Source organism: Ambystoma mexicanum, chromosome 2p, assembly GCF_040938575.1.
Source record: "Ambystoma mexicanum isolate Mex_15411 chromosome 2p, UKY_AmexF1_1, whole genome shotgun sequence".
In the NCBI taxonomy this organism is placed as follows: domain Eukaryota; kingdom Metazoa; phylum Chordata; class Amphibia; order Caudata; family Ambystomatidae; genus Ambystoma; species Ambystoma mexicanum.
Genome location: NC_090923.1, coordinates 611,941,476 through 612,013,564, shown reverse-complemented (window position 1 = coordinate 612,013,564; position 72,089 = coordinate 611,941,476).

Below are 72,089 nucleotides of genomic sequence, written 5' to 3'. Positions count from 1 at the left end.
CTGTGCCTTGTCTTGTCACACCACATGTCTCCGGCCAGCATCCTCCCTCACGCTGGCCGCCCACCTTCAATCCACATAACCGTTGAACCCATATGCAGCAGACATACATATGTTATTTTGCGGGTTGGCATCAAGCCTCCCGGCCTTGCCTCCTCCCCCAAAAATACTTACCACACCACTTTGTTCAAGCATTGGCAATAAAAGGCCGTTGGATTTTATTGATACAAAACATGGTTATAGGTAAATAATCAATATAGTTGATCATAATAAATCATCCTTTTGGGCACCGGGTAAAGAGATGACCCCCTCTGGCCCGTGCCGCCTTGCCACCACAGGCCAGCCTACTGCTGACTAACTGCCTAGGCATCCAGGGTCTCCAGGGTGAACTGCACCCATATATTCTCCTGGGAGGGTGAGGTATTTATAAACTCACCCCCCTGCCTTCCATGTACTAGATCCTGCAGCCTGCCTCTTACATGCAGTTAGATGGCCTCTCCTTGGTGAGGCCCTGCGGCAAACGAGTCTTGTCTGCACGACCACCGCCCCAATCCACCCCCCCGCCCTATCAAAGGCAGTTCGCACCGGGGTACTTGCGCTGGCAAGTGGAGCTGTCAGGGAGCGATAAAGGCCAAGAGGTGCCAAAGACCATGTACACTTCTAAGTGGTCTATAGAGCATGGGTTGTTGTTCCCATGTCTACCTCCAGACCCCGTGTCTCCTGCCAAGCATCCCCCCGCACGCTGGACGCCCCCCTGCAATCCACATAAGTGTGTCTCCATTCACGAGTCTTCCTGTGTCTTGTCTGCACGACCACCGCCCCAATCCACCCCACGCCCTATCAAAGGCAGTTCGCACCGGGGTACTTGTGCTGGCAAGTGGAGCTGTCAGGGAGCGATAAAGGCCAAGAGGTGCCAAAGACCATGTACACTTCAAAGTGGTCTATAGAGCATGGGTTGTTGTTCCCATGTCTAGCTCCAGACCCCGTGTCCCTGCCAAGCATCCCCCCTCACGCTGGACGCCCCCCTGCAAACCTCATAAAGCCACGACATATACACGTCATTCATTCACAAACACACCCCTGTTTCGAATTCTTTATAACCCACTTCATATTTCTAATGAGAACTTCTTTGCGCTTTGCTAGTCAACCCGTGAAGGTGCTGGTTATCTGCTCTTCGTCTCTGTGAACTTCCGTGACCACTTCGAGGAAACTCGTCAGTTTGCAACCTGTGAACTGCTCCCTGTTCTACGACAAGAAACTACTCTGATCCCTGCATCTAACTGTTTGTTCGTCAAGGTAAGGCCATGTACCATAATCATTTTGCGTCCAATTTCTTTTCGTTCAAGACAGTACATGCAAGGAACTAGTCACATGTTCTGAGTTTAGTCAAATTATTTTTCTATTTTTTTAAAGTTATTCAAATACTTATCCGCATGTGAATAACGTGTATAGTTCCAAGAACCAAAATGAACCTTGCATTGAACCTTTTATGTGGCATTTAATTTTTTAACACATTGGTATTCATAGAGAATTGTTGATCTTTACTTTTCAGAACTTTCCACAATGCCTGCCTGTTCCATTGGCGGTTGCCCTTCGAAGACCCATAATAAATCTGAAGGTACTATAATGCATGTTTTCCCTAAGACAATAGATCAGATAAGAGAATGGGTCCGATATTGCGGATATCCACCGTCTGAGCTTGAAAGTAGAGTCCTAGAAGTCTTTGCGGACAAGAGGGGTGATCGATACCGCATCTGCAGCAGGCACTTTAGCTCAGACATGTACTGCACATCATTGCTAATAAAGAAGAACACACCGCGAGCGAAGCGAAAATTGCTCTCAACCGCTATTCCCACTCTATTCGTCCACATCCCTCCACTGGTGAGTCAAGTTTACGTATTTATCTCTCGGCCTTGCGGTAGTGTGTAGCATTAGCTAACAATAATTTCCCCATTTATGTATCCACTCAATATGAAGGCGGAAGATTCTCCATCCGTGTCGTTATTGCAGTCATCAGCCACTTCAAGCGCCTATCGGCTAATCTTACTTAGCTATTCTGCCACTGACTTGTTTTAGGCATGTAAATCAATAGTTTTAATTTATCGTGTGATTATTTTACCTAATGGTACACCCTTGTACTCGTCCTCTAGTCTTTGTTTTCAGTTATAATTATTGTTATCCAAAATAATGCAAGTACTGTCTTTCAGGGAGATGCTGAGGAGTCCAACGCATTGACGACAACCGTTGATGTCACTCAGATGCTCGAGGTACGTTTCCGGACAGTTCCATCGATGGAGATCATCAAATCTTGCATTCTTGTAGCGTGATTGTTACACACAATGTTTCTTTCGTTTTTAGCCATTGATATGTCCTTCTCTCGTCGCCCTCCTATGTGTCTTCTTTTTTCAATATTGTGTTCATTACTAATGAAAGTCCTATGTTTCAGGGAGTCGATGGAGCATTAGTCCAAGAAGAAGGGGGAGCATGCAGTTACGGGTCGGCGCAACAGCTTGCAGAAGTGTGCACCACAGTTACATCGTCCCTTGATGTTCTTATGCATTTCGAGGTATGGATACTGACAGTTCGATCAAGCGAAATCATATGACGTGATTACATCCGCTATACTTCCTTCTTTATTAACGCAAGTACTATGTTTCAGGGAGATGACGGAGCTTCTTCTACAAGAACATCAGCCCTAGTAGTTGATGCAGATCTCTGGGTGGTGACACTTCCAACGATCGAGCAAATCGAATCATATTTAGATATCCATTATTTATTTTAGACAACTGATCATTTGTGCAGGTCTATTTAGATGAGCCGTTGACGCCTGCACAAAGTTTATGTTCTTTTTAACAAAATAGAAAACCATACTAATGCAATTACTGTGTTTCAGGGAGTTACTGAAGCATCATCTTCAATAATATAATCCATGGAAGTTTATGAGGAGCCCGAGGTATGGATCTTGACAGTTCCATCTAACTAGATGAACAATGCGTGAATAATTGTCGTTTGAATGTTCTACACAAAGCGTTCATTCGTGTTTTGCTATTGAGATGTACGTGGGTATTGGTCCTCAAGTACATTTTGTGTTTTCAATATTATTATACATACTAATGAAAGTTCTATGCTTCAGGGAGTCGATGGAGCGTCAGTGCTTGATGGATGTGCTTATCATGAAAATATAGTCGTTGCAGCGCAAGAGGAAGTGGAGACATGCACACACGAGTCGGAGCAACAGCGTCCAGATGTTGAAGTTCAAGGCAAGAAAGTTTCAAAGAAAAGAAAGCAAAAGAAGGTTAGTGTCCTGGTCACTATATTATGTTGTTTTTCACTGTTAATAGTTCAATACTGTAAGTTGTGTTTAAACTGAACATCCCTTTTCCAATCTGTCCTCTAGTTGCGAGTGGGTGTTCGAACTAGATCTACACAGACAGTGAAGCGAACGAGAGATGTTGCTTGTCAAACCTTTTGGCAGGGACTTGAGACTGGGGATGCATCGTGCCAATGGGAAGAATATGAAGTGATTGACAACGGAGCTATACCACCACCAGCCATTGATAGTGAATGTCCTCCTGGTAGTTCGGATGCAGTCGGAGATCAATTCACAGAATCCACACCCGCAAAAACTAAGACCGCGAGAAAGTTGAAGAAATTGTTTTATTCACCCATCGCCGGAGAAGGAACAGATGTTGCAATGGAAGAGAATGAAGTGGATGACAATGAAACACCATCAATATCACTGAACATAGCGGAAGACGATATCAGAGATTCTACCTTTCATGTGAGTGACATGTCCTCAACGTTACAGGCCGAACCAGCTGGGATGCAGAGTGACAGTATAAGGAAAGAGGCCAAATTCATTGTATTCGATAGTTGTTTGATTGATATTATTCGGATGAAATGTGGGCATTCGGTTGGTGGGGAAGTATGTGGGGAGCCATTGGTTAATGTGACTCGTGCAATTCGAGGCACTAACCTTAAAATACATGCCACCTGTACAAAATATCATCCTTTCTCATGGTCTGCACAACCCATGCTGGGGCAACTGCCAGCAGGCAATCTACTTTGTGCAGCGGCTGCACTTTTTAGTGGTTCAAGTTTTAAAAAGTTAGAGTCTTTCTTTCAGTTTGTGGGAATCCATTTCATTGCGAAAACTCAGTTCTACAAATACCAAACCGATTATCTATTTCCAGCCATTAGCGAAGCTTGGAAAATGGAAAAAATGTCTATTGATAGTACATTCGCGGTCAAACGGTTCAGGCTAGCCGGTGATGGACAGTGCGACAGCCCAGGATTTTCAGCCAAGTACTGCACCTACCACTTTCAGGACATGGAAAGTAAGAAAATTGTGAGTTCCGTGGTCGTGCAGGTGTCACAAAGTACATCCTCAGTGGCCATGGAGAAAGTTGGCTTTGTAGCATCATTGCAAGAACTACAATCGCGGGGAATGGTGATCGACCTGATAGCCACGGACAGACACGTTTCAATTGCCAAGACAATGAGAGAAGAGTACAAAAATATAAATCACCAATTTGACGTTTGGCATCTCGCAAAAACAATCAATAAAAAAATGTCGGCTGCAGGTAAAAAAAAAAGATATGCAAGGTATTTCACAGTGGTCCAAGTCAATCAGCAACCATCTTTGGTGGAGCTCAAAAACATGTGGAGGGTCGTTGGAAATTCTACTGGAAAAATGGCGGTCAGTAATGCTACACTGTAGCAACGTTCACCGCTGGACCACAAACCAACATTTCCACAATTGTGAACATGGCCATTTGTCCACAGAGGAGGCACGGAAGAAGAAGTGGTTGATTCCTTCATCACCCACTCACAAAGCCATTGAAAAGATTGTATTTGATAAAACTATAACAAGAGATTTGAGGGGACTCACAGAATTCTGCCACACAGGAGATTTGGAGGTGTTCCACAATATGTGCCTAAAGTACAGGCCAAAACGATTGCATTTTGGCATGGAGGGCATGATAAATCGGACTCTTCTAGCGGTCTTGGCACATAACCATAATGTTGGCCGTCAACAAAGTAGGACGACCGGAACTTTAGGGACGCTTCGCTACAATAAGGCCTTCACTAACAGAAGTAAACAATGGGTGATCAAACCAGTGTTTCAGGATATGCAATATGAGTTTATTGAGAGACTTATTGTTGATGTCCTAGATAGGCACATACATGGAGTTGTGAACGAACCTGTGCAGGGGACAACTGCATTGCCACCCAACATTGCCTCTGTTCCATGTCCACCTAAAGCAGAGCTCATTGAGAAATACACATCACGGTTTAAATGATTGTAATTTGATTGTCTGTTCTATCGAGTATCCTCATGTTGCAGGCCCATTGAATATGTGTAGCTATGTATTGTGTAAATAAAAGTGATTGCTCAGTGTACATGCAATGTGTCTATCCAACCTTGTTCATTTGCGCATTAAATTAAACCAAACAGTAATATAAATCATTTTTCAAAAAATATAGAATGTCTCCGTATTTATGGTTCTCTGGGGCTGCAAATGCACGCAGACAAAATGCAAAGATGGAGTGTAAATTTCAAGTCCTGTGAGATGGCCTTACACTGAATGTAGCTAACTAGGAATGTGTGCTCGTTCAAAGTGAAGGTCAGCTGCTTTGATTTTTTGCTCGGGTGCCGGAATGGCCCACGACTCAGTATAAGGTTCTATTGTTATTTGACTTTGACAGGCCGGGACCATCCCGAAAGACTTCTTTTTGGGGGTGTGGGGCAATAACGTAAGAAACGATAATGAATATAATTTCAGAAACGAAAGCCATTTAATGTTTGTTCATTAGAAGAAATAACGTCGGCATAGAAGGAGTGGTATTTCGGGGCTGCCCTACGCACAGACACAATGGAAAATGCAAATATAATGTAAGTAACTCTTTAGATGAGTTTATACCGCAATTTAATTACTATACAGTAGCTTTAAAGACGGGTTAAGTTCTACTTGTTCGTTCTATGTGGCATATTGTTTTGTACCGCGCACTATCTTGAGGAGAACCATCTCCTTTTACGGAAGCACCTCAAAACCTTCCTCTTTGCTTCTGCTTTCTCTCTCCCTCTCCCCTGCTACAACTGTTCCACTGTCTGCGACCTCGGTCCTGGGCCCTTCCACTCTCCACCTGCACTGCCACCCTGTCAACCCCTGCACTGGGGGACTGTCTCAGTATCTTACAGCCCCCCCTTGATGTATAATACCCAGTTGCACTGTCCTAGCTATGAAATAATTTCCTGACCTAATATATAAAATGAATAATTTTAATAAAGATCTGATGGTGAGACTAATTTCATTTTTTATGTTTTTAAAACAGGTACATCCTTCATTATTGTATTTGTCACGAGTACCAGACACCGGCGGATGGCTTTTACAACCGCCAGTTGCTTCTCCGCGTGAACAACGTTACCACCCTGACCATTTTATGGGACGATCGCCAAGTACAAGTATGCCCTTACGCGGTACTAATGGCTAGATGCAACATACAGACCGTTGTGGTGGCCTAGTGCCTCGTTGTTGGAACAGCCATGCGATTATCAGTGCGACCGAAGAGCTTATTTTATCGTAAACCAACACCCTGTGTACTGCACACGAACATCGCTTGCCTCAAGACAAACTATTTTGGATCGAGACCAAAGAAAAATGCAAATCGCTGAATATTCTCTAAACATTTGATGTCCAATAAATGTACTTTGCCAAATGTACAATCTTGCCGTTTGCTTTTAAACCACAGTTTCATATTCCGAATTGTGGCGCTGTATTGTGAGATGATCTAAGACCCTGTGTACAGCAAAGGAACATCGCGTGCCTCAAAACGAACTTTTTGGAACGTGAGCAAATAAAAATGCAAATCGCTGAATATTCTCTAAACATTTGATGTCAAATAAATGTACTTTACCAAATTTACAATCTTGCGGTTTGATTTAAAAGTACAGTTTCATATTCCGAATTGTGGCGCGCTGTGTTGTGAGCTGATCTGTGTTGGTTTCCGGGTTCTGTGTGGAGTCGCGTAGAAGACGCCTAGGCGCGTTTGCCTACGCAGCACAGTCACGTCACAGATCGAGGCGGGGAATATGAATGTTTTGATAAAGTCTGTTTCAGGGGCGGGGGATATGATTTAGTGCCGCAAAAGCAGGTGAGCCAGGTCGATGGGGGGAAATGATAGGATTATCAGAAAATGGCGGCTGATTTTGAGTGCGTTAATGGACGAAAAGTCGGGTAAGGTCCATAGGAAAGTTTTCTACGATCTACCGATTTATGCTTAAAAACACATGGCCGAACCGTAGGGACAATAAAAAAAAGTCCCGGAACTATCCTTTAACCAAATCGCAAATCGTGGTAAAATTCGCGAGTGCGAGAATCGTGATTACGAAGAAAGTATAAGGAGTAGGAAGTCGATTCTAGGCTTGTCGGAAAGATAAGATTCTATGCTTTCAGAGGAAAGTTAAACCAAGTTCCTAGCACACACAGTTCCAGAGTTATGAACGATTTTGTGAAGGTTGTTTTTTGGATTTGAAATTTTAAAAGTTCAAAGCGACAGGTTACAGCTTGCAGCTAGAAAATGACAAGTGACAGCTTTGCAAATGACAGGTGACAGTTAGGAGGCAGTTCTGGTTAGATTAAAATAGATTGAATTATATTATTTTAACTAAGAGATTGGTTCTGCACAGTTCTGCTAGGTACTCACAATATATTTAGAAATAGGCCTCGCCATGGATCTGGTCAGGTTTTGGACTGGACTCCGGTCTGGTCTCGGCACTTCACAGTGATCTGGGTCAGCTCTCTGGTTCTGCTAACAGCGGTCTGGGTCAACTCCGCTCTGCTGGTCTAGCCTCTCTGGATTCTGGATACTGCTCTGCTTTCTAGGTACTGCTACAGGTTCTGGAGATTGATGGATTTGAAGTCTGGATCTCTGGATGTGAAGTCGTCGATCAGCATGCTCCGCAGCAAATGGAATTGAATGTCCTCTCTAGCTTCTAGTGGCTCTTTTTATGTCTTTTGAAAGTGGGTGTGTGTGCAGCATCACTAGCCAGCCCCTCTCTCAACTGCCCATTGGTCAAGCTTTCCTTTCTCTCTCGGACGGGGAAAAGAAGTGGAGTGTCAGAGCGATGTCATTTAATGGCTTGCAGAAAGGACACTCCCCTGTCAAATTACACACAATCTATATTTGACCTAAAGACATATTTCCCTGATAGACAGTTGTTTGGCATTGCATACACACATCATGCATTTACTGATGGTAGCCCCTGTTCCAATTCTGTCGTTTCTAGGAGCTTGGGTTAAAAAATGGCAACATATTTCACTTTTTGGTCGGGTTACCAATATTGGATTTTTCTCCAGATTTATACACATGTACACGGCCTGTCCATACATACTCGAGTAAATTACCATGTCTCTAGCTTAAACACAGAGTCTGTAGTATACATAAATAGCAGGGTTTTGCCCCAGAACATCACACAAATTGGAGTTTGGGCTTGAATCGAAGGTACATTTTTTAAATAAAGGCTCTCAAAGTTATACATTCCTGTCATTTGATTACAAAGAGTTATCAGTGTTTCTGTAAAATATATATTTTGCTTTCAATTCAGTTCTCAGAGTGTTGGAGTCCGCCTCCAAGACTTGGGTGGGTCAGTGATCACATGTGTCTTCTGGCAGGCAGGCCTTTGTTGACAGGAAACAGTCAAAATCAACATATTCTATTCAAGTGTGAGAGCCTATTGTGTGGTCTCCAGGAGGCTCCCAGCCAGTCTGCCTTCTATCAATCAAGAGGTCATGTGAGATTCTAACTCCTGGTGTGAATCTCTGGAGGTGAGAGGGTTTCCCAGGCTTCTGGCCTCTGGGAACAGCAGGTGGCTAATTTTTAATTAAAATGCAGCCTTTGAAGTCAGCTGAGTCAAATCCCTTTGTCGGCAACTGCACTTAGTTCTCCTGTCAGAGTTTAGACCGCTAGCACCGCCTTGAGGATTTTGTTGGTACTGCATCCATTTTTGGGATCTTTCTTGGATTAATGCATTCCAAACAGGAATGGTTCTTACATGGTAGTAAATCCTTGCTTAACATTGTTTTGATGGGGCTCCTTACAGTAAAATGGTTATGTGGAACCCCACAAAAGGGTTGAATCTTTAAAGTGGTCCGGTGAGCCACGATTTCAGCAACTTTTTGACATCAGTAACAGTGGATTTTGTTAACAAAGATCTTTCTTTACACTGGTGGGTGGCAAGTGAGATAACCATTTTGGTGTGCGCACAAACTGCGTGGTTCTCCTGGATTCTGGCGCACTTGTGGGCTTGTTGGCCATCTTGGATTTTCTAAGCCCACAGCACCAAATGTTGCAGCATGATAGCTCAAACGTGGGTCAGGACACCCAACAAATCCCCCCACGTGACTGCCCTTTGAATTTGAGTCGATGGGGAGTCGGGTGCACAAGGGTTTTGACCCACGCGCTGGTCTGTCCGCATAAACTTCTTCCAATTCTGCAAATGGCACAGTTCAGCATCTTTTCCTCCATCCGGTACTGATCGATCGGTTCTCCTCGCCAGTCCTGATGGTAATATTGGGCGGTACCCTGGGCCCCTTGCGTCTCTGCTCCCGGTCTCCGGATCGTCCTCCTTGGCCAGTCTCAAGGTTTTCTTTCTCCTAGGACGACAAAGGAAGAGCGGCAATACCTATTCATGGACATTTCTCCCCCACCATTGATATAGTGGGGTGGCATATATATTTTAGAACTCAACCGATATGAACATGCACATTTTTTTTTAAATTAAGAGACAGGAACACATAAACTTGAAAAACACAGAATTTGATAGGCCATATGTAGGATCTTTTAGGGTTGGAATCGAATTAATCTGAGACAGTACCCTCTAGGATTCCAGAGGATTCCTGCAGTTGTTGTAGAGTGTGCCTGGGATGGCAACACTTCAACTGGTTAATGTGGACCCACTTGTCTTCCCCCTCTGCCAAAGCGCCTTTGGGGATGCGGATCTTGTAGGCCACAGGGGAGATCTTGTCTATAATCTCATAGGGTCCCTTCCATGTAGGCAAAAATTTTCGCTGTTTGGCCTGGTTCCTTTGGAAATTGTATAGATAGACCCGGTCCCCCACCTGATATTCCTTCCTGGAAGTTTTCAGGTCATAGTGGGTCTTCATACTCTCAGCTGATCTTTCTAGATTCCGCTGAGAATAGGCAAAAGCATGTTGGAGGTGTTTCCTTAAATTCTCCACATACTCATGAGTTGTGGAGGCATTTATCAATGTCTGCTCTTGGGTCCTGTAGAGCAAATGCTGCGGAAGCACCATCTTGCGTCCAGTCATCAACTCAAATGGTGACATTTTGGTCGCAGATGAAGGGGTAGATCTGATGGCCATTAGGACCAGAGGTAATCGGATATCCCAACTTGGCCCAGAATCTGCCACAAACTTCTTTAATATGCTCACAATGGTTCGGTTATATCTCTACTGCCCCAGAAGAAGCTGGCCGGTAAGCAATATGCAACTTCCTTTTGACCCCCAGTATCTCCCACATCTTTGTCATCACTTCACTGGTGAAGTGGCTACCTCTGTCTGACTCAATCATTTGAGGTAGACCAAAACGGGAAAAGATGTGGTTAATCATCAAGGCAGCTGCCGTTTCTGCCTTGCAGTTTGGGGCTGGGAGACATTCCACCCACTTGGTAAACAAGCATGTCACAGTCAACATGTACTTATTACTCCTAGCAGAGCGAATCACGGGGCCTACAAAGTCGATTTGCAAATCTGACCATGGCAGTGTCATTCCCCTCTTTTGGAGAGGTGCCCGGTGTGTGAGAGATGATGGCTGAAATTGTGCACACACAAGACACCCCTTCAAGTATTGGTCAAGGTCCTGCCCCATGTGTGGCCAGTATGCAACCTCTCTTAAGATTTCCAGTGTTGTGTGAAACCCCCTATGACCGGCGGTGGCCGCATCATGGGCGTGACTTAACATCAGGCTTCGGAATGAGGTAGGAACCACCCACTGATCGTGGCCAGCTTTGGATTTCCTTACCAGCAAACCGTCTTGGATTCGGAACATTTTTGGACATTTCATCAACACTCTTAGGTGCTCTTTCCCAATGTAATCGGTATCCGTCAGGGGAAAGTTCTCAGGGTCCTCAAGGTGTTGGTAAAACTTACCAATAATTGGATCCCCCTTCTGAGCTGTAATCAAATCAGCATCAGGGGTCTCCTTGCTCCATTGGGCAGTTGAAAGATCATTGTGAGCATTTGTCTGGGACCTAGTGATAGCAGTGACCTGGATTTCCCCCAACAGGGACTCAATCTCAATTAGATCCCCATGGATGGCCCCGGTTTTGGCCAGCTGATCAGCTAAGTCATTTCCAGTTTTGTCTGGTCCCTCTACTTTGGAATGACCCTTGATCTTTTTCCAGTAGATGGTCATCCCATTCGATGTGACCAGATCATCAATGTTTTGGATCAACTTCCCATGTTTCAAGGGTTTGTTGTTAGCACATAACATGCCTCTGGTTTTCCAATTAACCAGGTGCTCCACGAACCCGTTCCGTACATAATCCGAATCTGTGATTATGACCAGTTTGTGGAGTTGATTCTGGACAACAGTGAGGGTGGCCTGATGCACAGCCATCAATTCTGCCACCTGACTACTTCGGGGACCAATTTTGTATCCAGCGGTGGGTTCTGGGGACTCATTCACCCATGCATTCCCTACGCCGGCCACCAGTTCTTTCTCCCCGTTGTTGTTAACATGGTACGAGCATCCATCCACATAGACAGTGGGCATTCCCTCACACTTGTCCTCTTCAAAGACTTTGTGTGGGGAATCAAGGTATGCCTCCGTCTTGTCCTTGATTTTTAGACTTTCGTCCTCGAAACAGTTTTCTCTGGCACAATCATGCAAGTCAGCCAGACCTTGCGCGAGGGGACTCTTCTTGTTTTGGCCATATCTGACCTCCACAGGAAAGCCTTGCATTGACAGAATCCAGGAAGTAATTCGGGAATTACTCACATTTCCGGCCCGGATTCTGTCACTTTGGAGATATTGCAGAGGCTGGTGTGGAGTCTCCACTATGATGTGTTCCCCCTGGATAAACGGGCGGTAATTCTTCAATGCCCACACCGTTGCCAGGTGTGCCTTCTCACAATCGTTGAATTTTTCCTCCACAGGAGATAAAGTTTTGCTCGCATAGGAGATTACTTTATTGATCTTGTCATGCTTTTGGTATAATACTGCCGTCAAGCACGTATTAGAGAACCCCGTCTCCAGGAAGAACTCCTTGTTTCTGACAGGGTAAGCTAGACAGGGCGCTTGTGAGAGGCTTCTTTTGAGTTGTCTTACTGCCTCGGCTTGTTCTGGACCCCATTCCCACTTGACCCCCCCCTTCAGGAGATGAATCAGGGGTCTGGTGATCTCTGCGTAGCCCTCAATGAACTTTCTGCTGTAATTAGTCAGTCCAAGGAGGCTCCTTAGTTCCCGCAGAGTTGTGGGGTCAGTTTCTGAAGTACTTCTACTTTCTTTTCCTGGGGACAGAGACCCTGAGGAGTAATCTCATGCCCCAAGAAATTAACACGGGTTCTACACCACTGTGCTTTCTGAAAGGAAAGTTTTGCTCCGGCGGCCCTCAACTGCGTCAGAACATAACGGATCTCCGCTATGTGTTCCTCCACAGATGAACTTTTGATGAGGACATCATCTACATAAGCCAGGTTACCCCTTGCACCCAGGTCGGGCATGGCCTTGTGTAGGAAAATGTTGAATTCATTGCCGGAGTTGAGGTATCCGAAGGGAGTCCGGGTCCATATATACTGCTGGCCCCCAAAGGTAAAAGCCAGCTTGTATTGGTCCTCCCTACTGACTAGCACGGTCCAGTATCCATTGGTCAGGTCTATTGCAGTGAATACCTGTGACCCCTGAATCTGGGCCAGCCCTTGGTCAATGTAGGGAAGAGGCCATCGGGAAGTATGGACCCGTTTGTTGAGCTCCCTAAGGTCAGCGCACAGTCTCCACTGGCCGTTTGGCTTTAATATTCCCAGCACCGGATTATTGAAGGTGCTGTGGACGGGACGGATTATACCCCGGACTTGAGGTTCTTAATTATTTCAGTAAGGGACTCCATTGATGCGAGAGGCAAGCGATATTGCTTCACAAACACTGGAGTCATGCCAGGGTCCGTGGGGATTGTTGTTGTGTGGATGTCGGTGCGACCACAGTCATATGAGCCTACCGCAAAGAGATCTTGGAAATCCAAGAAGACTTGTTTCAACTTTTGCTTCTGTTCCAGAGTCACACAGGCATCAGCTAGGTTGACTCTCTCTTCCACCATCTGCCTCAAGCCTGGAAAGACTTCTGGTTTGGCTATCTCAGCGGCCTCCTCCAGCTGGGTGGAGAAGTCCCTGGTCAGAGTGCTGATTTGGACTGGAGGCTTCAGGTGGGAAAGGCAGCCCTCATGGACCTGGAAAATCACCTCATCCCTCCTGAAGTCACAAGTCACATCTTCCTTACCATAAGGGCAAGAAGTGTACACCAGGAAGTTCCCCCCATGGCGGGTAAAAATCCTGTCTGGTGTTGTATTGTCCTCACTGTCACTGTCAAAACAGTCCTTGGGGATTGGTCCTAACAGTTCATTACCTAAATCAATGGAAAAATGTTGGTCATCAACCGCCATTCCAATAATGGTGCCTGGGGCTAGAGTAATACTCTTCAAGTCGCTGTTATCCACCTCTTTTAGAATGGTGTCATGTTCTATGTTGACTAATGGAGTTGGGTTTACCCCCAACCCTTGCTGTTGGAGAGAAGCGTTTAGATGTATGTAAGCATCAGGGTTTTGCAAATATTGTCCTCTTTTAACTTTCACTTCCAGGGAGAATTGTCGGGTCCTTTCTGGGATGGTGACTTCCTCTTTAATCTGAATTTCAACTGCATAAGGTAGCAATTGAGCTGACCTAAATGCTTTTTCTGGATCATCAAAGCCCATGGGATTATCCGCTAATCGGGACCAAGCTTTGAAGTTTATTAGGTCCAAACTAATGGCAAAGCGATTGAGAATGTCACTGCCTAAGTAAAAGGCGGCAGTTGCCAATGTAGATTTTGAGCATACACCTGCTTGGCAGGAGATGTTTGGAATTAGGTGCTTCCAGGTCCATTTCCCATTTGTCTATCAGTTTGAATGTGGGAATGGCTGGATCTTTTGGGAGTTGGCGGAACATGGCTTCGCTGATGAAGCTCTTACCGTTGTTCACACACACTCGAGCGAGAACAGAGTCCTTCCCATCATTTAACTGAACAGGGATGAACAACTGCTCTCCAATTTGCTGAATATCAGCCAGGCTCTGAGCTGATTTCACATCTTTCTGGACTATAGGAGTGGGGGTTTCTGATTGTGGATTGGTAAAGAATTTCAGGGTGTTTCCTTCCAGTGTGGAATACCACCTTAAACTGGAAGGAAGGTTGATTTTCAGAAATAGAGAGGACCCCCCATCACCAGTCTGTTGTCCTACTGCTATTACTGTCACGTCTGGAATCTGGTTGTTCTGGAAGTGAAATTCTACTTGGTCAGATTTTTGTTCAACCATGTGGCAGGTGCCGTTTAAACTAACATGGTTGACACTCTGTTTTAATTTTATGGGTCGGCTAGTCTGGGTCCAGAGGACCTTGTTTACACAATCTATTAGGGGTGACAACCTTCTCAGGAGGTCATTCCCTAGTAAACAAGGGGTGCCCTCTGGAGTCACAACTATGACTGGGTGTTTCAACTTGTGTCGCCCAATTTTAATGTCCAAATCTGCCGTCCCCTCGACGGGAATTTCCTTCCCGTCAAAGTTCTGGAGTTGTCCAGGAAGTGAGGTGAGAGGAATTTGGTAATTATCTCGCCTTCCTGCATTCAGTTCATCAAAGGCCCTTCTGGACAGAAGGGTAGCTTGAGATCCCGTGTCCAGCAGCGCTGAAATCGTGCCCTGCCCCTGTACTTGTACCGGGGCATAGTATCTTCCCTCCTTCTCCTCAAGGGGGCACAGATAATGCACATTTTTGGACAACTGGTGGGCTACCTTTCTGGTTTTGGACATTGCAAGAGAAGAAATTTGAGCAGAATTCTGTGGAGAGCCTTGGGAATCTGAAAAAAAAAGTTGGCAACTGGAGATCAGAGCCATTGTGGGTTCCCCTGGTTCCGGTTTTGGGCCGCCCCCCCCTTCTTGGAGGCAGTCACCAGGATGGGTTTGAACCAGGGGATTTCGGTATTGTGGGTTCTGGGATGAGATGATGGGCGGCGGTAGCTCAGTCTCCATATCTCCCCAGTCTGAATTGACATCCCTTGGGACCCATTTTTCCTTGGGAGGAGTTCCCCCATCTCTGAAGGAGAAGGTCCTTTCCCCAGGATCCTCTGAGGATCCCTCTCCCTCAAATTGGAAGACCTGTACCTACTCCACAAAGTCGGTCTGTTTGGTTCCTTTGTTTCTCCTACCCCCCCTCTGCTCCTTGGGAGGCGGGCTTTCAGGGGCAGGAGATTTTGTTTCCGGTTCCTGGTTTTCCAGGGGCTGTTTACAAGTTGGGAAGGAAGCTTCCTCCAAGGCTTTACACCCCCCTTCCCCTTGTGCCTCCTCCCTGGAAACGGGAGTGTTATCGGGGTGCTGCCCCCGTCATTGCTCTGGAGCACCAGGCCCAGAGTTTGGTGCATTCTGTGCCGGCATGCCCATCTGAGGGTTCTGCTGAGCCCTTAGCACGCGACCCGGCTCCTGTGCCATGTTCTGAACCTGGCGCTCTAACTGGGAAACCCGCTCAGGCTGATACGGGGCCCTGTTTTCTCCCCTGGGCTGATCCCGGGAAGGGTAGCTATCCCTTCTCTGGTAATATCCCGGTTTGGGAAGATTTGGGTACCCTTCCACCCTTGGCCTCCCCTCTCCCGGATTAGTTTGTCTGGGCTCAGGGAATTGGGGAAAGAAGGATGGATGATTTTCGGATTGGAAGTTGGGTGGATACCTGGGGAAAAAGTTCTGCCCAGGATTTGGAGAATTTCTGCCCTCCGGTGGGAAGTTAGGAGGGAAGTTCCCTGGGTTAGGTGCTTGGCTGGACCCCCCCCCTTGGGCTGGAGGAGTCCACACATAACCCAGGATGGGTCGATTTCCCTTGTAACGGGCACTTACATAATCAGGAGAGCGAGGGACCCCATTTGTGGGGCTGCCTCCTTGGCTCCCTGTCTGTGACTGGCCCGAGGGCCTTCTGGGCTGTGAATTATTAGGTGCAGGTAGGTTTTTAGGCCCCCCTATCTCCAAATCCAAAACGGGGGTGACCTTTACCTCTGCCACCTTGGCAGCAGCAGGGTGCTGTTGGTTTTGGGATTTTTGGGCTGGTTTTTGTTTTCCACCGGTTTCTGCACCTCGTAGATGCGGGTGGCTTGTTCAATGACCCATTCCAAACATCTTTTCTCATGAAAATCTCTCACGAGATGGGTCATTATGTATTTGGGCAAGGCATAAAAAAAAGTATTAACAAATTCTCTGCTGTCTGTGCGCACCCTTCTGGTGGTCTGCGCAAAGGCATGTTTCAGTTCTTGCACGAATTCTTGTGGGGCCTGATCCTCCCCACATTGAAAATTGTAGGCTGCCTTGCGAGCCTCTTGAGGATTTCTGTGAACAGAAAAATGTTTCAAGATGGCCGCCTTATAGGTGGACCATCTTAAATGATTTTGGTCCTCCAGCCCCGCAAAGAAACTGGAGTATTCTGGTGAGAAGGTCCACTTTACATATTGGATACAGCTTTGGCTGTCCTTCAAATGAAAAGTCTCCATCATTTGCTCATAGAGCTCCAAGTGTTCCCAAACAGAGTACTTGGCGTTCTTATGATAAGGCGTGATGATACTCCTGATTGCCTTAATCTGTTTCAATGGGTCCTTAAGCAAGGCCCTTTTTTGCCTTATTGGCCTTTTTGGTTCGGGTAACCCTGGTCCATTCATCCTCTGACTCAGAGGCACTGCTCCCAGAGGTTTCTGTCTGCTCTTCCAGGTTTTCCCGGATTCTGCGAGCCAGGGAGTGGCTGGCAGAATGTGGGGACCTGGTCTCCTGTGTCCTGCGCCGTTCAGAGGAGTCTTCAGATTCCTCCTTGCTGCCAGGATTTGATGGGTACCCCCCCCACTGACCTAACTGGGCAGAAGTTTTCAGGATGCCCTTAATGGGCCTATTCTCCTGGGGTTCCCCACTAAATTGCACTGTGCTTGGGTGTCCATACCCGGATGCCCGCCCATCCATTCCTGGGAGGTACTGGCCTATGAGCCCCATGCTTCCGGCTGGATAGTAATCTGCCATCCCTGTGGCCCGGTGCTCATGTGCGCCAGGGGTCAGGGGGGTGGCAGAGTCCAGGGACTGAGAGAGATAAATGCCTCTGGTACTAGGGCTCCTGAGGTTATGCTCAGTAGTTTCCCTTTCCCAGCGAGCCTGGTCTCTATCCGCCCCTGCTCCCTGTTGCAATGCAAGAGCCTGTGCCTTCAGTTCCTCAGTTAAGGCCTTGCTAGACTCTATCAGTCTCACCTGCATCGCTACCTGTTGTTGGAGCCTATCATTGTGCTGGCAGAGAGCCTCATTCTCTCTCTGCATTTCCTGATTGGTCCTGGAGCACTGGGCCAGTCTTTGTTGCTGAGCTGTGTCCCTATTGGCCTGCTCCTTTCTTGCCAGAGCATCCTCCACCTTCCTGGTGTGCTCTAACAAGTTATGGTGTTCTTTTTGGAGGTCACCCAGTCCATGGAGGGCCAGGTGATTTTCTTCCATTTTCCTTTTTAAGTGGCAGACTTCCTGGCCTAAGGTATCCCTTTCCTGACTAAGAGCCTGCATCTGTGCCGCCAGGTCATCCCTTTGCCTTTGGAAGGCACCAGTTTTCTGGCGCTCCTGGTCAAACTCTGCCTGGGTATCCAGGTCTTTCAAAATCAGTTTATTGCTCTCTGCCTTCTCCCTATCTAGGTGGCTTTGCAGGGTGACTACCTGCTCAGCACATGCCCTATTGAAGTCTAACTGTTGCTCCAGCTTTTTCTGGCTCTGCAGTAGGGAGTCCAAACCTTCTTGGTGCTCCTTCTGCAAGGCCAGAAATCCGGTATCCTGGTCCGCCTTTTCCTGTTGCAGCACATCCATATCCTCCTTTATTTTAGTGATGTACCGTCTGCTGTCATTTTCTGACTCCTGGCTCCTGAGCAGCCTCTGCTCAGAAGAGTCCAGATCAGATTGGGCCTTCTGTAGTGCCAGCAGTTGCCTACTCGCCAGATCTTGGCCTTCAGCACATTTTTCCTGCATGGCTCCCATATGTAAATATAAATATGCTGCTACCCTGGCAATCTTGTGGTGCTCATCCTTGGCTTCGGGGCCATGTATAGTTCACTCAGGGCCACATGTAGGGGACCCTGATCTCCCCATATATCTGACCCTGTTTCAGTGACCTGTTGCGCGATTGCCTGCAACCAGACCGTTTGGTCCTGATGAGTCCACTCACCTCTCACAAATAGCTTATGTAAGAAGTGTTCTCTGGCTATTTTCATATCTACCAAGGTCGTCATTCTAGAGATTGGTCTCTGTCCTGACTTACAGAAGTTTGTATTTTATTATTTTTTTTTTTTGCAAAACAGACCTTTCCTTAGAGCGTTCCTTTGAGGAGTGCTTTACAGCGTAACACAGCGTGGTGATCCGACCGGATATGTGTATCTGGTCAGCTGGCATGCTGTATTAATCTGCACAAGTGATAGATCTAACCCAAACATCCCGGATGAGGCCCCAATTTGTAAGAGGATTCAATTCAACACTACAGCTAAGTCAATGCCTATGCTGGGATACTGAATGGAAACCCTTATTGATATATCTTTACGTCCAGTTCATGCGTCCTGGATGACTAGCCCTATACAACACCCCTCTCTTAGAATCCCCCTGACCCCACTGAGCCAAGAAGTAGGTTTGTTTTGCACATTTAAAAGATTTATTTGAAAAAATTAAACAATTTATAGATATATCACACTTTGATAATAAATTAATAATTGAATATCACACTTAATCTGAGCAGTAATCAATAATGGATAGTCCGGCACTAGCACACTTCTTTATAATCAATGATGAGTGGTTATAGGATGGATAAGATAGCAACAATAGTTTTATGGTTTCAAATGGATGCAAGGTGGAATGAAATTGCAGTACAGAAATACTCAATATGATTTCAACAAAACAATGTAATCACTTTTCTTTGAAAATTCACCCCCCCCCTTTATGCACTGTAAGGAGATGAAGATGACACAGTTCTTAGGAATGCAATCAAATAGAATTCAGTTCAATTCCCCCCCAGCAGCTTATACAACAGATAAGAGTTTTGAAACACAGGCAAAATGCTTTGAATATGGTGACAATGCAGTGAGAAATATGCTGAAAATGGTTTTAATTCCCTTTAGGAGGTTCAGGGTGAGTGAAATATACCTGGGATGAGTTCAGGCTCACTTTAGCAAGGATCTAGGAGTAACTAGCAGGTTAAACGAATTTTTGGCAAAGGAAAGCAAGGAAGCTGCTGTTTTCACACATGGCTGGATTAGAATCGTGATTACGGAGAAAGTATAAGGAGTAGGAAGGCTTGTTGGAAAGATGAGATTCTACGCTTTCAGAGGAAAGTTAAACCAAGTTCCTAGCACACACGGTTCCGGAGTTATGATCGATTTTGTGAAGGTTGTTTTTCGGATTTGAAATTTTAAAAGTTCAAAGCGACAGGTTACAGCTTGCAGCTAGAAAATGACAAGTGACAGCTTTGCAAATTACAGATGACAGTTAGGAGGCAGTTCTGGTTAGATTAAAATAGATTGAATTATATTATTTTAACTAAGAGATTGGTTCTGCACAGTTCTGCTAGGTACTCACAATATATTTAGAAATAGGCCTCGTCACGGATCTGGTCAGGTTTTGGACTGGACTCCGGTCTGGTCTCGGCACTTCACAGTGATCTGGGTCAGCTCTCTGGTTCTGCTAACAGCGGTCTGGGTCAGCTCCGCTCTGCTGGTCTAGCCTCTCTGGATTCTGGATACTGCTCTGCTTTCTAGGTACTGCTACAGGTTCTGGAGTTTGATGGATTTGAAGTCTGGATCTCTGGATGTGAAGTCGTCGATCAGCATGCTCCGCAGCAAATGGAATTGAATGTCCTCTCTAGCTTCTAGTGGCTCTTTTTATGTCTTTTGAAAGTGGGTGTGTGTGCAGCATCACTAGCCAGCCCCTCTCTCAACTGCCCATTGGTCAAGCTTTCCTTTCTCTCTCGGACGGGGAAAAGAAGTGGAGTGTCAGAGCGATGTCATTTAATGGCTTGCAGAAAGGACACTCCCCTGTCAAATTACACACAATCTATATTTGACCTAAAGACATATTTCCCCGATAGACAGTTGTTTGGCATTGCATACACACATCATGCATTTACTGATGGTAGCCCCTGTTCCAATTCTGTCGTTTCTAGGAGCTTGGGTTCAAAAGTGGCAACATATTTCACTTTTTGGTCGGGTTACCAATATTGGATTTTTCTCCAGATTTATACACATGTACACGGCCTGTCCATACATACTCGAGTAAATTACCATGTCTCTAGCTTAAACACAGAGTCTGTAGTATACATAAATAGCAGGGTTTTGCCCCAGAACATCAGACAAATTGGAGTTTGGGCTTGAATCGAAGGTACATTTTTTAAATGAAGGCTCTCAACGTTATACATTCCTGTCATTTGATTACAAAGAGTTATCAGTGTTTATGTAAAATATATATTTTGCTTTCAAGTCAGTTCTCAGAGTGTTGGAGTCCGCCTCCAAGACTTGGGTGGGTCAGTGATCACATGTGTCTTCTGGCAGGCAGGCCTTTGTTGACAGGAAACAGTCAAAATCAACATATTCTATTCAAGTGTGAGAGCCTATTGTGTGGTCTCCAGGAGGCTCCCAGCCAGTCTGCCTTCTATCAATCAAGAGGTCATGTGAGATTCTAACTCCTGGTGTGAATCTCTGGAGGTGAGAGGGTTTCCCAGGCTTCTGGCCTCTGGGAACAGCAGGTGGCTAATTTTTAATTAAAATGCAGCCTTTGAAGTCAGCTGAGTCAAATCCCTTTGTCAGCAACTGCACTTAGTTCTCCTGTCAGAGTTTAGACCGCTAGCGCCGCCTTGAGGATTTTGTTGGTACTGCATCCATTTTTGGGATCTTTCTTGGATTAATGCATTCCAAACAGGAATGGTTCTTACATGGTAGTAAATCATTGCTTAACATTGTTTTGATGGGGCTCCTTACAGTAAAATGGTTATGTGGAACCCCACAAAAAGGTTGAATCTTTAAAGTGGTCCGGTGAGCCACGATTTCAGCAACTTTTGACATCAGTAACAGTGGATTTTGTTAACAAAGATCTTTCTTTACACTGGTGGGTGGCAAGTGAGGTAACCATTTTGGTGTGTGCACAAACTGCGTGGTTCTCCTGGATTCTGGCGCACTTGTGGGCTTTTTGGCCATCTTGGATTTTCTAAGCCCACAGCACCAAATGTTGCAGCATGATAGCTCAAACGTGGGTCAGGACACCCAACAGTGGGTGAAACTTCAGTTCTGCTGAATGCTGGGGGGATTTGGTTTGACATGATTGTAGGCCACAAAGGACCACCTGCCTCATTGTCCCATCCCTATGGGCAATTGTAATAGACAATTGATGGACGCTCGTGGAGGAGGGCTGCTGTGGGAAAGAAGCATCAGCGTCTGCCTTAGTGGCAACTCCACCGGTGCCACCAGAGACTCCACCTCCTCTTGGGGGATGTCCACGCCAGTCGTCCTGATGATAGGTGACAGAGAATGGGCCTGTCACAAAGGCCTCGATTGCGTCTTTCTCAGTTGCCGCCTCAACACACAGGAAGTCGTTTGGGGCCTTAGATTTTGGACATTTTTTGTTTTCAGATTGGAACTCTACATTCTTGGATGAATAGGAGGTGGGACCTCCTGCGGGATCATGCTGGGTTGAACATTTCCCCCTGTTACCCCAGTTACGTGGGGCAGCCCGGGACTCGTAGTTGTTGAATTGGGTGTTGGTCATAATGGCTTCTGCCACCCTTGTTAGTATAAACTTAAGGGATTGCTGGTCCGCTGCCATCTTTGAGCAAAGCAAAAATAAGGCCTCAATTTTAGATAGAATGAAGTTAATTGAGGGGGAAGTTCGAACATCTGCTTCATCTAATTCATTAAAGGCGGTCCTCATCAGAGCTGTCGGATAAGTCGGGGATATTGCCATGTCCACAAATTTGTCATTCGTAAAAGGAGCCTCCTCGTTTAAGTTTGTTGCCACAATGTTAGGGCACAATACTATACCTGCACCAGTTGCCAGTGCAGAGATTGCCTGGGCAGAATCCACTGAGTTCCACACAGGTTCTCACACATACGATGGAGCAACCCATTTTTATCGATTAATGTCAAGATGTGGTCTATATGATTCACAGGGTCAGAATCAACAGCAATGGCCTCAACAGTAGTTCGTGGGATGTCAGTGGAGGGGAGCATGCTGAACGGCTTTGGTACAGAGAATAGCAAGGAAAAAGCCAGTGGCTTTTCAGACATGTCTTCAAAATACCCGGCAATCCTCCAGTTGGGCGATACTTTTTTGCTCTCTTAGATTGCCTCGAGGTTTAACAGGTGACCTAAGATGCTTCCCCACCTGGGGTCCCTCACTTCGTAGGCCGTGCCTGTTTTTTTTTCCATTGTTACTATTAGGCTTCTGTTTGCTGATAGTCAATAGGCAGAAAGGCAGATGGCTGAAGGTAAGACGAGGGGAACAAGACAAGGGGGTGTAATTATCTACAGCTATAGGCTGTAGGCTATAGGCTGTTACTGAGCTAACCTGGGAGTATGGAAATGTATAAGGTGGTGTACTGGTGTACTGATGGAGTACTTGTCACTGAAGGTCACTGAGGGTGTGGGGCACTGTTTGGAGAAAAAAGTACCCCCAGTTCTGCCATGCCTTGAGTTCATTGAGTGCCTAGCAAACTCAGCTGGCCTGAAACAAAATGATAATACAATACATGATATATACAATAAATAAAAAGCTCCCACTTTCAACCTTGGGACAAAGTTTGTTTTTTCTTCCCTTCTCTTCCCTCCTTTTTTCTTTATTTTTTATTTTATGAGGGGGCAGGCAGCTCCCTGGTTATCATTTTACAGTAAAATCCTCATAAAATCAAATTAAGAAAATCTAATACAGCAATTGTTAATGAAATCTCTTGGTGTTCAAAATGTGTATCCAAAGCCAAGAAGAAGATACTCCACCAATTTCATGTGGAAATCTAACTCATTTTTTCTGTCCTACGTACCATTAAACCAGAGCATTCAGTACAGAGATGGTTCAGTGTTTCACCATTCATATTACAGTACCAACTCAATCCACTTGTTTTTACAATAATTGCTCTGACTCCTAATACATCACCGGTTGGGTATGAATTATCTTGAGGGATGCATAATCAGATAAGGTGCTAATACATAATACATATTTCTTGACAAACTAAAATGATCATTAAAACAGCCACCATTTAATAAAATGTGCCTATTTAAAATGAAGTCATTTCTAAACAACTTTTTTTTGTTTTCCTTCGGGCACAGCACAATTCGCCCACAGGTGTATTTATTCTGCGTAGGTGCTCCTCACATTTATCTTTCCAGGTTGTCAAAATAGTACTGTTTTATGCATCAGCTCTGACTGTAGTTCAATAAATAATTAAGCCTGTGGAGGAATCAGAATGCGACCATACATTTGTAAAACCTTCCAATTCACATTAGCTTGGAGAGATAGCATACCCGTCTCCTGTCTAATTCCAGCCATTGCAACCAAAATGGGTACGGAAAGCACTTTACGCCGAATCAGAGCTTCCAATTTGGATTATTCATCTCTTCATCTTGCGCTTCTGCCCTAAACATTAACGAGGAACCAATTTTTGATTACAAAATCTAAGTGCAGGTAGAATAGAGAATCAGCCAAAATCAAATTAACACAGTTGATTAGCTGCTGCTAAAAACTATGATCTAAAATTGTATACAATGATAATCTCCTGCATCTGGCATAAATATAACTCTCTAAACATTGAAAACGGCTAACCACTTCCAAGTCCTGACACCCCTATGTGCCATTTGTCTTTTTCCTCTTTATTTATTCTTCATTCAGTATTAGAATTAATTTATTTAACAATGTTTAAATGTAAGTTCAAGTTCAGAAACTATGCATTTGGACACTCCAAAGACTTTTGTGATCCTATTGGTGTAAAATCCAAATAATCCTACCATCGGTGCAATTTAAATAATGGCTCTTGCTTCGACCAATGCTTGGAGGGTTATACTACACATTCTCCAACCATGATGCAGATCTAGACACTAAATAAGAACGGTGCCGGGACGCACCGCTGGTGTAATCTGCAGTTAGTGTTAATCCACTTTGTACAGCCCCCCCTGGCTGTCAGCCTAATTTTGCTTTGCGTATTTTCATGTAAAGCAATCAAGATATTGACCAGTGTGGGCAGGCATTCCCTAGCACAGCATGTTCTCTCATAGCTAGGCCCGATTAACACAATAAAAAGTTTTAGAAATGTCAAAACACATTAGATAGGTTGCTTCTTCATGAGTCCTTCGGGTGCTTATCAAGTTAATTAACCAGAAAAATATTTAGGACCATTCCTACACCTTTCTTAAAACCAGACGGTTACAGATCAAGGCAACCAGAATTGCCTGTGCAGCATTTTAATTCTGTAAAGGGTATATTCTCAAAAACCTTATTAGAAGAATCTAAAAGGGAAATTGGTTGATAATTAATTGCCTGAAATCTATCCCCTCCCTTAAAAACTTAAACCAACATCGCTGCTTTCCAGGAGCTCGGTATGACTTGGGTTTGTTATATATTTTCAAATAAAACCTGCAAAATCTTGGACCACAGACTTACATCGGATTTCAGAATCAAATTAGACAATCCATCTGGACCCAGTGCATTAGACTTTTTACTTCATCTTAACAAACCAGAAATTTGATCTATGTCTAGTCGAATTGCCTCTACCAAATTCAAGCCATGTTGAACAAATATCTCATCCACCTTCACTGCTTCGTATAGTTCAGTAAAATGTTGTATCAAAGTTTCTTCGCTCAAAGGTTGCACTTGAAGATAAGAATGAATATTAGATGGCTTGATCAACTGCCAAAAAGAGTTTGCATCTCTTCGAAGAATGCAAGTCAAGATATTGTTAGCGTCTCTAATAGACATAAAAAATGTATGGCCCTTTAACCAATTTTTAAAGTTATTTTTCAATTTAAGCGTGGCCTTTACTGGCTGTGCTTTACGTTTTTGCAACAATTTCAAATTCCCACACATTTCATGCTTCCGTTCCTGTACACATTTATCAAAAGAGTGAGCATGTGCATGGCCACCAACCCCTTGTTTTAAATCTCTCTCTGTTACTATCCACCTAGAAAGATATTGCACACATGGTACAAAACTTGTGGGGTCACATAGTTGTGGATCATTTTTCTCCAGGTCAAGTAATATTAGTGAATTAAACACTGAAGCCAGCCTTGGAGTCACAGTACAGTATGGTCTCTTGGACTAACTTCTACATTTAAATTGAACAAAGTTCTCTCTGCACTTGTGGGTAAAGAGACTGTATACTTAAGCATATAATGATCACTTTGGTCCTTACCAAATCGCCTCCCTGAACACCAAGTCTGGAGAGACAAAAATATAGTCCACGGTGGACTTGCCCCAATCATTTTGCCAAGTAAAACATAGTGGATTATCTCCACCTGTGTTACCATTTAAAGGGGCCAACTTCCAAGTCTCAAACTCCTGTCTTATTTGAAGGCTTCTATGCAGCACCTTGTCAGAAGCTAGCAGCCTAGCCATTACCGCATACCAAGCTGGGTCGAGGTATTCAGTGTTAAAATCACCTGCGATTATAATACTAGCCCCTTCTTCGAGTGTTTCTGCAAGTAACAGGTCTGAGATATTTGCCAAAAATTAATTTAACAAAACATTTGCTGGATTCAAATAAACACTAAATACTGAATATTTTAGCACAGATTCTGAATTTGACTCCCTCCATTGTATTTTCACGAGCAAAACATCATCTCTTGAAACCTTAATCTGGAGAACAGAAAATCCAAGGCCCCTCCCTCTGATAGCTGTCAACAGACCGCCAAAAGGTCGGCCCTTCTCCCCGCATTGAGCTTGATGTAACATATTTCAAACCCCTCAATCGTCAGTGGTCAGGCATCTAGGTTTATTGTAAACAGATGACAGTGTAATTCTCAAAGGGTGCATGATAATTCGTTAAGTGGGCAAAGCCCCTGGTGCTCCAAGACAACAGAACAAACTGGGGGCCTCTTTCGCACAATTCTTCGCCCCTTGTATCTCCATGTAATCTGTTAACAATGGCTATCCATTCGGTTCTATGTTCATTCTTTGCCTGTTTTGTTTTTGCTACACTTTTTGCTGAATATATTTTGCCGAAAAAAATCATCAAACTTTTTTTTTAATTAGGGGTTCCCTCCAATCTCCCCTCCCCTATTATTTATTCCCTATACACTACCCCACCCTACCCCTTATATGCCCTTGCCTGCACCATATTTGTCAATGTTATTTTCTGCAAAACATTTTTGGCAAAAAGTGCAGCAAAACAAAATGTGGGATGAATTAACGTTGTACCGGCCAATCATATCTGACTGATCTTGATCTTATATCAGCCTTTAAAGCATGATCTTTACCATTTTCTAGACATTCCTGGTCTACCTTTAACCTTAACGTCATAGGCCTAGACGGTATAGAGGTCTCATCATAAACATTTCCCTTGAATGTTGGTCATGCAGGTTAGAGTCATATACTCCCAAGTCCTCAAATACCTCAGACCCCAACATTAAGAACACTTGATGCTTGGTTAAAATCACATTTCCCACTATCTTAGACCACGTCAACACAATTATTGTCAACATATTCAACCTGTAACAAATAAGCGACCAAGAAACTGTAGGGGAGCAGCTGAATGCCCCTGCAGGAAGTCCCGCTCCTATTTTGCTCATATGTTAGAAACTGGAAATTGCGACATTCACAATGCCAGTAATGGTACATATGCCACGAAAAGCCTTTGAGACAAGATTTCCACTGAGAAACCCCTATTTGATGTATCCCCAAAGAGATAACGGTCTCTTGAGGGAGAGCCCCGAAGAAGTGTGGAGATGTGAAAAGAAGAGTCTGGTCACGTCACAAGAAATGAGCGTGATGCACTGAGTCGGATGACCAAAGAAGAGAAGGCAAATACCTTATAGAATCTGATGGAAAAGTAGAGAATCGAGAAGGCTTTCATGTGCGGATTGAAGATTGCATTTGTGAAGAAGCACTGCAGAAAATGCAAGTTGTTTTAGAACTGTAAAGATGCCGTAACACAAGTAGACTAAGTAATTGTAAAGGCTGGCTATACGTAATAGACTGCAGGCAGTGCCGCCAATATATACATATCTGGACAATCAATGTCACAATTATAGTAAGCTCAACCCGTGGAGAAAGGAGGATTGATAGCTGTTTGTGTGACGCAGCAAAGAAATAAGCAGAGGCTCGAAGATGGATCAAAGGAAGACTGCTTTGCCTGGTGTCAAAGGCTAAAGCAGCCAAAACTGGTTATCAGTCCTTGAAGAGCATTGAAGGTGAGACTGCTGAGGCATCCCTCGTTCAGTTGCAAAGAGAGAACACCATGAGTGCCAAGTTTCTTTATTCAGGACAATTAAATGCTATAAAATGGGCTGATTCACAGTCTCCTGTCATGTGAGTCCAAGATGAAAATAGATGTGGGCATGCAAGCCTGAACCTTGATAAGAACATGCTCACACTACCTTATATTCCATGAGGCAAGAATCAATCACAAGGCCAAGTTCAAAGACAATCTGAATGGCAGACGGCATGAGTGATGGGAGATGATGTGCTAATTGGGTGGGGAGACACAGTCAATCCACTCACCAGCACCCGGGGTACCAACTTACGTGCTGCAAGAGAATTGAATGTTCCAGAGGAGACAAGCATGCCAACCCATTTTAGAAGGCCATATAATGAAGAGCCTTGTAATTTAAGAGCCAATTATATATCGTGATTATAATCAGTGTCAATGATGACTTGCACGAAGGGAGGGCACAAGTTGCCCACCTGTCTATAGAGACTCAGTCACAATCCAATCCCGTATAGAAAGTTTACTTTCATACTCGCCTTAGTCCAATCACAATCCCATGTAGGTTTTTGTAGTTTGCCATGTAGTATGATGTCACGTATGACAAGTTTTTGCTATAAAAGTAATGTTTTTTATGAAATACATTGAGACCATGCTGTGAGATGTCCGCTAATGTCCGTTGTACTCCCGCTTTTAGATAGTTTTGAGAATAATAACACAGACACTTTGCCAACTTCCTGAGTCATTCTTCTTATTTGGTGTGAACGTTATTCTCCATCCCATCCATCGTACAATGTGTTACCTTAATTAAAAGGACCATAAGTTTTAAAAATAATAAGTGCAGGGCTGAGATGGGGTAACCATTAGTTCTTCCTTCTACTTGTTCAGAAACCATGTTATACCTGGGTTCAGTACTTGACCTTTGGCCCCAATTCAGCAATTTATTATCCTTACATTTACATACCACTTTCCTCTCTGGCTGCTCCATGCTCTTCCTCTTCTACTCTAAGGTACAGAAGATGGGAAACATTTGGGTTGGGATTTTTTGTAACCCCTCTTTTGTGATAACAAGTGTTGCAATAAACTACCAACCTTCCCTGATAACTGTAAGGTACTTAGACTAACTTACTTAGGTGTGCTCTAATGAATGCTCAGTCCCTTAGAGCTCACGCTCTTGACATTCACAACCTCATCATGAATGGAAACTTGGATCTCCTGGTCATCACTGAGACCTGGCTCCATGAAGCTTCAGGACCATCCTTGGCCTTAGCCCCCCCAAAAGGCAAGACCACCCCATTCTTAAGGGTGGAGGAGTAGCCCTTATCGCCAAAGACTCCAAAGACATAAGAAAGGCCCAAGGTGAACTAGGATTCAACAGTGACTATCTGGTTGCGAAAGTCTCCCCCTCACCTAACTGCACCATTACACTCCACATTGTGTACCGTCTTCCTGGACCTGCATTGGATTTTCAGGACCCTTACACGCCATCTCGGGCAACCTTAAGAAATCTACCAAATCTATCATCCTAGGTGACCTGAATCTAGGACTGAATGATCCCTCTGACTCACAGGCAGCCACCCTTAACAATACCCTTTCCACTCTAGGCTTTAAGCAAGCAGTCATGAAGCCCACTCACATAAAAGGTTGCACCATGGATTGGATTGTCCATCACACTGCTTTCCCTCCATCACCTCCATTGCCCCCATTCCTTGGTCGGATCATCACGCCATCCATTTTGAACTTAATCTGACTAAATGGTACCCTGCCAGGCTCCCCCCTCCCACCAGCACATGTGAGAAGCTCTGGCCTTCTCACCAAGGAGAGACTTCTACCGCACCTACTTGTGCCAGCTCTTTAACCACCGTTCTACACAAACTCAGACACCCGGGCCACTAACTACATCAAAACTATACCCAAGCAGTTGACGCCATAGCCCTGCCTACCCTCAGAAAGGCTAAATGTTCCAGAAACACGAACTCCTGGTTCTCACCTGCACTCCTCGAACTATGAGCCAAGAAAATAATTGCACTGTCTTCCTGGCTAGCCAAACTTAATGACGCCACTAGACTAACTTTCAAAAGCTTATCCAAAGAATACAAAAATGCTATAATTAAAGTTAAATCAGACTCCTACAACACTAGGATTTCTAATGCCAAATCGGGCTCGAGAGAGATATTTGCCATCTTTAGAGAACTTGAGTCACCAGCTCCTGCAACAAATAACCTTTCAAAAGACAAGGAATGGTGTAATAGTGTCCAAGAAGCCATGTTGGACAAGCTTAACTCGCTGCAAAACAAAATCATTGAGCACCAACAAGCATTGGGAAAGCTTACCTCAACTATTACACATAAACCCCCATCCAAGATTCCCCTCTTCTCATTTAAGGAAATGAGCGAGCTAGAAGTGGCAGCACTCATCAAATCTATCAAACCCTCCAATTGCAAAGGAGACTCATGCCGAGCCCAGCTTATTAAAGAGTGCGTAACCACCCTGACACCATTCATCACGGCCTTCATCAATGCCTCCTTTTCATCTGGCCAAGTTCCCGCCTGCCTTAAAGAAGCCTGGGTACGACCCCTCTTAAAGAAACCGACACTCGAACCAAACATCCCAACAAATTACCGGCTCATCACGACAGTACCCTTTTTACTCAAAATACTTGATAAAGCAGCTTACCTGCAAGTTCACAATTTCCTAGAGACCAACAACTTGCTAGGTCTCAGGCAGTCTGTCTTCAGGCCCGGCCATGGGACTGAAATTATTCTACTAGATTTAAAAAAAAGATTGACGACCTTAGGGATGCAGGAAAACCAGCTATCCTCCTGCTCCCATACCTGTCAGCAGCATTTGACCTGGTGAACCATGAAACACTCTGCCACCACCTCTCATCTGCTGCTAACTTCTCACCAGCAGCAACAGCCTGGATCACTTCATTTCGCCAAGAAAAAGTGATGAAAGTGATTTCAGATAAAGCATGTGCCAACCCTAATTTCATTAAGTGTGGGGTCCCTCAAGGATCCGGCATCTCACCCCCCCCATACAACCTTCAATTGAGGCCCCTCTTTAGCATCCTGGACGCGCGTGGCATCACTTAAACTAATTATGCTGATGACACGCAGATCCTCATACCCCTCACGGGTGACTACGAAGCTGACAGCAAAACTCTCAACTTCATCTATGCTGAAATCCAAACCTGGATGGCGGAAAATTGGCTGTGCCTCAATGGAGTAAAAACTGATATTCTACTCTTAGGCTCACCAGGAACCCTCAAAGAACTGGACATGAAATACAACTCATTCTCAGTTGATAACACGCCCATCAAAGTTGCACTTGCTTTGAAAACCTTAGGGGTTTTTCTTGATTAAAACCTCTCTATGAATAGACAGGTTAACGCCATTTCATCTGCAGTGGCTTACCATTCGAAATTGATCACGGCAGCCAGACCATTCCTTACAAAAGAAAACTGCATTACCATAGCCAGAGCAATAGTTGGGTCTAGGCTAGACTATTGCAATGCACTCTTGGCTGGCACCTCTTCCAGAAACATTAGAAAACTCCAGACAGTACAAAACAATGCACCGAGAGCAGCCACAGGCCTCGCAAAATGTGAACATATATCAGCAACCAGAAGACTTGCCCACTGGCTACCCGTTAGGGAACGTATTCTATTCAAAACCCTAGCACTTACCCACAAATGTCTGCTTGACACCAATCCCCTTTAGCTCTCTCAGAGGATCACAAAACCCTCCTCGGAAAGACCTACCAGAATGGCCTACTTAAACAGGATCACCATCCCCAAAACACTCAGAGCAAGAGTAGGAGGAGCCAGCTTTCCTGTTATTGCAGCTTCCAATTGGAACATGCTCCCCCCACACATCAGAAACATTGGGCCTAATTACAAAGGTCTCACTATGAGTCAGTCTATAATGGTACAAACGGGTACTATTTGGAGCACTGTCTGACCAAGAGATATTTCCCTCATTCAGTATTACTACATGCAGCCAATACCATATGATTATGAGGCCGGATTTGAATTCTAAATGTCGCCAATTTTAAGTGCAAGCTTTGTTTCCGGTTTGGCAGAAAAGTTATATTACCGCTGATAAGCCAGATTTGTAAATGCTAATTACTTCATGCAGAAATCTGCAGATCTCAAAATGAGTTGCTAAGCATTTTGGCACAGCCCTGGAGTGCACGTGTGGGTAACGGAAGGGACTGCTCAAAAATGTGGGAGGACTTAAGAGCTGTAAACTATGGAAACGTGGGTGGCGTCCTGCCACATACATTTAACCTCTTTACATGCACATTTTCTGTAAAGATTTCAACATTTTACATGCTTAGTATATGAAGAACTGTGTATAATTAGCTCACTTCCATTAAGGAAAGGGGAGCAGAGACACTTGTTGAGTGCACTTAGCTTTTTATTTACCCAGTGTCAAAAGGTGCAGACTCAGTTCCGCATTCTGTTTATGTTTCCCTGTGTAAGAAATTCTAATTGCAGGAAAACAACAAGTTCTGCATTTCACTTGTAATCATATTACAAAGAAAAGAGCACAAATATATTCAAAACACAAATAAGTAAGCAGTCACATTTAAATATATACACACACGTGTAGATCAGTTACAGGACAGTGAAAACTGTTGAGGTTGGCCTCAATGAACAGCACATTTTTGTAAACCTTAAATGTTTTAGAGGGCAACAAATAAATAATACATTGACAATAAGGTTCAATCTGTAGAACTCAAGTACAGACGTAGACACTAGTACATCCTTCTTGGTATTTTTGAGGTGCACTAAGTGTTGCGAGTGACCTAGTCGTTGGTCTGGAGTGCACGTGTGTCTGGGGAGAAAGGGAGGTGGAAGAGGTGGTATTTTCTTTGAATAACCGTATGTCTCAAGCCTCTCCCCTACAGAATATTAACTATAGACGAGAAACGGAGAAGAGGACCTGGGAAGGGTCGTCTCTGGAACTCCTATCTCCGATCTGAGTGGAAAAGACTGTGGGTGCATTTTGTTTATTTAAGCTCATTTGTCAAGTAGCCCGACAGAGACGGCCTAATCAGTGTATGTGGTATCTGTTTGTTTGGGGCACGGTTCACTGCACAAGGGGAGGACAGGAGACAGAATGCAGAGCAGGGAAGTGGGACCATGGCTGTTTGTCCATATGGAGAGGCACAGAAATAATGGAAACATTCCGGGGAGAAGGGAAAGACGGGACACTACAAACAATGATAAGCACTCATTGCAAAGGCCAACCTCTGCCACGTGCCTGACATGGTAATTGACCGGGCAGTCTGGTTTTAGAAGAAATAAATCATTACTTGGCAGGAACGTTTGGTTAAAAAGTGTCCTTTTCTTTGAGAGGTTTGGTGTAGGTGTGCCTGTGATCAGTGCAATGGTGGTGTGCCTAAATATGGTGGCTTAGTTGCAGAAATGGTTATACATTGTAATTGTAACTGGTTATTTATAACGCGCTTAATACCCAGAGATTTCTAAGCGCAGAACCGGGGCTCGAACCCTTGTTTCTCCATGTCGTCTTACTTCCAAAGCAAGCGCGCTACTCGGAGCTATCCTCCCGAGGCCCTGGCGAACTGTATGATGTGTGAATGTTCCGATTCAGCAGTGTGTTTGTTTGACATATCCGCGTGCATATCCAAGTGAGTGTTTGATAGTGGATTATGTGTGTGTGTTGGTGTGTAAGTTTCAATCGAGGTTTCAACTAGGTGGTGATTGCCCGGGCAGAAGTTTCAAATACGGAAAGTGTATTCTATTTGGCTATGGATTCATTTTGGTCAGTCCTGTTATTTTTTTTTATTTTTTTTTTTTTTACATTTATAGCGCGCTCTACAGCCCAAAGCATCAAGGCACTACATGTTGACCTGTGTAGGGGAGGGAGGATTTGAATGATGCACTGTGCATGTAAAGAGTGCTTCGCTTCAAGTGTGGTTGGTTGTGCCCAGTATCACGTGATCTTTAGGTTGATTATTGGTGGTTTGACGTGCTGAGATTTCTGGTATGTGTTGTACTCCAGTGTGGCCAAACCCGGGGCCTATGTGCGTTCTGAAGTATTTTGTTGTTTGCAGGAGTTGTTTGTGCCATGATGTGGATGTAGGCTCGTCAGAGTGGATGTGTTGCCTGTGCCATGGTTTTGTGTCTGATGCAGAGTTGTGCATATTTAGATTTGAGTGACAGTTGTGATCAAGTAGATTGAGGTCTGGACAGAGAGCATGGGCGCGCCGCCGCCTTAATAGAGTGGTGGCTGCACAGATGAGAGAGACACCATGCCCTCCACGGGCTCCACTGGGAAATCTGGTAGAATGTTCACAAATCAGAGAAGCCACAAGGGCCATTATTACATGTATGGACTGTTGTAAGCTTTCCAAGCCCAATTGGGCACAGTCCAGTGAAGAAACGACCATGCCACTCAAAGCAAAGGGTCTCAAATGCCCAGTCCATAACTCAGTCTGCACTTCCCTGGGCTACCCTTATTTTCATTGCCCGCTTCACTTGGTTCGCTTCCACATCTGGATTCTGTTATTATTTTTAACTAGGATTGGAGGGGCCAGCCCGTTTGTTTAGCTTTCAGAATGCGAGCCAAACTTCATGGGTCTCAGTCATGTTTACTCTCGGCTGGAGTCCAGTAAATGGAACCGGCCTTGTGAACCGTGATTTCTGGGATCACCGCTAAATTGTAGCCTTCGGCTTTGTGCGGCATGTCGCCAATTAGAATAAAGCAAAACATATATATATATATATATATATATATATATATATATATATATACATTGCAGCCTCGATAATGGAGGAACATGCAGTCCCAGTCTGCCGTGTATCAGACAGACAACAGTTTGAGCAAATGGCGCTGGATCTAGGGAGGATCCACTGTATCTAAGGGATATTGCTAGGGTATGGAAATACCGTATGGAAAGTGTGCCCCCTGCAAGACCACATGGATTTAGTGATGGTGTGCGTGGTGTTTGTGTGTGTGCTTGTGTCATACTCATTTATCGGGGTTGTTCGTTTGCCCATGCGTGGGATCATCTCCCAATAAGAAGAGGACCCAAGGTACTTTGATAAGGTGATTTTTGGAGGCATGCTTGTTGCAGAGGTTAGTCTGCCAGGAGCAGGCAGGGCAAGCACTTGATCATCTGAGCCAACTAAAATGGGTTTCCATCTAGGACATGGAGGGGTCTTTGAGGAATGCCAGCTACAAAGGACCTGTCACATCTAGCATCAAGCAACAATCACTGAGGCACAGATGGCGAGGAATTCATTATGTCGGACTGTCTTCAAGGATCAGAAACTGAACTTCTCCATCTCAGCCATGCTCAATGACGCCAAGTACAGCAGATGCCAGGATCATCGGGGTTTATTCCCCAGAGGGTTTCCCTGAGACTGTTGTCTTCCCTGTTATCTATTATCAGGGAGATAAGGGTTACAGGGCAATTCCTTACTGTCTTCCTACCACTGCTGCGACTGATAAGGTTAGTCTCATGCATGTTTTGTCTTGCAAACATAACAGATAGGGATATCTTTTTTATAATGGATCAGATGCAGCAATTGTTAGCAGCAGTCCAGAAACCAACTTCAAAAGTGCAAACCATAAAACAAGAAAATGTGTTATGTCAGCAAGTAGTACACACTCCTAGTGAAGGTGAATTGCCCCCTGGACCGTTGCCATAGGCAAGTATGACGGAAATCCCCATAAACTTAATGAATTATTTTGATGATTGTATGATTCAATTCACATTTAAAGCTGCTTATTTCCCTGCTGAAAGAGATAAGGTAGGACATATCATTTTTCATTTTACAGGAGTACTATTAGCATGGGCTATGCCCTTAGTCATCACTAATAATCCAATTCTGGATTCTTATCAAGCATTTGTTACTAGCCTAAGAGCTATGTTTGAATGACACGAAATAACAGTATCAGCTCAAGAGCAATTACTGGACTTCAAACAGGGGTCCAAGGACCTGTTAACATATATAACACGGTTTAAACAAATGGCAGCAGACACTGCTTGGCATGATGATGCCCTAATTGCATTATTTCGAAGGGGCCTTTCAGAAAATCTAAAAGACGAAATATTTTGTGACCCTCAGTCAGCAAATTTGGCTGAAATGATCACTCTGACTATGCAATTAGATTACTGGTTACAGGAGTGACAAGTTGAATGTAAAAAGAGAAGAGCTGTGTGACAGAACCTCCCTGTATCCCATCCAGAAGTGTAGACCAGGAAGAACCCATGCAATTGGGAGTAGAACAGAGCCCATTATCCACAGAATCTTTAGGGTTATACATGTATTGTGCTTCCAAAACACATCTGGTGGGTGAATGTTCATTGGCTTCCCCTAGTTGACAGGGAAACGCCAACTCCTGATTGTAGAGGGGACTGCGATCCAGGAAGGACAACTAGGTTCCCCTGACCAGACTCCCATTACTCAATCAGGACCTTCCTTGAACCAAACCATGATTATGATCAGAGTGACTTTGTCTTTTTTTAGATCTAGAAATCCACAGCATTAATAGACTATGGGCTGCTGGCTTATTGATCAACAATCAATGGGCCGGAAAACAAAACATTCAAAGGGGTTCTAAAGAAATACATATCCCAGTGAATGGTGTTGATGGTTCACCATTAATATCAGGGCCCATAAGTGAACAAACTGCACCTTTATACATGCAAATTGCCTCTCATAAAGACCAGATCTTATTTGACATAATAACAGCAGTTAATTATCCTATCATATTGGATTTACCCTGGTTGCAGTGTCACAATCCCTTTGTTAATTGGAAGTCCGGTTCTCTATTTCTTGGTTCCGAACATTGTGTAACCCATTGTTTAACCGAAGGTTCTGTGGGTATCCACCTATGTGTCATGGTCATGAAGTCAGGGGCACAGGCATGCAGGGGTCGCATGCACAGGAGACCTAGTTGGACACTGTCCTGGTGCCTTTGGCGCCAGGCTCATGAACAAAAGTAAACAAGAACATCCATTTGACACCAAGAAGCTTTTATTATGGCCATAGCACTTTGGATGCATTAACCTTGAACATTCCATCCATTAAGCACTTCAGATGCATTAACCTTGAACATTCCATCCATTAAGTAGCCCCAAGTGTATTCTTGGGTGTGGCTGCTAATGGATTCACAGCTATATAAGCTGCCCTGAACCTCAAGACAGATGCTTTGCGTTATTCTGCACTTACCAGAAGCATAACGCTCACCGTCGCCTGAGATTAGACCAGGTTACCTTTCAAGACCCTGCTTCCTGGACGTCCTGCTTCCTGCCAGCATACTTACCAACTGGGGGAAACTGTTCTTACCTGTACATCTCTTCGGCGAACCAAGCATTCATCTTTACACTTTCCGAAACCCAAAAATCTTCATCTTGGCACCGCAGCACGACACGCTCCATCGTCGACAGCAGCGCCTGCATGGAAAAACAGAAGACAAGGTTAGACATCTAAAACAGTCAGTTTAAGGTCGGACTTCACCATACTTCGCGCTTTTCCTTAAACCATCACTTACCTGCTGTCGAACACTGCGGTAGCATCAATCTTCCTTCTGGCCCCGTCTCGAGTCTCATAGCTGCATTAAGGCAGCATTTCCATCTAAGGGAAGAAAACAGAAGAGAGACATTATTGCGGGCATAAGGAGCAACATATAAAGACATTAAACAGAATGAACAGAATCACGCTTAAGAGACACTTAACAATCATAAGGAGAAGCATAGTCGCAGCTGGACTGGACTAATCCTTATCAGGGATCAGTGAAGGAACTAGATCCCATTCAACGCGCCCCTTCCAGAAGTAGCAGGACGTAGAGCTTACCTTCAATAATTCACAGGTGAGCTTTACGGGCCGGCGCATGCTCACAGAAACCGTACTTTGGGGAGAAGGATTCGAAAGGTACAACAATCACAGATTGGTTCTCTCACACACTCTATCTCCACGCAGGCGCAGTAACACCACGTACCACCGCTCACAGCTTTTCTATCGAGGGAGAGGACTGAAGGGGGTGATTCAAGTTCAGGGAGGGCTGCAATCATGCCCCAACACCACCGCAGAGACCAGGTGAGCGTAACACGATGAAGACCGCGGCAGCCTTGATTGACAATATTAAAGCCATTCCTGAACAGTATTGCGAATATCAGGATGTGTTTTCATAGACACAGTTAAAAAACTGGCCTCGTCATCATCAAGACGATTGTGTTATCAACCTTCTCCGAGACAAACCAGTGCTTTTTGTCTGTATATATATTTTATCTGAAAAAAACAAGTACTAAAGGCATATTTCCATACCAATCTCAAAAACGGTCTCATTACTGAGTCTAAATCACCTACTGGGGCTTCATTGTTTTTCATCCCTGAAAAGAATACAGAAGATCTACGTCCTTGTATTGATTTTTGGGGTATAAATAAGATTACAGTACCCGATAGATATCCAATGCCATTAATTTCCGACATTCTGGAAGCGGTCAAAGGGGTTTCCGTATACACAAACTCGATCTCAAGGTAGCATACAATCTCATCACTCCAATGATTCCTAGGCTTCACTAACTTTTACAGAAAATGTATTTCCAATGTTTCACTTACAATACTACTATTGACAGCTTTATTGAAAAAGGGAGTGAAGTTTGACTGGATGCCAGCAGCCCATAAAGCATTTGGCAATCTCAAAGCTGCTTTCACATCTGCCACAATATTACAGACCCCAGATCAAGAAAGACGATTCACTGTTGAGTCCGACATACCTGTCAAAGACTTTGCACCGTTCCGAGTCGAACTACAATGTCCTAGAGAAGGAGTTATTAGCAATCAAAAGAGCATTTCAAGAATCGAGACATCTAATTATAAGCTCCAGATACCCTGTGGAGATCAGGACTGATCACCAAAATCTTAAGAGCCTTCAAAATGATGAGACTCAAAACAGACATCAGGCCTGTTTGGCTAATTTCTTTTCCCACTATGACATTACTTTTTTCCATTATTCCGGGAAAGACCAATCTCATGGCTGGTGCCCCTTTCCAAAAAGATGGGAAGCCCATTTTTTGTTTTCAACCGCACACACATTTTTCCCAAGGCGATATCTGTTAATACAGTATCAGATTTCCTTCAGAATATAAAACACGAAACCTGCACACATGAAACATATTGTAAAAGAGTTAGTAGGGATATACGCTCTTACACAAGAAGAAAGTTATTATTTTCACAGCACACAAGTCTTGATCCCTACCCCTTCATTACAAAAGGAGGTATTCCGCTTATGCCGTGATTCTGTAGTAGCTTGACATCGAGGCATCGCCAATACCTTGAATCTTATTCAGAGACATTTTTGGTGGCCAGACTTAGTCAAAGAAGTGCATGACTATCTCTCTTATTGAGAAAACTGTTTGCAATCTAAAGTCCCTAGGAGACCTCCATTGGGTCAACTGATACTCCCACAATTACCTACCAATTCATGGCAGAGTATTTCCACTGACTTTATTGTTGATTTACCACTTGCCCACGTCTTAACCACTATCATGGTGTCCATTGATTTCTTTACCAAACTAGCTCATTTGCATGCTTTCCCCCATGTTCCCACAGCATCTCAAATGGCTAGACTTTTAGTGAGTGCAATATTTTCAAGTCATGGATTTCCAGACACAATCTTGTCAGATCGAGGCCCTCGATATACATCTAAGTGTTGGCATCTGGTTTGCTCCTCCCTGAACATCCAGATGGCTTTCAGTTCGGGGTTCCATCCACAAACCAATGGACAGACTGTGAGATTGAACCAGACGCTTGAGGGGTATATACTATGTTTTATATCTGCTGGGTGAACCTCTTACCAACTGCAGAATTCTTATATATAACTTTTTCTGACTCATCAGGTTCTGAATTAGAGCCAGACCACCATTGGGAGACAGACAACCAGGAAGGAAGGAGTAACAGGCAGTCTTTTTTAGGGAGAGGCCCGTGGAGGCAAAGGGGAAGAGGGGAGTTCCTACCCTAACAGCTTTTTCTGCTACTTCCACAGGCAGAAATGCCTCCTCCACCTCCAGTACCCCCTCTACACCAGTCACATTCCATGGAGACCAGGAACAGAGCATACAAGAGATAGACATGCCCTCCCCTGTGTTCAATATCTCGCAAAGGACTTTGGCAAAGGAAGAAGAGTCAGTGCTCCAATTGGGACTTTATTATTTACCCATGTACAGCATCTCAAAAATTGGGTTTGGAATTTGAATTGTGACAATTATTTCTTAAAATTCACCTATGAGATTTCTTTGAAGGCCATGAGAGTCAGGGCACTGAGGTCAGACATAATCCCTTATGCCCCAAGTCCAAATGTACTCCTTCTAACAACATGGTTTCCAAGGTAGTCCTTACATTTGAGAACATTGTTTTGAAAGGCTTTGAAACCTTTTTCAAAGATAATGGGCCTCATTACAAATGTGCTGGTCCAGTAACAACGGTGCTGGTAGGCCTACCGTCACTGTTCTTACCAGAGCGGCACACTACGTGTTGGCGGGCGGGTGCCGTCCCACCCTCCAGGGTCAGACCTGGCGGGCAGAATGACTCCTGCCCACAGAGTTACATGGCAGCATCGGCACCGCCAGAGCTGTAATGTCCTTGTGTTTCCGGCAAGCCATGCACCAGTAAAATTTACAAGTCCAGTGGCAACCTGGCAGTTTTACCAGCACAGTTACCGCCGGACTTGTAATGAGGTCTAATGTCCACATGCGAGATTTTAACTTTGGACACAGACGTAAGGAAATCCTATCTTCTCTACAGAACAACAGCGGTATTGTGATCAAAAGTGCTGATAAGGGGGAGGTGTAGTTATTATGGATTTCACCATCAATGATACTGAAGCCCTTAAAATACTCAATCTAGTTGACACCTACGGGCGCTTACAGGTAGATCCCCCTCCCACAATTCAAGCACGTATTGCCAAAATCACCAAATCTGGATTAGAAGTAGGACCTCTCACTGACAAGGAATTCAAATGTCTTAATCCTTCTAATCCCAGAACCCCCTTGTTTTACACCTTACCCAAGGTGCACAAGGATGTGGCAAAACCATCTAGTAGACCCATTGTTTCCTTAAGCAGTACAGTACCAGAACCTGTGGGTTAATTTCTGGATTCTTTTCTGAAACCCATGTCTGCTGAGACTACTTCTTTTCTATCAGGCACTACATATATCATTAACATCACTGAAGGGCTCCATTTTGAGTCTGACTATAATCTTTTGGTGACTTTGGATGTGGAATCTCTTTACTCTAATATCCCACAGAGTGAAGCCATGTGAGTGTGTAGAGATAACTTGAATGAGAGAATCCAACCCCATAATGTTCCCACTGAATTTATTCTGGAACTTTTGGTAGTGGCGCTTAATAAAAACGGGTGTTAATTTAAAAGCCAATTTTATATAGAAACCAAAGGAACAGCAATGGGGGCCTTATTTGCCCCCCATTGGGCGGCATTGTACATGGCTAGATTTGAAGAGCTTTTTATTTTCAATCTGTCTAACCCTTTCCAATCTGCTTGGAATCTATTTAAATGATACATAGATGATATCTTCATTGTTTTGGACACTACAGAGGCCAACATTGATGAGATGTTCAATTAGATCAATAGCCTCAACTCTACTCTAAGATTTACCATGGCAAGACATTATGTATGTATCCTCCTCATGGATCTGGAGATAAACAGAAAAAATTGGTTCCTTGGTGCTAGTCTTTACAGAAAGCCAACGGATCGCAACATAATCCTACAGCACCAAAACTATCACACCAAGGCCCTCAGGGACAATATTCCTTTTGGGCAATTTCTTCACATTAGGAGAAACTGCACTCTTGTTCAGGACTTCAAAAAGGAGGCAGAGATTGCATTTGATAGGTTCCTTGACAGAGGTTAACCCCGACATTTTCTCAGAAAATCCCCAAAAAAAGCTTGAAATTTGGATAGAGCCAAACATTTGGAGAAGTCCGCAAACAAGAAAGAGACATCTAGGACTCTGTGTGTGACAACATTCAGTCCGCACAGTAATGCCCTCAATCAATTGATTGTAAATAATTGGCATATTCTACAACTTAACAACCCTGAGATGGAATCTTCTCTCTATACGGTCAAAAGAGGTAAAAACCTCAAGCAGTATTTGGTTTCTGCCGATAGAAAAAAGGCAAAACCACAATTGAATCTGAGACCATTTGTGGGATTACCTCCTGTTAAGGGACAGTATCCATGCCAAGGTTGTATGCGGTGTAAATTCACTATGATGAAACTTAACTTTGAGGTCAATCACAAGGAGTGGCATTTCGAATTCCAAAGCATGTGCAAAGGTACCAACATAATTTACGTTATTCTGTGCCCTTGCATGAAGATATACGTAGGGAAGACCACCAGATAGATAAGGGTGAGGATCTCAGGATATTGGTCCGAAATCATAACTAAAACTCTATCAGCTCCATTAGTGGACCATTTTATGATATTGGGCCACAGTGAAAACAACATCAAATGATGGGTTATTGACAAAGCGACTGGAAGGGACTCCAGAGCCACAGAACAACTGCTAGCGAAGAAGGAACAAGTTTAGTTATACGAGCTAGATAGTAACCGTTCTGGACTAAATCCGGAAAATGTGTTGGGCTAATCCACACACATTTTCCTATGCTTACCGCATGACATAAACATAGACCTGTGTACTCTGGGTGGATAGAGCCTACAAGCACCATCCCCCTGTCATATTTAGTTGGAATATGATAGGCAAGAGTACATCAAGACACATCAGAAGGGGGAGGGCAAAACCTTCTCCTGCCATGGCCAGCCTAATTAACTATCAAAGGCTCCATGGATCTGCCCTGTCCTTTGTGCAAGCACTGCAGAATGGTGGCAGCAATTTAAAATAATTAGCATACTAATATCATAAGATATGATTGATTTATTTATTTGTTTTATTTATTTATTTATTTATAGGGCACCAAAGCCCGCAGTCATCAGGACGCACACACAAAAACACAGTGGACGAACATAAAGGCACAGGACAAAAGCGCAGGAAGAACTAGCGCATCAGGGAAACAACATTAATTCAAGGTAGAAGTTAAAGGATTATAGATGAATAGAGCAGTCTTTGGTTTCTGACACAAGATATTGTATTCCTTTATTAGCGTAAGCTCCAGGCGCAGAGCATTCCAGATTTTAGCGGCCTTAATAGGGAAATCTCTTCCCCATTAATTGGCGAGAGAGAATTTGGGAGTTTTTACCAACGCCAAGGTAGTTGAGCATAGTTTCCTCGGTGGCTCATAAAGAGAGACCAGGTCCTTAATATAGATTGGAGCGGTGCCACATAGTGCTCTGTGGGTTCATTCAGTAGCCTTGAATTCTAGCCAAGCGGTAACAGGGAGACAATGAAGATCTCCCCGCCTATCCGAGATATGCTCTGTTCTAGATTTCTTCGCAATAATGCGGACTGCATCATTTTGAAGAATTTGCAGAGCTTGAATGTTTTTTTTATTTGCTCCGTCTAACAGAGCATTGCCATAGTCTAATCTAGACAGAATCACAGCACAAGAAACTGAGGATCAGTTGGGCATTGACAGGAAGGGGCACAGGTTTCTCAGCAGCGGACGATAGTATGATCCATTCTTTACTGTCTGATTGATGTGGGCATCTGCACTGAGTAACGGTCAAGATAGAAGCCCAGGATCTTAACGCTTATTGAGACCGGGCTGGGCCAGCCATGGTTAGAGATTGATTGATAGTTAGAGTGTAATTTTGCTCGTGCATGCTTGGTACCAAACACCAGCAACTCGGTCTTATCTCCATTTAGACACATCCAGTTCTTGCTCATCCATGTCTCAATGTGGTGACAGGTGATCTGAAGAAGGTGTGCGTCCTTGGTATGGTCCCCTGATATCTCAAGTACTAGCTGGGTGTCATCAGCATAGTTTGAGAAATGCACTCCAAGCTTATCCAACATATAACAGAAAGGTTATATAAAGGTTGAATAGCAGAGGGGATATACATGCTCCCTGAGGAACTTCATGAGAAATGGGGGAGAAGGGAGATGTGGCCTCGCCCCAACACACCCGGGATGTGCAATTCAGAAGGAATAATTTCAGCCATAGAATAGAATCAGGGTTGCAATGGCCCTGTTTCTCTAATACAAGCAAGAGTTGATCATGATCGAGGAGACCGAAAGCCACTGATAAGTCCAAAAGAACCATCACGCCAGATTGACCAATATCTGAGATATCCAGCATATGTGTCTCGGTACTGTGACGAGGTCTGAAACCAGACTGTCTCGGGTGCAAGATATTACATTTCTCAACAAATGCTTGCATTTGATTGGTGGAAATTTTATCAAGTACCTTAAAGAGGAAGTGGTCATTGGTAATGGGACGATGGTCACCTGAGTCATTAGGGTCAAGTCCTGGCTTTTTAATCAGAGGGGTGATAGTAGATTTTTTTTTATAGAATCCGGGACTTGATTGTTAGAAAAAGAGGAGTTGACAAATCTTGTCAAAAAAGGAACAAAGATTTCCTTATGATCTAGAATAATGTTAGCTGGAATAGCATTCTCTGAACACTGGGATGGATGTATGGTGGAAAGGTTAGCCATCATATCAGCGAAAGAGACAGGAGCAAAGCTAAATAAACATTCTGACATATTAATTGGGGGGGGGCAGCGGGGGACAGAAAGGAGGGTGTTTCTCAACCAGGAGATTATTTTGATATGATGAGCTGTAAGTGATTTCAATCCGGCACACACCCAAGTCAAAGCCCAGCATGTAGTGCACAACTGAAACCCTTATTTCTTTTTGTCTAAAAGTTCAATAATCTGAACGATATACCACTCATATCACAACCTACTCCTGAGACCCCCCCGGTCACACTGAAGCAGGAATCAGGCTAGTTTGAGAAGGTAAATATTTATTTATGTATTGAAAATGGTATCACAGTGTATTTTAATAGGTACACAACAATCACCAATGGGGTGACAGAACACTGAATGATGTCTTTAATACACAAAGAATGAGTAATGAGCAAAACAAATGCAGCACAGAAAATAATACTTTTTTTTTGGTTCAGATCAGATAGCACTATGGTTAGAGGTTCCCCCTGCAACACCCCTCAACCCCCAATAGGCAATGTAAAGAGATGGGAGGAGAGAGCAGGTATTCAGAAATAGCACAAATCAAACAGAATATCAGTCCCACGTTCCCCCTTCAAATACAAGAGAAAAATGGAATTGGCTTTTCAGCTGTCAGAATGGCTTTAAATGATCTTTATAATGGACTGGGCAAAAACACCAAATATGGTCAAAAATACTATAATTGTTCTAAATTCTTATGGGAGCCGATTTGAATAGGTGCAAACAATCACAAGCAATGATTTAGTCAGCGGAAAACATTTGAAATCTTAAGGTCCAAGTTGGAAGCAGTTAAGAGCTATTTCCCACGTGTAAAAATTTCTCAGACTGGAAATTCGCGGCAAACTTTTCTGTGCGTGATATTCGTGATTACGGGAGAATCGCACTGTTTTGAAATGCAGTTATGGGTTCTATGGGTAGCTATGGATGTTAGGTATAAGTAGGAGTTTGTTTCTATCACAAAAAAGGAAGGAGTTATGGAGGTTTTAGTAAAGGTTGTTTTTGGAAAATAGGCGCAAGAATGGAAAACAGAAATGCACTTTTAAAATGACAAATGGGTTTGCTTACACTAGAGGATGACTATGAAAAAGCGAATACCACACAGGGATCTTACAGTCACGTGACGAGTGCGACCCGCCTGCTAAGGAAACTCGACTTCTTCAGATGAGAAAAGGGCCAGCACAAAGATGGTTCTAACAATACTGGTTCTGAAGGAAAGATAGGATGGGTTTGAGATAGGGACAAGACAATGCAAAGATACTCCTAACAATACTGGTTCTGAATGAAAGATAGGTTGGGTTTGAGATAGGGATAAGGCAAAGTAAATATACTATGGGTCACAGTTTTTCCTATTAATACTCACAGGATAAGTTATTAATTGGCCGGTTCGCTCTGGTCATAGGATTGGGTCTGGTCTAGGAAAGACAGCACATCAGGCACGGTACTGATCATCTAGGCCAGTCGTTGGATTGGCACAGGATCTGCACTCCTAGTCTGTGGGTATTTGAATCAGCTGGATGGCAAGTTCCTCAGGCAAGCCTAATGGTGGCAAGCTAGAGAATTTCAGTATACTGATCCAAAAGGCCTTCTCACACCACACAGTGCTTTACTGGGTGGAGAGAATAAATTTGAGGATTTGGGCCTTGCTGGAAATCAATGGTTCTCTATTGCTGGCAAGAGATTTGGCATCTGGATCTGGAAGAATATTAAAGCTGGATGTAGAATGCTGGATCAGAGTGCTTCGCCAGAATCAGGAGAGTGAGTGGCTCTGTGAGTCCCTATGTGTTGTCAGCTGTCTCTATTTATCCTTTAAAATGACACAAAGTAGGGGTATGGGCCGGCTTAGCTAAGCTTGCCTTTGTGAGCTGGTAATGGACCAAACTTCATCTCCGCCTTGCAATTTGAGTGATTAGATCCAGACTGGATGATGTCAGATTTTATGGTTTGCTTTACAATCTTTAGAAACCTCTGTTTAGCCACTGGTCTCCATATCTGATTTTATATTAAATGTTCATTTGTACATTGGTCACCCTTATACAAATCACACACAAAGATGTCATATTTAATGTAGCAGCTCTTCCTCAAAACCCTGCAGCGGTGGGATCTTGTCTCAACTTTCTACAGAATTTTGTCCTTTTCGCTATGAACACAATTTCCAAATTTTATGCAACTTTCCACAAATGTGTGTGTTTAACATATGGATGTGCGTGTAAATGTTCACAATTCTAACATTAATACATTTGGCATAAAACCACATATATTGCCATTCATGTCCAGAACATGTCACACAGTTCTACCGCCTCTTCACACAAGCAGCCAAAAATTAATTTAACAACTCTGTCCTTTTTATATTTGTTAACCCTTTTGGATGACAAGTTATGAGTCTTTTAAAAATTGGTCCTTTGTTCATGTTTAGCAACAGATGGTCCGCCCCTTTTTGTCTCCCTGCAGTCCAGGGCATCCCCCTCCTTGTTTGTTCCATCCAGAGGCCATTTATGACCCCCTTCACACTTCCAGTTTTCTGGGCTGAAGCATTGTCATTGCTCCTTCGCTTTCTGTAGACAAGATTCTTTTCTAACCCGCAATTAATACCTCCCAGTGAGTTTCTGCTGAGAGGAAGACCCTCCTTCTCAGAGAAAAACCTGCTTTTCCACTTCTTGCATTTTCAGCCAGGCTAATTAAATTCTTCAATCCAGCAAAAACCAAATTTGTTACATCAAACATAAATACATTTCTTTCTTGGCCCTAAAATCTGTGGGAAAAACACAACTAAAATCTATATTCCTTTTTGGCAACAATCCTTTTTATGTTTGCTAATCCAGCAGACATTTTAGTTTTAGGTCATTTTAAAGTTTCCTCAGTACTCCTCTGACTGCTGTCATTCAGGTAGTCCCGGGTACTGCACCCATATTTTGGCATATGCTGTCAGTTTTCAGACAATCCAGTTTGTCTGAAGAATGTTTTGCTCTTCATATTGGGACTTTGTATGTTTACAATACTTCATTAGATACATGAATTTTAGTACCAGGCAATATTTTGAATGTTTAGAAGTGTTGTGTTATAGGCATTTTGGAGTTTTTAGCAACAAAGCAAATGTCCTTTGTAGGCACATTTTGGGGTTTCACTTGCAAAGTGCTGCTTCTCTCTCTGCACTCTGTTTGCTGGTCATGGAGCCAACTGACACAATTTCTGCAGGGTGTTCTCTATTCCACCGCACATGCACCATCGGTGGCAGGTTGTGGATCCCTCTTTTTGTGTGCTGAAGCACACGGTTTTTGTAGGTTTTTGGCACACACAAGGATTTTGCCTCCATTGTTGCAGTTTATTTCATCATAACTGGCAGGGTACTGCCGCATGGCATATCGGAGTGGGTCAATACATCCCATAGAGTCATTTATAACGCATCTGTACACAAGTGTTTCTAAGCGCAACAAGACAAGGGAGGGAAGACAGAGGGAGGACAACAAGCGATCTTACTAGGCCTTCTATCATTCCGATCATGCAAGTTCAATAACCCAAAGGGCAGGGGGTGGAGGCGGAAGTGCCAGGGAGAGGGAAGGGGAAGTGCAATCAGGGAAGCATTGCTCTGAGTAAGTACATCCAGGGCAGCGCGGATCTAGGTAGGTGCCAGGAGACAGGGGACTGAAAGGTTATAGTTACAGCCCCACAAGTGCAGGGTAGGCCCTTAGGCAGTGCATGGGCTACTGGTTATTGTTGGGTGTCCTGACCCACATTTGGACTATTATGCTGCAACATTTGGTGGTGTGGGCTTAGGAAATCCAAGATGGCGGAAAAGCCCACATTTGCGCCAGAATCCAGGAGAACCGTGCAGTTTTGCACACACCAAAATGGCCCGCTGACCTGCCACCCACCAGTGCAAAGAAAGATGGTTCTGTTCAAAATCCGTTTTTATTAATGTCAAAAATTGCTAAGATCATTGGCCCGAAACCACCAAACAAAAATCCAACTATGGTTGAGTGTTTTACTTTACTCTACTACAGATCCACATCAATGCCATGTCAAGCAAGGATCATATACTATCAAGTAAAATCCTTTATTTTTGAAATGTATTAATTCAAGACAGCTGTCAAAAATAGGTGCAGTACCGGCATTGGACACTGACCGGCGCTGGCGCTCTATAAATCCTGACAGGAGAGCTGTCTTGCAGAACTGTACACTGAACAGAAGGGGGTCTTATGTAATTAAAAGTTCAAAAGACTTGCCTTTCCTGAGAACTCTTAATACCCCAGAGACCCACACCAGGAGGCAGGATATCACATGGCCCTGTTGATTGAGAGGGAGGGGACTTCCCTGCAGCCTGCTGGACCCAACACAATAGACCCTTTCAATTGAATGGGGTATGCTGATTTTGGGTGTGGACTGTAAACAGAGCTCTGCCTGGAAGGAGAGACATGTGATCCCTGACTCCCCCAGTTCCTAGGGGCGGGCCAGACAGGACTGTGGATTCATATTGCAGCAAATATATGTTTAAGTTAAATGCTTCTAAAATCTTGTAGTAAGCTCACAGAAATGTACAATTTGGGGATCCTGAAAATGAAAAATGCACTCCCGATTTGAGCCCAAATTCCATTTTGTGCGGTGTTCTGGGACCGAACCCTGCTATTTATTAATTTTGCACACTGTGTTTAGGATAGAGACATAGTAATTTCCAGTAATATGCTCAGGGAAGGGGTGCAGGTCTGTGTACATTTTGAGGAAAAACCAATATGGCGAAAGTCACTAAAAAGCACAAAATGTTGCCATTTTTTAACCCAGGCTCTGAGGGGGATCAGAGATGGGCGAGAGTGTATCTTAAATTAATCTGTGAAATGTGTATGTAATTTCAACGACGTGTGTATCTGGGAAACCTGTTAGTTATGAAAAATTAATTTTCTAAGTAAAAGCAAAGGGGCGTTTCTTCAATAGACTGTAAGACTCTGACTCACTCTGACACACTGTCCCTTCACAAATAAGGTCACAGAGAATCCTTGACCTATCAAATCATGAGAGGGTTGGGCATGCAGAATGAGCCGACCCACCCACTTTCAAAACACATAAAAAGAGACTGCTTGGACAGGCAAGACATTCATTTTCCATTTTCTTGCGGAGCATTTTGCCGGACAACACAACATCTAGAAGGAACATCCAGAACTTAGACTCCAGATAGACTACAGAACTTAAAGCAAAGGCCTAACCCACAAGCTGCGAACTCTTCTCAGCAGGCCTTCAGAATCCAGCAATCCAACCAAACTATTCTACAGCCGGGCGAGCTGTTGGATTCTTTGCCAAGAACTTTTGCCAGAACCGGTAGCAGACCCAGAAAACAGTGCTGTATCCAGAGAGACCAGAACCAGAGAGACCCAGACCAGACCGCTGTGAAGTGCAAAGCAGAGCTGACCCAGAGAGCTGTGACTTCAGAACCACCCGCTCGGAGTCCAGTCCAAACCTGCTGACCAGACCCTGACGGCCTATTTCAAATTCATAGTGTGAGTACTCAGCCAGAACTGTGCAAAACCAATCTCTTAGTTTAAAATAATCTAATTCAAACTATTTTAACCTATTTAGAACTGCATCATAGGAATCGTGTGTCCCTTCTCCGATTTTAAACCTGTAAAAGTGTCATTTTGCTATTTTTAATCATTATTTAATTACTGAAAAACTACCTTCATAAATCGTCCGTATCTTTGGAATCGTAGGTGCTAGGAAGGTGGTTTAACTTTCACCTTAAAGCTAAGATTCTATGCTTTCCGCCAAGCCTAAAACCGACTTGCTACTCCTTATAGTTCATCCGTAATCATGATCGACGCATTCGGAAAAAAGTGCAGCGAATTGACAGTTTGCTTCATTTCAACCACGTGTAAAAATATCTGTCTTTTGCTTCCATTACTGAATCCCGTTTTCAACCTGATAACCATCCCTGAATCATTGGTAGGACTGACCTGAACTGATTTAAAGTATCTCTCACTCACCCTGAACCTCTAGAGGGAATTAAAAGCATTTTCAGCAAATATTTCACTTCATTTCCACCACATTTAAAAGGTTCTTGCCTGCTTTAAAATCATACCTGTTTTCCTCTAAGCTCGCTGGGGGGAACTGGAAATTTGTATTGCATTTTGTATTCCTGAGAATTGTGTGCTCCCCTTCCATCTCCTTATCTTGCATAGGGGGGAGGGAATTGTCAAAGAAACAGTGATCATATTATCTTTTGTTGAAATCATATCAAGTTTATTTCTGTGCTGCATTTTTCCCTCATTGCTTTTCCTTGAAACCATAAAAGTATTTTCTGCTACCTTATTTTTCCTATACTAACTCCTCATTGATTGTAAAGAAGTGTGCTAGTGTCAGATTATCTATTGTTGATCAACATTATATTCATAAGGGTGCTATCAAATATTAATTTATTATAAAAGTGTGATATATATATATATATATTGTTTAATTTTTCCAATAAATCTTTTAAATTGCAAAACAAACTTACTTCTTGGCTCAGTGAGATCAGGGGGATTCATAGAAAGGGGTGTTATACAAGGGTTTATCATCCAGGGTATAACTTGCTGTAAAAATATATAAATAAGGGCTTCCCTTGAGCAATCCCAGACAAGGCACTGACTTAGTGGGAGTGCTTGATTGGAGTCACTTAACATTATGGAGGAGCCTGATACCCAGTGAGACTATGAGGGGATTCAGGCAACCAGTTAGCACAGCAGACAGGTAGGTCAGCAGGGGAGGGAGCGAAAGCAGAGACAAAAAGGAAGGTCTGTAGCTGCTTACGGAACTTCAGGTGGTCCTGCTCAAGTTTGGGAGGGCCGGGGAGGCCATTCCAGAGGTATAATAGAGTGTACTTCAAACAGGCCCACATGGGGCCTAGATGCAGAGGTGAACAAAGGAGACAAGAAACCCCAACAACCTTTGATATGCATCTGTGTCAACCTGAAGCCAGCTCCCGCCTCTCAGTATCAAGGGCAGTGACCTGTCATGTCTGGGACAGCTGTTTACAGTAGTTATCACCGCAGGGGGACCCCATTCACAAGGTACAAGTATGTGGTTTGGCAGCGACCGGAAGTCTGATCTCCCTCCCCTAAACTTCTCCCAAGGAACAGAGGGAGATAGTGAATCCAGAGGACCGTCCACGAGCACCAGAAATGGTACCCAACCAGCACACAGCATGCCTGCTAGGCTCAGCAAGCAGATTTCCTTGGTGGGAAGTGCCAGAGATATGATATGATAGGTTATTTATGATCCGCTTAAAACCCAGAGGTTTCTAAGCGCGGACCACATGATCAAACCTGTGTTGCTCCATGTCGTCTTGCTTCCATGGAGCGCACATTGCAACTGAGCTATCCTCTCGAGACCAGTTCAGAGAGTGTCTGAACCAAACCAAGGCTAAGACAGTTGCTGCAATATTCACCTCAACTTTGGGCCATCCACCTTAAAGGACTACACAAGACCAGTGAAGAAGCTAGGAGGAGTGCATCCTTGATGGACATTTTCAAACCATTTGAGGCCCTTGAGCTGCAACCCACTGAAGCGCTGATCGTTGTCATGTTGCAGTCGCTAATGGCATCAGAGATGCCTTGACCAGTGCTTCAGACCTGCCAACCAGCACTGAGACATTGATTCCTGACTCCGAGCCGCCGTGTAGGCCAGCCTGCAGCCATTCATCCAGCTTTGATCACCAAACTGCCTACCGCCTGATATGTGTAGCTGTCTCCCTTCCTGTGGTAGGAGCGGCAAAGCACCCTGAAACCGAATCGACCCTGTTGAGCACCAAGAACGTCTACAAGCACAAGGTACATTGTGGTTCTGCCCCCCTGATCCTTCTCCGAAGGCCCCTAGTGGCATTTTATGACCTATTGCTCCCTTTGTGTTGAAAAAAGTATCCTTGAACTATTGCAATTAATTAATTTGCCAACTACCCTCCTGTCAGTATCCAGAGTGCATCCCTTTTCCTTCTTGAAACTGTTTGTCCTCTGCATTCCTTTACAGGGTGGGTTGTATTTTGTAGTGTGCTAGAACTGTCTGTTGTGATAATAATAAAGTAGATATTTCTATCCAACCTTGACTGGAGAGACCCTTTTATCATTTGGTAATAATTGTATGTTCGCTGTGTTGCAACTAACCAACGATCCACGACCTTGCAGATGAATGCCTGCCGTTCCGTCCACGTTACCAAATTGGACAAGGAGGTTTATAATTTGCTTTTGTTTCCAATATGTTCGTATCACTTCTGGTGTACTAGAAGTGTGGGGCTGATTGATGGTGTAAAAACCGATATTCATCTCTGGACCACTGGTGCCCCGTAAGTTGATTTTTCACAGTGCGATAGTGTTTTCACCCAGTACACTTTCTCTATTAATGCTCGCCTCTGAGGAACAGGTACATTTTCCATTCAGCAATTCTCAGCCTCTTTAACACGTTATTCAGCCTTCACTGAAGCGCGCAGTTACCGTTTCATGATCTCTGCGTGTGATACAGCGCAAACACCGATCAACTAAACAGCAGCCTTTCAAGGATCAAAAAAATAACTTCTCCATCTCAGCCACGCTCATTGACAACAAGTACAGCAGACGCTAGGATGAACAGGGTTTTATTCTCAAGAGGGTTTCCCTGGGACTGTTATCGATTATAAGGGAGATAAGAATTAATGGGCAATTCCTTACTCTGTCTTCCTACCACTGCTGCGACTGATAAATGTTAGTCTCATTCACGTTTTGTCTTGCAAACATAACAGGACCTCTCAGAAGATAGCAATGTGTCCATTGTGACAGGGGCACTGATCTGACCCTGACAAGAGGGGTTGGGAACCCCTCTCAACCTGTGGCAGGAGGTCGGCCAAGATGTTTGGTAGAGCCAATCTGGGTATGGGTGCTGGGAGGGCCCCAGTCGCTGTTCCTTCTACCTGTGCCTGGCTGAAACTGTAAAGTATCACTTAATTTTGCTCGATACCTGCTGCGCATAATGCTGGTCAGTGTTTCATTCTTTTTCCGGTAGAACTGCAACAACCAGAAATTTCATGTGGACGATACTCGACTTCAGCGCTCTCCAGGGAGAGAGGCAGCATTGAGCACAGAAACAAATGAAAACCTCCTAAAGGATAATGGAAGTTTGGAAACTCTATGCAATGCAGATATCACCTCTCACATGAACTTTGCTCATAGTGACCCATCATTACAATGAGTCTGCGGACCAAGGTATCAAGAGGAGAAAGGGCGTAAAACCCATTTTATGCTTTCTGATATCTGTAACTCAGCTCAGTTGGATAAATAAGGCAGCAGTTGACCCGGGAAACCAGCTAACGTGAAAGAATTATTAAGTGAAAGGAGGCATACAACTGCTTAGTGTGGGCTGTTCAGATGAGGTAAAGCAAGGAGAAGGTAGACCAAAAGGCCAGGAAGGATGGTGTAACTCAGAAGTCATAGTGATTGGGAGAGGTGACTAGGAGTGGGTAAGGGGAGAGGAGAGGAAGCAGAGAGTATTGGAGAGTAGTGGGAAGAGAGAGTAGTAGAGATTAGTGGGCGAAAGCAGTGGGAGGTTGGACTAACGCAGAGTAGTGGGAGGAAAGATTATTGGAAAGTAGTGGGAAGTGTTTAGTAGTGGGAAGAGAGAGAGGAATAACAAGGAGAGCAGATGGTAGAGGTAAGGAGTAGAGAACCGATAGAGAGAGAGATAGAGAGAGAGAGAGAAAGGGCGAGAATGTCAGAGGGACACGAAAGGGATAGTGAGAGAGAGGAGAGAGAAGTGGGAGTAAGAGCAGGGAGGAGAGTAAGAGGAAAGGTAGGTGAGAGAGAGAAAATCAGGGCGAGGAGTTTGAGGTTGTGAGAGTGAAGGGCAAGTGGATTCTGGGCAATTGGAAGACATCTATCTCAAATGTAAAGACCATTGTTGTTCTTGTGGGACCCCTGGATAGGCTCCACCTAGGAAGTCATTGAGGGAGGGAGCTATATAAGGAGTTTGCCTTTAGGCCATCACAATTAGCAGAGTACCGCATTTTGGCTTTTGAGTGGTTATTCAGCTAAAATATGGCCAATATCCAGCTAGAGTACATCAAAGAGTACTAACTCGAACTTGAAAGTCTGATCCACTCTCTGCCCACCCATGCCCTCTGGTGCTAGGTGGTCACAGCTCTTTGCCCTGGGGGTCCCTGTTGCTGCATTGTTTTTAAACAATGCAAAAAAGCAGCATCTAGGGCCACTAGGACAAGGCACACTGACCCCTGCAATGGTTGCTGGGGGGTAATCTGAACTTACACTGGCAGTCCACAATGCCATTGCCGCCTTTCCATTTTTGCAGCAGCGCGGGCAGTCAGGGCAAGACACAGCAGTCCCATCAATTGTTGCAAGGGAGCTTCCGGGCATTGTCCTCGCGGGCCCCTGGTAATTATTCAGAAAATGCAGCATCAGGGAAAGGCTGTGGCAAGGGCCAGTGACCCCTGTGTCACAGAATTTTAAAATACAAAAGGATACAACAATCCCTTGCGGACCCTGTATTGTTTTGTCTTTTAAAACTCAGTAACTCATAATTCAGCCAAATAGTAAATTCACTGTTTGGTACAGCCCTAACCCTAATTAGCCAGTCAGTTACTAGACAGCAGGGGTTACCTATACTTAGTGGAGCTCTCGGGATTCAGTGAAGCTTGGGATAAGGCAGGATAACTGAGGGGAGGCCAGAGAGAGAGGGACAGTCCTTTAACAACTCAACAAAATCCCTTGAATTGTCTGTGCGAGTTGGTGTGTTCTTGAGGCCATTTATGTCAGGGGGTGTAATTGTGGAATTCATCAAACCCTGATACAGAGGCTGCCTATGCTGGAGAAATATGGACAGGAAGTCAGATTCAGGAGACTCCTAGGCGACTGCAAGCACTGAACCCATCAAATCAAGACATCTGGGAGATAGGAATTGAAATGGAATATCATAGTCTTTGGGCCTCATTACACGGATGGCGGTAAGGGTTTACCGGTACCGGTACTTTATCGGTACCGGTAAATCCTTACCGCCTTACTACGAGGTCCCTTTGCGGGTTGGGGAATTTAACGCCTGCTTTTTGCAGGCGTTAAAAACCAACCCGCAAAGGGACCCAGGGAGCTAATTACGGTACCGCAATTTGCGGTACCGTAATTAGCGCCTTCCCCATTCCCATAGAGCCCTATGGGGCAAAAATGGGAATGGGGAAGGGCAATGGGGGAAGGGGGAATTACCGCCCCACCAACCTTGGAATGGGGCGGTAATTCCCCTTTCCGCCAAGGCGGTGCCGGTATTTTACCGGCATGAACCATGGCGCTAATAGCGCCATGGTTCTCCGCCATCCGTGTAATGAGGCCCTTTATCTCTTATCAGAAGAATCAGAAGACACCTGGGAATCAGCCCGGTCAGAAAGCACTCCAGCCGGAGATGACCTTCTGGAGGGAGTCACCAACCTGATGGAGGAACTAAAGAAAAATCTATTGGAGCAGATACAGGAGGCCCAGGTGAGGACATCTTAAATTCCCAGTTACCCCGGGGTTTGGTGCACGATACAAAACAAAACAAAATAAACAAATCTCAAGTGAAGCAAGCTCAGGCTAGTGGAAGTGGACTGCTATGCTTTCGGAGCAGTTCTGTATGCCTGCAGTGGCGACAATCCACAGACCATGATAAGGAAGAGGAGGAGAGGGAATTTACAGTCACATCCCTGACGAGGACCCCATTTCCAGGGTTGAAAATGTTGCACCAACACCTATGGAGGAGATATTAAGGGCCCTTGTGGAGAGCCGACTGGCTATTAGTTGTGAATAACAAGAAACTCTTGCAGCCTTGCAAGGGCTAATACAGAGTCATGTAAACAAATGTCTGTGCCACCTGTGATCTTACAAAAACTGAGCAACATGGAAAATCCAGTCGCCGGCCTTCACAGGCTGGCATGGAGAATGCTGAGCACAATACATTTAATAATAACTTCTAACAAGAGAAGCACAGCAGGCCTTTAAAACCCTCAGCCCTGATGGGAGAACCGCATCCGAAGAACTAAAACAGAGTATCCTGAAGAGACTGGAAAAGGATCGGGAGCACTATAGAATCTGCCATTGGACCTCCCTCCCCCATTGTAAGTCCTATAGAGTAAAGGATCTACTAAATAAATGGTTCAACAACAAGACCTATGAGAAAGTCAAAGGGAGGTTGACTTCCTACGATGTATCTGCAAGAAGTCATTTGGCACAGACATGAGACCACCCTGGAAGAAGCAATCCAAAAAGCTAATACACATAAGAGAGCTATGTACTAAAGGAAGCCGGACATGGTACCTAGGAAAAACAGTGAAACAAGAACTAACATCCATAGGAAAGAGGAAAGTCTTGCTTTGAAGAGATGAAGTCCCACCCAGCTGGCACCTGAAACAAAGATGAGGCCTGTATTACCAAAAAGCTAAAGTGTGGCTGCGGACTCTCGAGTGGGTACCTTCCCAAAGAACAGGTCATTTAACTGTGTTCGTTCTCGCAAAGGGGCACCTATGATTTTTTTTTATTGCTAAAGGGACTTAGGTTTAGTCACCCTAGGTTATCCTAAAGACATCCAGATGTGGACCCCTTGCCCACTGTGCTCAGAGAGGCACAGCTCCACCTCACTGATGAGGCCCAACAAGGCTGAAACACGTGTCTGGGGTGGCTGTTGGTACTCTCGTTAAGAAGAGAATTGGCATAGCATTTTGGTACTGGACTGCCAATGTGGGCGGGACAAACACTGATATTCAAATTGATATTTCCTTTCTGTGAAAGGTACAGTGAGCTAAAGTGTGGCTGCGGACTCTTGAGTTGGTACCTTTTTAAAGAGCATGTCATTTAGCCGTGATCTTTCTCGCAGAGGGGCGCCTATGACAACTTTTTCACTGTATTACTAATAGACTGGAAAAAAGCATTCCACATACAGAGGGAGTAAAGTGTTATGTCAGAAGAAAATGAGGTCATATTGCCAAGTTCTGTCCAAATAACCTAAAGCAGAGCCAATGGGGATCAGGCTTCTAAATGTGGGATTCCTGACACCACTTGAGGAAAGTAACCTAGACCTGGAAGAAGATCCAGATGGCAGCGAGGGCCTTCCAGATGTATTCCCAGTTGAAGAGGAGGTGTCAGAATCCCCCACCTTGACCCTATATATCAAAGGGGAGGCCCATTGAAGTTACATCTACTTGTAATTGTCCAGGGGATTACACCTAAAGCACTACTGGACTGTGGTAGTAGAAAGACTGCCATCAAGGCTGATATGGTTACCTCTGAGGAACTACACCCAGGGTTCCTGTCTCACATCATCTGCATGCACAAAGATTCAGCTCTATATCCCCAGGCAACCATAACCATCCAGGTGTTAAGAAGGGATCAATCCATGCTTTCTCTGGAGACAATTGGGAAATTTAAATTGTGTTTACTCCCCGTGCCTGGCACTGCAGTATTATAGTGACTAGGCCCGGTAACCTGCCATATTTTAACAGCATTTCTTGCTTATAAGAGGTGGACACTGTAGGATGTACTGCGCATCTCTTTGCAATGAAAGTCTTGTTAGAATGCCGTTTCACATCTTTTGCTTCTGACATGTTTCCCTTTTGGCATATGCAAGCAGGATCTGGCTCTTGTTTTCTTAAGAAAAGCAGCACAGGAGAAAGTCGTCACATCGCTAACGCTCTCACTTGCCTCAAAGCATGTAGGAATCTTTAAGGAGTTTAGGCACCTTGACTGAGTTACAACATTGTGACCTCACTGATAATACTGGCTTACATGAAGGAGCACAGCTGGTGTCAAAGGCTGTTGTTCTTCACCAGCAGGATGAATTCAGTGGGCAACTTTGAAATGTTGGGACCGTCCTTTACATAGGAAAGCATGTACCCTGATGGGTATAAAGGCCGGGGAGTCAGAGGGAAGGGGGTGCTCAGAAACGTGTGTCTTGTTTTGCTGTTGGGTTTGTGCTGTCACTCCTTTCTACTAATAAAGTATTCACCAATCCAGAGTGTGAGTGATCAATTTTCCTTGACAAGATTGGTGCCAATAGGCATCGGATTCCCGCTGCTATGCTACCAGGTCCATGGGCCGGTGGATGCACTTCCTTGTAATCCCTATGGTTTCAACGGGAGACGATTTCATTGGAGGGGTGAACTGGTCAGAGCACCCATTGGCCCAAGGAGGGCAACTGGAGCAGGCACAGCAGAAAGAGCCCAAGGTAAAATCGTGGACTGGTGAACACAGGTAATCATGTGAATGTACTTTCATGTCTTGTATGGTGGGATCTAAAACGGGGGATTGCTGTTTGTCTCTGGAATCTAGAAAACTAAAATGGAATAATATGGAAATCGGGTGTGGTTATCCAAGGATACAGGAGGGAAAGTACCATGCCTATAGGACTGGTTATCTGAATAAGGAAATTATAAAAACGCTTGGCCACCGCAGTATAAAGTCAGAGCATGTTTGATCCCTACTGATGTAAGAGAACATGAGCCTGTGATACCAGTCACAGTAGTGTAGGACCAATCAGAGATTAGGGCGAATGTGTTCTGGATGACTGCTGAGAAAATATTTTGGATGAGAGCCCTTTGACCATCTTGTCTTCCTTGTTATGTGAAGCCCTAAATGGGCAACTCAGGTTGTGATCCCACTTTTATTTCACTTTCTTCTCTATCTAGTATGGTAGCTGTAATAAGCTGTATTTCTAGTGATTATGGGCCTCATCACAAGTTTGGTGGTAACCCTTGAAAGTAGCGGTAACAGAATTAGCACCGACAATGCCGCTCCACTAGATCACGAGCTGGCGTAAATATCGCTGACTGTAAAATCAGCCAGCGCTATTACAGCTGGTGCTATTACAGCAGGCGCTATTATAGCCAGCGCTATTACAGCCGGCCACACGAGGTGCAAACACAGCCGCATCACAAGTCCATGTCTGGCCGGCGCTGAAAACCGGCGCTAATGCCACCGAAAACACAGCACAGTTGGAAGTGAATTACCCCAGGTGCCTTAAATGAAGCCACAGGGGGTCACAATACATGCCAGAGGGCTACAAAAGGCACACCCCTACCCCAAACAATGTTTCCAACACCATGCTGCCACTAGCCACTGTGAGCTGGGACAGGTAGCTGCACATGATGCACTTGGAAGTAGAGAGGCTGGACAACCAGGACAGGGCACAGGGCGTATAAGGAGTGGGGGAGCAGGAGGTGGAGGAGAGCCCACACAAGGCAGGTCCCAATCCCGAGGGACAGGCCCTCACCTTGTGTTAAAGCATAATCACATAATACCGCCTTGTTATGAAGATTGACCTAAGCCCATTCGCATTACACAGAAAACCGTGTTCATAATGTTCCGACTTTTGATCGATGTCTCCGCCATTTTAAGAATCGTCCGCCATTTTGATTTCATCTCTTGTTTCATGTTCTAAAATGGTGGTCTGTGTTTTCAACTTGCAGTCAAGACGAACGACCTTTGAGCTTTGGTAATGTGTAGGCTGACTGAGAGCAGACTGTTTGACCAATGTAAAGAAACCTTGTAACTCAAATGAACTGCCATCCAAGTGTTGTCTGTGCTCACAAGCCTCACCCTCGTATAAACATTGAGACAATGGAAAACAAACACAGATCGTGTGTTCTGGCTGAACTGCATTGTGGCCCCCTGGATACTCTCCCTGATGGCCTGCCAGTGGGTGGATTGAGTGTGCACAATGGCCTCCATCTGTCCTGCTGTCTGTGCTCCATGTCCTCCAGCCTTTGCAGCACCACGTTGCGAGACACACTACGCAGTCGGGAGGGGAGCTCTGCACTGGACTAGGGCTATATGTGGGTGAGCCATAGGATGGAGTGTCCTCATCTGGGTCTCGTGTTGCTATGTGCTTGTCGTGTAGAGGGCTTCCTGGAGAATGTACGCCTTTGCCAGGCATAGACTCTGGGCTGGTGTCCCCCTTTGGCTCCTCAGTGGAACTGACAGCAGGTGTAGGCTCTGTATCTATGCATACAGCTGCAGTTGTGGGTGTAGCTTGGTACTGCTCCTGGTGGCTGCTGGTGTTGACGCAGGGCCTGCGGTGCCCCCAGCCGCTTGGCCATGCTGGCTGCAGGCATTGCACAGCAATCCGTGTGTCGATGTGGTGATCATGTGCGCCTACATGGGATGGTGTTGGCAGACCTTGAGGGCCTTGTAGAGCCACTCCCTGATGGGCCTGCAATGTCCTCCTCCTCCTCCAAGACCTCTGGCAATGCATCAGTCCCTGTAGGGGACATAGGAAGTGGCAAGGAAGTGAGTGCCACAAAATCAGTGGAACTTTAGCTCGGTGCACACTTTATAGCAAAAACAATGCTAAATCAATTCAAATGCAATTCTTAATATAGTGTTTAATGGTGTTGAAATAGATTAGATTAAAAAATAAATCTAGTAGCTTCACAAATGATAGAAATGAAAATATTCAGGAAATCAATTCACACTTCTTAGTGTGATAACTTCTTCAAATAATGCAGTGTTTCCAACTCAAGAATAATTGGCATTGTTTTCAAACACAATTCAAATGCTTAAGTTCACAATTCAAAAGATAAATTATTTTAAATTAGAACAAAAATGTTCAAAATCGTTTGGTGAGATGCATTCAGATATACATATAGATGACCTTAGCTGTATATCATATCTCTATACGATGCATTTTGGGCTTCTTTGCATTTCATCAGGTATTGACAATTCACAGGATTACGAATTTTCAGAATTTGCTAGAGAAGAAAGGTGCATGTGTACACCAACATAAATGGGACAGTTATCTTAACTGGTATACCAAAGCCACAAAGAGGCAGGCTAAGTCTAAGACCCGGGCATTACAAAGACACTTAAGATAAGCTCCAGCAGCAAGTAAATGTTCTGAAAACCCGAGAAATGAAACCTGCAGGTACCGCCCCATAAGGCTGAGGACCAACGATTATATCCCGCATTTCAAGGGGAGACCCCATTAAAAGAAAGTCCTGAAGATATTTTGCACACGTATAATCCGGCTATTCTTAAGGAAATACCTGACAGACGAGTAGTTAGTCTGTACTCTTACCAAATGCCAACCTATCACCTGTCTCCTCCAATATCCCTTATGGGTGGCACATTCACTCCTAAGCTACGGGCTCAGATCTCTGACCTGTTTTTATCATCCTCAGGCAGTTTTGAAGGGTTTCCGAAAATAATGCTTAATACCCCCGCTGGTACATTCCTGCTCAGAGAGCTCCTGCGAGGGGGAGATACTATAGTGACTGTATATGCCCCATGGAGCGCTATTGATTTGTTTAAAATTATTCAATGGTTTCCAAAGATACAAGAAGACCCTGCTAAATTTCAGGAGGAATGGCAGGTTATTATTTACTGTTATCACACCACTTTTAATGATCTGCTATGAGCAGCCCTGTACACAGATATCTTTGCGTTGCTTAAACTACGCACAAATTGGCCAGCTGAAGAACCAGGTACCACTAGAGATTTGAAAGCATGTACTGATATGCTAGTGCAAACTATTATTCACATTTTTCCTCGAAAGATGGATTGGTCAAAGATCAATGCATGCAAGCAAGCAAAGGGAGAACATCTCGCAGAATATCTTGAATGTTTTAAAAAGTGTTTTGAAAAGTATATGGGATTATGGAAGCAATGCTGTTAACAACACAAGCTGTGGTTGCCCAGTTTGTGATGGGATTGAAAGTGAAAGTTTCCAAAGAAATTAAGGTAGTGTTGATAGGCTGGGAAGGAAAGGGATTAGTGGAAGATTTGTTGACCGCACAGTATTTTCATGTGCAGGTTCAGAGACAAAAAGGAACCACTGGGGCCAAGTTAGACCCAGTCCTAACTAGATCATTACCATCGGGAAGCAACTTCACTCGAAGACCGAGATGTTAAGGTCAGACAAGCAACCATGAACAACATTTTAATTTGAATCCATCGGGAATTGTTTCCCACACGATAGATCACACAATAACCAGCACTCCAGACTGGGTAAAACAACTAGGATAAAGCCTACCAAACGACCTGCTACAAAATGCATGTAATGGATATATGCCTCTGCATTTTGGGATATTGCATTGAACTCCTGTAACTTATGTTATGTCACCAAAACACTGTATGTATGCATGTGCACACCCAGATGCAAAGTGTGCAGCACGGTCCCTGGTGAGAGAGGTGCTTCCACGATGAGGCGTGTGCGAAGTATTGAAATCAGATATAGGCACACGTTTCTTTAATGCGCTATTTCAGCATGTCGCAGCGCTATTGGGCATAAAACACTGAATATGCTCAATTTACCACCCTCAGGCTAATGTCTTTGTGGAGAGGATCATTGGGCTTTTGAAGAGTAAACTGTCAAAATGGTGTTCCACGTTGAAGAAAAACTGGGTGCACTGTTTGCCCTCTTTAGTTTACAAACATAGCCTAGTAAGGACCACCATTTGACACCAAATGAAATAGTCACAGGCAGGCATATGCAAACCCCCATATCTGGTGTGAGGAAAGCGTCAGATGCACATCAAGCAGTAACAGTGTTAGGAGAGGGATTTAGGGAATATTTAACAGCACTAACACGTGCTATCAAATATATCTCTCGACAGATTGAGCCACCCAGGACAAACCGGAAGGAACAGCAACTGCAAACATATCTGCCACAATTGGACCATTATTACCTGGGGAGGTGATCTACGTAAAAATCTTTGTGCGTCGATGGAACAATCCCAGGTTCCAAGGTCCATATGAGGTGGTGTTCTGTAAGCCTCTCCCGTCTGTGTGAAGGAGTTACGATGATGGATGCATCTCTCGGATGTCTGAAGAGCACATGAGACAAGGTAAAGCTCAATCAACAGAGTCAGGACGTAGCCAAAGAAGAAACATTTTAAGTAAAGGATCCATGCTAGGGTGGTGTGCAGTGGCACATGCCTGATTTTTCTTTTTTCTTTCTTTTCTTTTTAAATTTTATAATTTTTTTTATTGTTCTTTTATTTTTTATCTTGGTTTCTATTTTTTCATTTTTCTAATTTTGAAGGTCCAGAACCCGGTTGGCCCTGGTGGGAAAAGGGTCTCTTTCCCTCTCTCCCTTTCCCTCTCCCTTCCATTCCCCTTTCCTTTCCCCCTCTCCTCTTCCCTCTCAAAGAATCAAACAATGTCTCACTTTTTGCCAGCCACCCCTACAAATTTTCTTGGACGAATAAAATCGGAAACACGAATGACATATGATTTATATAAGGGGTTGGGCTTTGATGCCATTTCTGACATAAAGTACTCCGAATCCTCCAACAGCTGGTACTCCGATATGCGTACTGCAGGAAGTAATGAGATCAATGAAAGCTGTTACGTGTGTACACTTATCCCGCACACATCAGGGCTCCTAAGGTTTTAGTTCCACATCCAGTCCCAATTACAGAGGCACAATGCCTGATACATTTTGCACTATGTAGGATAAAGGACATATTCCAGGCACACAGCAGGCAATTGAGGAGCATTGATCTAGACCCAGCACCATGCAATGGCCAAACTAACTACTGCAAGTGTCTACAAGTACCATATTTTTCCTTGGGAGGTTACTCGCATGTCAACGACAAATGGCAGGGCACCACAGTGAAGTGCCCGGTAGATGGAGATGGACTGATCGAGTACAGCAAAGAAACAATTCCCCAAGTAGAGACTATGGGTCTCATCACGACTTGGGCGGTAACGGTAACACTATTAGCGCGGGCGGTATTAGCCCTACCGCCGAACTCCCCGGCGCTAATAGCGCCGGATCACGAGTTTGGCGGTAATGTAAGTCCCCATTCCCCACTGAGCCCATTCGGGGATGCCCCATTCCCCATTGGGCTCAATGGGGAATCTTCGCGCTAATACCACCGGCAGATTTCCCGCCGGCGGTAACAGCGCGAATTTTCGGTGGATTTCCCCCCAGCTCAGCGGACCCTTAAATCCGGCGGTAATAGCGCTACCGCCGGATTTAAGGGTTACCGCCGAAGTTGTGATGAGGCCCTTTATGTGTGCGCAAATATGGTCCCAATACATCACAATGCTCACATGGATTGCAACAATGGGGAAGCCCGTGCGAATACATAGAGACATGGACTTTGAACTTTGTTTTAGTAATGAAGGAACAGTTCCTGTTGGCGCAAACATGCAGTGCAACCACACTCTTGTGATCCCTGATATGACGAAAGGTATGGCATCAGTGATGGATTACTACTGGGTTTGTGGCCGACAAGCCTACTTGCACCTCCCACAATCCTGGAGGGGCAAGTGTTCATTGGCCACCCTGTGCTAGTGCTACTAGTAATCCCTGAAGAACACCTGAAGGGAGAAGAAATGACTATCAAGGTGCCAACAGCCACTTCATCACGTAAAAAAGCAGAAAGAAACTTTTAGATCACACAAGAATTTGGTATGCTGCCAGAAAATTGATGATTTGAACAGCTTGGAAGAAAGAAGAGATCAAACTACATATCAAAAGACTCTTCCACACTGCTCAGAGGAATACCTGATGAGTGTCAACTTTGTAGCTCAGCAGAAACTTTCTTTTCATCTTTTTTTGCCCCTAGGGTACAAGCAGCTGCTAACGCCAAGTGGGTGCAGAAAGTCTGATGGGAGCTAGTCCAGCTGGCCAATGACACAGAAAATGGGTTCAGCACCATCAAAGTAGAGTTCCGTGCATTGAGACTCATGATGATGCAGAACCGCTACATGCTGGATTTGCTAACAGCCATAGAAGGAGGAGTATATAAAAAGTTGGGAAGCAGCTGCTACACTCTTGTACGCTCGGAGAATGCTGAGAATGGGTCACTATCCCACGTCATTGAGGCGGTGCATAATCTAGGTGTTCAAATGAAGAAAGAAGGTGGAGTTTAGAACACGGATTGGCTATCGCTTTCCTTTGATTGGGTTCTGTAATGGCTGGGGGCAGCAGTAAAAAATACTGGTGCCTGTTATCGTACTCTTCTTGGTCCTCTCCTGCACATGCCAATTGGGTCTCTGATGTTGTGTCAATATAGTTCCGAATAGTGCAAAGATGATGGTATCAATTGGGGGATCTAAAACACATTGGGCCTCATTCCGAGTACGGCGCTAACCAATGGCGCTATTAACGCCTTGGTTGACGCCATACCCGGACCGGCAGCGCCTTGGTGGATGGCGGAATCACCGCCCCATTCCAAGGTTGGCGGGGCGGTGATTCCCCATTCACCAAGGCTCTTCCCCATTCCCAAATGAGCCCCCATAGGGCTCAATGGGAATGGGGAAGATGCAAATAACCGTTATTGGCTTGCAGGCCCCTTTGCGCCCTCGACTTTAACACCTGCTCAAAGCAGGCGTTAAGGGCGAGGGCGCAGAGGGAACTCGGAGTATGGCGGTAAGGGAATACCGCCACCGGTCTCGTTACCGGTGGCCGCTATCCCTTACCGCCATACTCGGAATGAGGCCCATTGTCATACAATAAACAGCAAAACTCAAACTAATATTTCAGGGGTTGTAGATATGTCGGGTGAGATCAGTTAATTACTGTAGAAGTAACAAAAGGGGGGATGTTAGGAAGGAACTAGGGTCTCTCCTGCACCCCCAAGCACTTTAGAATTAGTCAAGATCTCTTCCAGGTGCTATAATGGGGAGAGGAGGGGCACTTGGAAGGCTTTTTCGTGCAAATATAATCACATACACAGACATGGGCAGGCACTGAAAAAAGGTAGTTATTGTTTAAAATATAAAGCACAATTAACTATTAGCTGGATAGATTTGCAATGTCAAATCCTATGCATTTGTAAAATATTACCACAGTGTGAGTCAAAAACTCCCCCTCCCTTCCCAGAAAGAATGCAGCCTGTGCTCAAATTGGACTATAGGCTTTGCAGTGTTCATGCGGCACAAAGTGACCCACCAGCTGTTTATTGTCCATCAATGGTCTATGAATAGGGGATTTACATGCTCATGCACACAATGCAGAAATCGCTGACAATGAAGAAAAGAAGGCTCTGGAGTATCCCTTGTATGGAAGCAGAACAGTTTGAGATGGAGCCATGGTCCATATCCAGTGACAGAACCTCAGCAAGAGAAGAGTATATAAACCCCTGCCTGGCATCACTGTGGCAGGGGAAAGGAAGGGATGGGGGACAGAAGACCGTTCAGGCACTAGAGTTCTTTGCTCCTATCCTAATTTCTGTAAAATTAAATGTGCTAACTTTACAAGGACACCCTTACAGTGTCATACTGCGACAGAGAAGAGTGATACATTGGTAATGTGATACCATGCAGACAAAGAGTGACTTGGTGGTAGTGGGGTACTGTGATGAGGAAGAGTGAGGTGGTGGTAGTGGGGGACTGTGACAAGGAAGGATGAGATGATGGTAGTGCGGAACGGTGACGAGGAAGAGTGAGGTGGGAGTAGTGGGGTAATGTGATACTGAAGAGTGATATGGCGGCAGTGGGAGACTGTGATGAAGAACAGTGAGGAGATATTAGGAGGGTAATGTGATGATGAAGAGTGAGATAGTGCTAGTCAGCGGCTGTGAAGCAGAATAGTGAGTTGGTGGTATTCGGGGACTATGTTGAGGAAGAGTGAGGTGGTGGTAGTGGGGGACTGTGGCAAGGAACAATTAGATGGTGGTCGTGGGGAACAGTGATGAGGAAGAGTGAGGTGGTGCTAGTATGGGACTGTGATGAGGAAGAGTGTGGTGGTGGTAGTGGTAGTGGGGGACTGTGACAGGGAATGATGAGATGGTGGTAGTGCGGAACAGTGACAAGGAAGAGTGAGGTGGGAGATGAGGGGTACTGTGATGCTGAAGATTGATATGGTAGTAGCGGCGGACTGGGATGAAGAACAGTGAGGGGGTGTTAGTGGGGTAAAGTGATGAGTAAGAGTGCTTTGGTGGTAGTGGGGTACTGTGTGATGAGGAAGAGTGAGTTGTTGGTAGTGAGGTACTGTGACGAAGATGAATGAAGTTAGTGGGGTACTCTGATTAGGAAGCGTGAGGTGGGGGTATGTAGGTAAGATTACTATTCAGTACGTGGACAAGGACGAGGGATGCAGGGGTTTGAGTAGATTCACTAATTATGTACGAGAACTTCACTGTTAAGTCTTGTGAAACGATTGTCCAATCAAAATGAATGATACATTAAACAAGCATCTGATTTTAACTGATTTTCGTTGCACACTTTCTTATTAACTAATTAAAGAAATATAAGCTTGTTTAACACATTTAACACCCCAAAACACTAACAGCCCCTTAACATCCCCCTACCAGAAATTGTTGGTTAATACAGAAGCGTTCCATGTATGTTTTTTATATGAAAAACAGATTGCTTCCTAAATTGACTTAAAATACTCCTTTTCCAGTAACTAGCAATCACAGTGGTTGCCACATCTCAATATATTATAGTTTTGAAGTATTTACTCTTTTTTTGCATTTGTGTCGATTCTGGAACTCGGAAAAATGCTCAAAAAAATACAAATAACACACTAACCCCAAGCCACAAACCTTCACAAATTGTCCTTTCTTAGACTTTACCACATGCTCCCAGGCCTGAAAACTGCCCTACTTACATTTCAGGGAACTTTACAAAATGTATTTGAATCGCGTAATGGCAGATATTGAGAAATGAAAATCCTTTGCACCAGCAATGCATCATAGGACAAATAACTAACTTTTTGAGTACAGTGAACCCTGCTCTATGTTAAATAAAATAAAAAAATACTGAATGAATTTACGCCAAAACAACTAAGGACCGCCTTCAAGCAGTTTGTGGCCAACTTTGTTCTTATTTGGCGCAAATCCGCCCAGTAGTTTGGGTTCTGTGTTTGAGCAAGAATTGGGCATTTCCCCTATGGCAACATGACAAAAATGTCACCCTTTATAGTGATTGAATCATAGCACGATTTGCATGACATTTATCCGTTCTGGAGGGTTCCGAGCCCGAAATTAGAAATCTCGATTGTCGTGCTGCTCCGTCCTACAGCTCAAAGTGGGGAGAGGGTGAGCTGGGGGAAGGGAATATGGGGGAACCTATCCCTTAAAAAAAACGTATGCAAGCTGCAATATTCAAACAATTTGTGGTCGAAGTAACTGCCGTTGAAGCAAACACATACAAAGAACCGTTTCCTACAATAGGTGAAGCCCAGATTCCAAATGACCCTGGTCATCAGATGTTTTCACCACAGCCAGTTAGAGAAGTCACACACACACATATCTGCTATCCTCACTGAGTTACATAAATATATTACTACTTCAGTCAATAAAGAATACTTGCAAAAGGCTTACTTCAGATCACAAAGAAGTTTTATCTTTGCCTACTTACCATGCACCTTCACCATCATAGTAAAAGGTACACTCTTTTCACGAGCTTCATCACTCCTGTTACGAACCAGGAAGCTCTCCATGCTTCCCTGCTTCCCTGTTCATGTTTGCAGCTTGCACAGGAGCAGGAGGGCCATTGTGGCAGCATGTGAGGTGGTGTATGAAGTCCAGGGTTGCAGATAAGGAAATACAAATTCTGTATATGTATGTATCTGTGCATGTATGCATGTATGCGTGCATGCAAAGGTTTCAGTCTGAGAAAGTGCATGTGTGAATAAGAGTGCATTCAATGAATGTGCTCTAGTGTATGGATGAGTGGCATTCTGGGGCAAGCCAAAATGAGGAGTGTTATAATATGGCCATACCGACCTGAATTGATATGATATGATATGCTATGGCATTTATAACGCACCTATACACAAGTGTTTCAAGGCGCGAAATTGGCATAGCCAGTGTGGACTTGTTTTCATACAGTGGAATTGAATGTTCCATTGGTATTATGAGCAAAGCCAAAATGAAGAATGTCCTTGTGCAGGCATAGTGCCCTACATTAGTGTAGCCTGTATGGATGTTTTTTTCTTACAGTGGCATGGCTTTTTTTACTGGCATTATGGTTAAAGCCAACATGATGAGAGTTTTTATATAGCCATACCCGCTTACATTGTTACAGCCAATACAGACATATTTTCTTATAGTGGAATGGCATTTTAAACTGGCATTATGGGCAAAGCTGATAGGAGCATGCTGTCATATGAGGATACCAGCATATATTGGCAAGAGCCAGCTTGGGTATGTTTTCTTGTAGTATCATTATGGGCATTATGGGCTAAGAACAGATGACTGTGTTCTTCTGTGGGAATCCTGGCATATATTGGTGCAGCCAACATGGACCTGTATGAGCAAAACTGCAGGAAAATATATTTTCATTTTTACATCAGCAGACTCCTGGCATATATTGTGTGCAAAGGCATCATGAAATTGTGTTGAAATGAGCTTCTGTGCACTGTTAGTGTCTTGGTACCAATTTGATTTTTTCCATGTGTTACCCTACATAACCTTATTTTGGAACCCAACGGAACAAACAGGTTGCGCGGAGAGTGTCTTTACCTTAAAGATGGGAAATTAAGAGTGACTTCAGACAGCCTCTACTACTTGGTCCTATTAATGTCCAGAAAGCAGAGCAGGTGAACTACCAGTGTGTCCAGTGATACCAGGGGTAGTCAAAATGATTGAGCTCAGGTGCTTTCTAATTCAGAACTCGATCAATAATGTTCCCTCCTTCCTTTCACGGGGCCATAGCTTTATCTTCAAAATCCTAGTTGATCTGTTACTCTGTGAAGCTTCAGGCAGTGGTCCTTGGTGCAGGTGTTGTGCTTGATTCTCAGAAAGGCAGGACCACCCTAGGTGGAAGGAGCATGGAGAATTTCGAACAGAGTCCATGTTCTGTCCACAGTAATACACTTACATCTCTTTTGTTAGGGCTTCTCATAGTATGGATAGAGAAAGGGTGCGGTAAAGAGGTGTGCTTATTTACATGCAGGTTTTTCAGTTTATATGTTTTGGCATGTCTTCGGTTGGGAATTCGTTTTTTTTTACCTCAGGATTCCACATTGCGAAGGTTATAACCTGACCTTTTTTTCATACGAAAAAGACAACATACACCAGCATCCCCGAAATACTGTATGTATTATATAACCCACAGCCACCAGCCTATGTCCTTATAGCATGATTTAGAAAGTCATCTTAAAATAGAAAAATAACCATATGCCCTTTAAATGTAGGCATTACACTAACGTGAAGGTCTTGCGCTGAAAAATCCACTCATCACACATTGAACAGGATACACAAGTTTAATGGAAATATGAACAGTCTGCACTCGCAACTGCATCCCAACACACCCATCACATAAAGAATATCCTGTGTAGGGCACGCCACTAGCAAAATGGTTTGTTACCACACGTTTTCAGACTAAAATAAATAAAAAGGTTGCCTAATGTTGGTCTGATGGGCGAACTTCCTGCATAATTGTATGAGTCCTTTGTATTGCATTTCTGCTTTCTTGAGCTGCACTACCCCCCTTTCTTTATATACATCTGTTGTGATGTACTTGGAAGGGTATGCAGAGGAATGCGATGTAAAGCGGAATGTTATGGTGTGAGTGAGAGAATGTTTGTGGGAAGGGATCCAAGCCCAGGCAGTTGGACAGCCCCTGCCTGGGAGGTAGGGGCCAGTGTGTGTTCCTTGTAACTGTTCCTTGCTTAGTTACCCTGAAGTAACATAAGAACATGTAGTAAAGCTTAATGGAACTTACCTGCAGCCTAAGGAAGTCACTTTGTTACATTGGCGACGAGGATGGGATACGAAAAATGGACTTGGAGCATTGGCCGAGTGTGACACGCAGCAGACAAGTGAATAAGAGCCGAGTGCCCTGTTCATGAGACAAAATAGGGGTGAGAGGTCCATGAAAGCAAGTTTACTGATCACATGAGACAGTGTGGTCTATGAGCGCCGTTGCGCTCCCCGTGGAGCCTATGGGGCGAGCGGCCATCCATATGTTTACATAATGACATGCCAACAGCTGGTGAGGGATTTGGGAGTAAAGTAACCACCTGTGGGGGCATCAGAGATGCCAGCACCCGTTGGAGGTTTTTCCCTGCAGAAGCTTCGTCGAGCTCAGAATCACCAGAGCTACTGGTGACGTCACTCCTTTGTTAATGGGTATGGCGGAGGTCGGAACACCGGACACTGTATTCTGGAGGCGTTGTGTTGGTCATCCCGCTTCGGGGGTTTCAAGAAAAGAACCCTTCATGAGTGTCTATAGCATGATTACGGCATGGGCTTCCTGCAGAAGAGTGCGGAACCATAAGGAGTTTCATTCCGTGTTTAGGTTTGCAGAATATTGAAGAGGCCTGGGTGCGGAGGTTGCCATTAAGGATGTTTATCAGCTATGTGAACTTTCTGTTTCCGGTAAGACCCGATGGGAGCATATGGTACTGTTGGTTTGTCGAAGTAGTGTCGGAGCACCAAAGTTTTATATATATATATATATATTGCTCATAGAGTGGGACTGTGAGCAGAAAAGGATAGCACAGTGATTTGTACAAAGAGCGAGTGAAGCCTGAGGATTTTTTTCTTAGCGTGGCTTTGATAGAGCAAAGAGCCACAGTGATTGCTATCCATGGATAGTGATGTAGTAATTAAAGTACATGTTGAGTTAAATATACGCTCAGTGTTAAACGTGTAGAAATGTTAGAAGAATTGACTGCACATATTTTGTTGTGGCAATGGATGGCAATGTGGGTGGCTGCAGAGTGTATGTGAGGAGAGGTTTGTAGCTGTGTTTAGATGCAGATTAAATGTTAACATTGTTGAGGAGTTTCAGGTTAGAGGTGCAAGGCACCTTACGGACATGAAGGTAATGAACGTCATCGCGTTTAAAGGCAAGGGAAGAGCCTGAAGTGTTGTGAGTGGAGAACCTGAGAATGTG